We start from the raw sequence: 72,089 nt of genomic DNA on the forward strand, positions 1-72,089 counted from the left end.
CGGAGATGGAAAAACTGAGAAGAGTGCGTTGGTGATGACTCGAATTCAATTTTCACATAGAAAACTTGTCCCAACACAATGTCCGTCGGGTGGGAAAATGAACTATCGAACACTTTGGCAGAGGAAAGTGAATTTCATTGGAAGATAAAATTAATGCCAACTCCTGGTCTACCTTCAATGTTCCTAAATTCGTAATTGGATCAAGATAATCGCGGATTGGTGTATTAAACGGTAAAGTGACTTCTGCAGCATGAAATTAAGAACAGAATCAATAAAGAGTGGTCAGTTCGTAGGGAATTTTCCTTTCTATGAGCATTGCTCCTTTCCTCATAGATTTCCGACCGATCTTCTGACTGCCCCCTCTCACCCTGACGGACGAGAGGGCACCAAATCAGTCCCGCTCGCTCCTCCATCCCGCAAATGCACTCCACCCTCAGGCATTCACTCTCGGAGCTATTCCTCGGAAGAGAAGCGAAGCAGGGTGCGACCGGTTGACGGATCTGGGATGGTCATATATTTAGATATTCAGATTCCAAGAGGTGGCGGTGGTTGGAACAGGAAAGATGGCGTGAAGTGATGTGTCTGGGGATGAGATGCGTGAAGGGAAGGGCAGGGATGAGCTTGGATCGGCGCGGCGAATGGAGAGGGGATACATATGGGAGAAGGGTTGGGCGGGAGGGAGGGGATGGGAGGTCGGGACGAAAGGGCAGGGGTGATTGGAAGAGTGCGAAGGGTGGGGGAAGGGGAGTGGATTGGGGTGGTGGTGGCAAAAGGCGGGCAATTTGGAACTCGAGCGGGTTGGGATTCTAAGCGAGAAAACGAGGCGCGCAGCAAGGACAGCCGGAGACCTTGCCGTCCCTGCGGTTAAGAGCGGATTTTTGCCTCTCTTGTTGTTGTGTAATCGTGTCCACTCTTTTAACCAGCTGCCGTGCTCTCCTTTCTTCTTTTTCTTATTTTAAGCTCTAGCCATCATCACTCTCCTCCCCATCCGCTACTCTTCCCCGCTCTCCCACTACCCCACCCCCCACCATCTCGAACCACTCCCAGCCGTCGGTTACAGATTTTGTACGTGGAGGCCACTCCCCCGGTCGACTCATACCTTCCCCCCCCCCACACACACCCTCCACTCTCATCGATCCGGTCGGGTTCGCTCGTCTTTTGTTTTGCGTGTTCCGCCCTCTCAGCGCAAGGCGCACCCCCCCCCCCCACCTCCCTCCTCTTCTAAGCCTTCTTGGACTCCCCCGCTCAAGAATTCTTCCCATCTCCCTCCCCATTGTCCGGAGCATTCCCAACCACCCGAATAAGGTTACCGGATTCAGTTTAAAAATCCACACTACCACTCCTAGTCCATCCTCCCCTAACATCCCCCCCCTTATCACTCCCTCCTCAAAAGTATAGAGACGCGGAGCAGACGTTACTTCAACAAAAAAAGAAAGAATGTTTACACTCGCATCACGCACGCAAGTAAGTGCGCATTCAGTGCATCTCTCGAAGGAATTGAATTTATTAAATGTCTAGAAGACGGCTCATTAGTACGCTCAAGTGGTTGCCGTGTTACCGGTAAAGTGAAACAAATTTGTCCCAACACTTAATAAAAGTTTAAAAAAGGATTGAAAGTAAAGTACATGCTCAGATTTGTAAGCAGTTTGCTAACCAGGGCGACATTGGAGGAATTGAATCCTTCCTTGGCTAAGGATGTTGCTCCTGTGAAAATGGCCGTGTTTTAGCGGTTCACGGCGAAAGATAATTAGTCATAGGGCGTAATGGTTTAATCGATAAAAATAATTGAGTACAAACCAAAGCATGCTAAGTAATCATTCGCTTCAGCCTCATTATGGTAGAAACGTTCCGTTTGTAGCAGCTCGGAAGATGTTGACGATTTTACGTGCTCCAGGTAAAAAATGAGTCAACGGATGTGCACATAGCTCCAGAATAAAAGTTAAGTTTGTTTCCAACTAGGAATTATCAAATATTACCTGAATAAATAAATTTCAGGAAGAGTCAACAATCATTTCACTTTTTAAGACCAGGGGAAACTAAGCGGGCGTGGCCTTAGCAAGCAGTAACCGAGTAGAAATAAAAATAGGTATAAAAACGAGTTTTCAGAGGAGAGAAATAAACAAAACAAGCGGAGAGGAATAGCATGAAGAAAAAGACGACCAAAAATAGTAATTCAGCATTTATTTGTGGCCAACTTGTATTCATTTCATTTCAAAGGCACCATTTTATGAAAATCTTGCCTGCCGTCTGCTGTTTTGGAATCAATGATTGTAAGTTGACCAATGCAATAATTGAGAACAATCTTCTAACAACGTTTTCGTTTTTCAGCAAAAAAGATTTATTTCGCGTGATTGCGATGAAGGCTATTCCCACGATTCCCGTCCTTCGACTTCCTTTTGTTTGTTCAAAGATTTGCATTCTCTTTCGTGCGCAAATAAGATTATTAAATCTCAAGATCTGAAAATCTTTCAATGCTGTCACAATTACCCAGGTCTGTTGGGTTTTATACTTGATTTCTCGTATGGAATTCTCATATTGCGTGCTTTCTTTCTGTACCGAGAATGAAGCATCAAATTAGGTGCGATTACGAGAATTAACTTCAGGAGAAGACGCAAGTTTGAGGTGACTGCACACGAAAACAATAGTATAAAGGGGTACAACGGATTTTTTGTAGGTGAAAGCCAGTGAAAATAAATGTAAATTGCAGTTGTCATAAAGGAAATTAGTAAGTTGCTGGCGAACCACTCAGATAAATTACTTTTTAGGTTCGTTAAGAAAGTCAGTAGCAGGAACCGTGTGTAGAATGTATTTGGATATATTGTTTTCACATCGAATACGGTGGTTGTGCTTCAGCTCCAAAATGATAGTTGGCATTGACAAACTTTTGCCAGTTTTGAAATCAGTGGCCCAAATATACTTAAGTATAGATCTAACGTTGTAGGCGCCAAATTGCTTATATCCCAGTTTAATAGTAATTAATAATAAAATTAATTTCACAATGATAAAACGAACTCAAAACATTCATTGAATTCCGTTAGAGATATTTCGAACATCTATTAGTGCTTTCGTTTCTTTCCGTTTTCGAAAAATGACATTGAAAATTATGCACTCCCGCATGAAGCGCTTATTCGTGGTCGTTGAGATGTGATGGATTATGAATGCGTCGTATGTTTTGTCCTGGACGCCTCTACTTTTCTAACGTGCTTTAATTATTATTTTTATAGGTAATCTATCGGTTAAGGTAGGTTTTGGATGGGCACAAATACCAAAAAAATCTTTTGTTTCTCCTAACAAAACACAACCCTACATCCTACTCTACAACCAGCCCCTATTCATCTCTGTGACTTTTCCTCCTGTTATCACGTCCAACATCCCTATCCTATTCCTGCTCCTTCCTCGTTTGCCCAACATTCTCCCCTCTATCACAGTCTTCAACATCCCCACTGCCGGTCAGTACAGTGGAATGCCTTCATCCACTTTTCGTGCCTCCATAGGATTTCTTCCAACAAACCCCTCTCTTCGCCCACCATACCAAGTACTTCCTCATTTGTTTTCTTCTCTTTCCATTTCACCTTCTCCATCCTTCTCCACGCTCACATTTCAAAAGCCTCCAATCTACGCCTATCATTTTGCTTCAATGGTCATGTTTCCGCGTAAATGAAATGATGCGTACATAACTACGCATCATTTCAAAGTTTTTACGAGCCAAGAAGACTGAAAAAATGTATCGCTATATTACACTTATCCCACAGTCTTTAGCTTCTCTCACGTCATAATAATTCTTTCCTGACTCTGAAATCAAACCCCCGTTTCCTGTGAGCGGTAAAAATCCTGATATTTGCAAAACTTTTCGTTTCATAGGTATCATGTGTCTGAATTTGTGTCTGTCTATATGTATTTATGTGTGTATATGCATGTAATTATAAAGTTTATTCCTAATATAATATGTATACGACGATGGGTTAAATGGAAGAAAGAACCATTAAGTCTCAATTTCGCCCAAATAAAGACCTCTATCTATTTATCTATATGTATCGGAGTAAATGGTGACCATTATCGGTTCATTTCTCCGAAAGCAACCGTCTGCTCCTCAAGGTGCGAAAGTTGATCATGGATGCCTTTGGACCAGAAATATATAAATGGACATGTTCCTGAATAGACACCCCGATAGCCCACTTCCTTCACAGCCGTACGAATCACGCGAGAGGAGAGGAAGGTCCTCGTTTCTTCCGCAAGTTCCCGTCTTGTACGTTTAAGTTGCATATCTTTAAGGATATTTTCATTCTAAAATCCGTCTGCGTAATTTCGTGGTAGTTATTCAGCAGATTACTTGCTGGTCGTCTTCGATTAATAATAAAAACCTTCGGCTTAATTTTATACGACTGGCAATCAGATATATGCTAAAAGGGAGACAGTTCCGATGACTAATGATTTTGCGTGATGACGCGAGACAATCTCTATGAAAAATCGGTGTCCAAACTGAAGGCTGTTCCGACAGGTGAGGGTGGAGCTCACCTTTTATTACACCCTGTAAAATTCAGGCATGTAGGTCAGAAGAGACCGCATGTTTGAATGATTCTTTGTGCCGCCTTTTATTCCCATAAAGATCTACTGTTAAGAAAATTACGCCACTTGGATTTAGGCGGAAACGTCCAAAGACGTAATCCCGATTTTAATCGAGAAATCATCAGCGGAAAGTACTACCCTTAAAGTCCTTATTCCACCAAAACTGATCTTTATAAAGAGGGGAAGTGATGATTGCAAATCGAGATTTGACTTTAATTAGGTACCATTATTATTATTATTATCTCTTGCACATAACAGTCTGCTGATATGCGAATGTTCATTCTTGTAACATAATTTCATCTCATTATTAACACTTGGAAGAGCCACCAGCAATGACTTTTATGCATATGCGTGGGCTTTTTGGTATTATTTTCCCTTCTATTGTCCAGACTCAGTTTCAACGGTGAATTTTTGGCATTTTATCAAATTGGCTAAGTCATATTACACCTTAGTGCAACTGAAAGTATATCTTGTGCATATTTTCGTTCGCTTTGACGAATATGGCACCTGTAATAGTTTTATTTTATTTTTAACTAGAAATCACAAATATTGTGGATGGGAAAACCTAATGACCTTTTGTTTTTTTCTCTCCCCTCTTCCTCAGGAAAGAATGGCGGTCTCATGGTATCTCACCCTGCTGCTCACGGCCTTGGTATCCGCGGACGCCGACGCATATTACTTCGCCCCTAGCGCCGTCCGCTTCACCTCCCACAACCCATACACACTTCCGCAACCGCTGACCATCCTTCCGGAGCGACCTTTTGCCGCGGCGCCGTCCCTGAGCCCCACGCCACTCTACGTGGTTCCCGGAGGACTGATCAAAATCCTGGACCCGCACGCGCACCCCGATCCCTCGAAAGTCACCCCCGGAGTCAGGGTCGTCCTCAGGCAGCCCCTCATCATCTCCTCCCCCCAGGCCACCATCTCCTTCCCGTCCGCCTTCACCGTCGACCATGAGCCGGGTGTCCGCATGCCCATGAACGTCGGAGCCCTCGTGGCACCCGTTCCCACCACGGCATCTTCCTACGCCATCCAGTACCCTATCACCGTCCGTGTTGTCTACGCCGTGGCCACACTCGAGCCCGCTACGGCCTACTACCAGCCGTACGCCCCATACGTCTTCCCTGACTACTTCTACCCCCACTACTCCTACCAGACCGCCCTGGCGCTGCCCAAGGAACCGTCCTACGCGACCGCGAAGCCCGAAACTGCCGTCTCGACCCCACACCCCGACCTCACCGACGCTGTCCCCATCCAGCAGCCGGTGACGGACGCGGAACAGGATAAGCCAGGTGCACCCCCCGCCGGGAGCCCCCAGCTCATCACCGTCCTCGACTTTCCCAGTGCCGTCGCTAGCCCGGGGTCCCTCTTCTTCCAGCCGCCCCTGACCGGGGAAGAGCTCGGAAACCGAGAACCTCCTCAGGCAGTGGTGCCAGCGGGAATCGTCCAATCGGCGGCGCCCATCCCTAACCTGTCTGTCTTCGTCAACTCGAAGGAGTCCCAGTACCTCCAAGCCCTCAGGGAGGAGGCTCTGAAGGCCAAGACCCCCTTTAGGTCGCCGACATACGTCTTACGGGGCGACACCATCCAGGTCGAGGCTCTGTAGGCGTCGGAAGGGCAGGACGTGCCGCCGCCACCTCGTGAAAGTGTTTGGATCGCACGGATACCGCGTGTCAAGAATGAAACCTTAGTGGTTTTGATTTTTTTCAAGAGATGAGTTCCTGGTGCCACTGTTTTTTCGTAAAAAAGGGCTTGGCCTACGGACATCACAGAGAGATGAAAGAGAGAGAGGGATAGGCATGGGACAATTTTTTTTGGACAGAGCTAAAGATTACAAAAGCCCGCGTGGAGAATATCTGGTTGAAGGGAGACCTTCAGGGGGGTCTCCGAAAGAAAATTATGGTCGCAGAGGGATGATGTTTTTGGGATGGCAAAAGCAAAATTTTGACGACAAATTGAGGGCACAGTGAATGGCCTGATTTGCTAAAAAAATTGTCAGAATCCCCGGTGTAAATAATCAATCAAAGATCTTAAGTGGCCATTTCTCTCATTAATTTAAATACTCGCCCAGTCACATTACGCTCGGGATTGCGCACCGAATCGATGACAGCTGCATGAAGTAATTCTAAAAAAATTGAATGCACTAATTATATACTTGGGATAAATCGATAAGAATGATCTGGAACGACGCAACCAAACGTTGCTGTCAATACGTTTGTTTCATTTATTTAAGTGCATGCAGTGTTGCATAAATTCATTTACTTTTTCCTAATTAAACTTGTAAACACAAATAACAATGGGTTACCTGCTGTAAAATGCCATTCGGACGAAATTTTATTCCACCAGATTTTTCCATGGACTCTTTTTGATTTCGTACATTTAGGTTAGGCGATTAAATGATTGGGCTATGTTGATGCTTCAATTTAGTCTAAATGTTTTGGAGCAAACAGAGGAGAATGATGCTAAACGAAATCTTTAAGTTACACGGGAATGTGTTTTTGGTGCCAGTGATGTCAAAGTTACCATAAACATGCTATTATGTTCTTACTCTGTTTTTGTATTTCCTTTATCTATAACATGTCTACTAATTTCTTTTAAAGATAATGTACCAACTTTCCGTATTTTGTACCTCCTTGCTGCATTGACAGTTTGTTGGTGAAATGGATATACATAACTATATGATTGATTTCGATTTGTATCGAAAATTCATTCTTCTTCTACAGTAATAAAATCGCTTACCTATTACTCACTTATTTTGATTTCATATTTATACCCTTACAAAACATCATAATCCTTTTCTCTCAACATTTTGCCTCTAAATGAAACTGATAAACTCATTCAAGCGATCTGCATCTCTAAGATAAAAAGGATGAAGGAAAATAATGAAGTCATTCATGCTAAATTAAATGAAATTCTCTCCAAACCAATTTTTATCATCCCATTGAGTTTGGGATTGAACTGTCTCAAAAAGCCTTATATTTTTCTAAATTTATTACAGATTTGGTCAAAAATATAAACATTCCATGAAACAGAGAGAGAAAAGGGGCTACCCTCAAGGTATGGTTTCAACAAACAGCAATAGGAGAGCATGGGAATATGACTTGGGGGGAAATACAGGCCAATTGAAATTGTAGGCTAGGAAAAAGAGCATACTGAAGTTATAAGCATCTCAGGAATGATTGCTACATTAGTCTCACCACAGGCTTAGGGGGTTCTTTAATAATCAAAGGAATTTCAAAGCAATTCAATGAGATGGAGAACAAGAAGCAACAAAATATAACAGCCCAAAAATTCTCAATGGTATCACTGCAACCACCATCTGGTGTAGGCTGCTGGAGTGACGACAAACTGTAGTCAACTAATCTGTGACTCACTTTGATGCAACAATTAGTAAGGATGAACAGAACAGAGGAAAATTTATGCCCGCTAATGTATGAAAAGTTAGAAGCAGCTCGCAGGGATTATGTTACGGACCAAGTGGATAGGATAAAAACATGGAGTTCTCAGTCCCTCAAATGCACACACCATGTTTCCTTTACCTCTATTTGAAGAGCTCCTCAATGTCATCTTCCCCACAGTCCTTCCCAATTCTGTCAAAACATGTAATTTGTACGTAGCTAACACTACCAGATATAATTTTTAGACCAGGAGGAAATCTAACAGTTCACAATTGATTCATTCAACTTTTTGCTGATAATTAATAGCTTACATAAGCAGATAATTTGACTTATCAAAGTTAAACCCAAGTATGTACGTACATACATATATACACGATAAAGTATGCTCTTCAGCAATGACTCAAAGATATGAATAAACACTGGTTCAATATAAAACAAAACATTGAAACACAAAGAAACGGGGGCTCACAAATAAGTTTCACATTTTGACAGGCAGATCATCATCCTCAGAATCTGTTCTGTTAAGCTCTGAGAATGATATCCTGGCCGCTGAAACGGCATTAGTTGTATTTTACACACCTAGATACACACATATACATATATATACATATAAAGTACAATATCCATAACTAAATAATAACTCATAGTTTCCACACTTCATTGGAGGTAAATGGCACAATGCATATATGCTGTACTATAGTCTAAATATACCGTTATGCTGCACTGTAGCATAACCATAACCATTCCAACAATAAAAATGTTTGGAAAGTACTAAGTTCCTGATTTCATAAGGTCCTGACTGATTCCATAAAGCTAATATATTATCAAATGTATGCTATTAAACATCGGAAGCCATTGGGAAACATTCAATTATAAGGAATTCTAAATTAGCTATTTTCTGCAGATTCAATCACAGTAAATATTTCAAAATATGACACTATTTGAGGGCAATTGCTAGTGAGTTGGTCAAATATCTAGGATTGGCATTAGCCTAATACAGTTTAATATGCTATTTGTTAGCTATTTCACTATTTCAATTTTCAGCAATTTCATACAAAAAACAATTCAAAAGACTCACTTCAATATCAAAATAAAAATTTGTCTTCTGCGCTAATAAATATTGAAAAATACATTTAATGGATTTATACTGTATTAAAAAAGAATTTTTAAACCCAATACCTGTTATGTTGAGATACAATTGCCTACAAGTTTCTTGATCATTTAAGTACTATCTAACTGCCTTTAAAGCCTAATAACAGAGCTACCATAATATGCTGGATATATGATTTTAAAATTAGCCACTACATCTGCCAAATTACCTAGGAAGGGAAGAGGAAAGGCAGCTATCGAATAAGGATGCAGGGTTTTGCTATGACTTCCTTTGGCATAACAGATGGCATTATGGAATATTTGTTGAGATAGCAATTTTGCAGCAATGGAAAAATATCATAATCTTTCTTACCTTCTACAAAACACTGCTAACAAATCTTTCACAATGGTGAGAAGTCCACTATTCCTCTCCAAGTTCCAGCCAAGAAGAAGCTCCGTTCCATGAGCTCCTCAAAAAATTCTACTTGAGGATCACACATGCTGAAGAAGAGGTAGGCAGCATATTTTCTTTCTGAAATGAATTAAACAGGATATGCTAGACAAACTTCAAAACAAGTTGTAAATCGTTGTGCATAGTACCTAGATGACATTAAATATGTAGTAAATTGGTACAATAAATTATCATGAAGTCTTCATTTAAATTTAGATGGTGACATATCACAACATATCTTTTCAATACATAGTATTGTTATTTTCATACTTTTGAAAAGACATGCATGTACATATTCATAAACATAAACACACTAATCAACCCAAAGAACCCAAAGAAAGTTTGTGGTTGCACTGGTAGTGCTCACCCAATATTAAGCCTGACAGCATGTGAAATTCAGATATTAGGGTATGGCGGCCAGTTCCTGTGTCTGCATCGGTTATTGATTTTCAGGAAGATCTGGTACCCAAAAAATCACACAGCTTGGAGTGTGTAGTACTGAGGGAGCCCAGAGAGGCTTACACGGGATTAAAACCCAGGCCCTACCGCCAGTAGTCCAACACTCTACCCCTGTACTGCTGCAACCCACATACATATTTATTATATTCATTTTCCATCTTGAACAACTCATTGATTGACTAAAAATCATGTGATAGCCACAATATTGGTGCCCTATGCAGTAGTTTATTGAATAATGTGACTTCCATGCATTTTATAGTCTTGGTTCTTAGTCAAATGAGAATATGATATACTCCATTTACTTGTTTCATAAATATGTACATTGGATCTTGTCAAATTATTTAATTCTATTTCACATCATAAAAGATAGCATAACTATAAAGGTCGTACACAGTCAAAAAAGAATAAATAATGCGCAGCAGTTTTCAGTGATCTTTAGATGCTGCATTACAGATTATTCAGACTTGCTTTGGCAGTAGTAGGTAAGATTTGATAGCAAATAAATTCCCACAACTTTTCAGTTCATCGATGGCAATGGAATAATGCATAGAATTTATCCGCAATGAGTATAATTTTTTCAATTTCCTTCACAATAATATAACTCATGATATGTTAGCAAATATGATGTGTACTTGATCATCCTTAATTAAAGAGTTTAAAAAAGTTTAACAGACTGACTATTGACAACTACCTTTTAAACAAGATAAACAATGAATGCTAGCATTAGCATCTGTTTTCAACTTATTAATGCCGTCCTTACTGATTATCTACAGGGTGAAAAAATGTTCTGGAAAGGTGTGATTTTGAGATCCAGGAAGTGAATGGTCATTTGGGGGACAAAACAATGTTTAAATTTATATCACACTCAGCCTTAAAAAAGCAATTTATAAATTACTGAAAAATGATGGCTTTGATTTATAGATATGCACATCAGCACCCCTAACATTTTCAAAGGAGTGGAATCGCATGCCATTAAAAGATTCAAAGTATGTAAATCTTATTGTCAGTAAAGGTACCATTCCAATCTTTCACAGAACATATTCACTTCTTTTCGCCTTGAAAGCGAAAGTTCAACAGCAGTTGGACAAAATGGTAAGCAGTGGGGTATTGGGAACTGCATGTTACACAGAATGGTTCTCTTAAATATAGCCTATTCTAAAATAGGATGGGTGAATATGACTATGTGTAGATTTCAAAGTAACCTATAATAAATAGCTGGTCATTGTACACTTTTTCAAAGTTAGATGTCTTTGCTTCTATAGCAGAGGGCACAGTTTGCATTGGCTTAGATCTCAGTAATGCATATTTGCAACTTAGTGTGCACTCCCAGTCCCTTAAGTAGGTATTTCAATTATGCATCCCACCAAAAAATTGAAATTTCAAGTGCCTCAAGAATTAGTCAGTCAATTATGCAAAAGACTATTAGGCATTATTGCCCATGGTGGTATGCTATTTAATGATCTTTTGATTTTTAAGAAAGATTTCAAAAGATTACGAGGTGGTAATGGTATGAAGCAGGCTAAATGAATAGCCTCATGATAAACAATACAAAATGTCATTTTTTTTACACTGGTTAAGAGCTGAACGACTCCATAACCTCACAAGTGATGAATACAAAATGAAAGCCAGAATTGAGTTCAAGGCTCCCCAAGACACTTTCTAATTAAGGCCTTATTTAGGAATACTGTACTTATATCATCATTTCTTACCAAGTCTCTGAAAGCATACCATTCTTGATCACCCAACCTTGCTATTGGCTCAGTGGCTGCCACAGAGACAATCCATATAAAGTCATTAAATACTGTCTGTACAAAGCTTCACAAGTCATCTGGACCATCCAAGGCCCCTTAGAACCATGATTTGATGTTCAGGTATGACACTGATGAGTATGAGTCCAGCAGGGGGGGAGATGTGGTGTTATGCCACTGTACATTGTGTGTGCATTTTACATCAATTTTCTTGCACAAAGTCGAGCTACTTCATTGAATGCTATTTGGCCAATATAGCAGATGTTTATATTAGCCTTGTAATGCAGTTATAAATGTTTCTGGAAATGCATAGTTGTTCCTCCGTTCAAGGTACAAGCCCAAAAGAGTGAACCAAAAGTGACAGTTCTTAATAAAAGCCAGTAGAAAAAAGTCAAAAGGAGTGTCACGTATATTCAATAGTATGAAACTGTAAAAAGAGGTAGCTATCACTAGCGCATATCAAACAAAATGATGATGACTCATGTATGTTGAAAATACAATCTAAAGTAAAAAAAAACTTCTTCAGTACAAGAATTACAGTTCTAAAATCTGAAAATTAAACTTTGTAAAAGTTTTTTAACTAATGAATCATGAGAGTTACCATGCATGAAAAGAATGAATTTATATATTGAATAAGTATAATCAGTTCCACAAAACAACGTTTTTGGAGAATACTTTTCACTCAATATTGGTGAGATTAGAAAAAGAGGAATGGATGGAAAAAAACAAATGATGAGGTGCTTGACATGGTAGGGAGTGAATGCTGTTCGGAGATATTTAAAAGAGGGCAGAAGTGGGTGCAGGATATCTTGAGGGAGAATGGGATGTCAGTCAAAAGGAGAATGTTAGGTGAGTTAGGAATAAAATATTGGACATGCTGAATGGAATGAAGGGAGGGAGAAAAAATATGGAGATGGAAAATGGCTCATTGACGAGTAGGAAGGGTGTTACGGCATTATCATCATGTTGGCCGAGGCTTCAAATTTTAGCATAAGATACGTACGCTCTGTGTCTATGAAAAATCTGCCTCAATCAGTGGTGATTATGTACAAATATAACTATTCATGTTAAGGGCATTACTTAAAATTGAGAGGGAAGAAAGAAATAGGTAGATGCATAGGTAATTTAATCGTAGAAAGAAGCCAAAGGAATACAGACTCTAATAAGAAGATAAGGGAAATCAATCGTGGCATATCTTGAGGTACAATTGCTTACTGAATATTATTACTGAAGGAAACACGGTAAGGGAAGAATGACAGAGGAACACCAAGGGTGAACTATGAGGAGCAGAAATGGAAGATGTCAGATCAAAAATATGAGGAGCTAGGACGAAATGAAGAAATTCATAAGAAAGAGAAGAGTGAACACCTGTTACGAATCAATCCTCGGGCTTATAACCTAATATAATGATTATTTAAAGCTGAGATGCATTTCATAAACAACAGTGCATAAAATAATGCTACAATGAAACATGGTCAAAATGTCTTCATGAGCTTAATGTTTTTCAACAAGGCACTCAATAGAGTACCGTGTACCAAGTTAATGTAAGTATCAGGAAAGTGCATTAAGTATCAGGAAAGGTATGATAAAAAGACAAGATTGTTCAATTTCACCAGTCAACTGTTCACTTAGGGCATTGTATGGAGGTCTAGAAAGAAGAAAAGGTAGAAATGAAAACAGAAGGAAAGTGAGCTAAAGCAGAGTAAATTATATCCAAGCTTCAATTTTCCCATCAGTCAGGGGATCATGGAAATAATTGAATGTCAGTCAGCATAAAAGAGTGATGCACACGATGTTGATAACTCATGAAAAATGAAAGTAATAATATTCCCAGAACTTAAGAAGGCTAAGTAAAACATAACAGTATGAGGCAATAAAAAACCACGGAAAAACTACAACTCTTGTTATTACATTAAGTACATATTTTTAAGGTAAATGGTTTGGGCAGTAAATTTATTAAGAGATTGATTGGATTTGGAAGAGATGCATTCACAAAGGGGAGAGAAATGATTATGGGAACTCTTAAATAATGAAACAAGATGTAAAATATTATTACAGATGTGGTTTGAACTTCATAAAACTCTTAAACAAGGTCACAATTCCAAAAGAGTAAGGGTTAAGCAGAAAGTTTTCACTGAGGGCAGTGAGAAAATAAGCTGACTGGAGATAGACAAAAAGTGCTAAATATTGTACAGGAGGAGGATTTATTGTAGTAACATGAAGACGGTCAAATAAATGGGTCAAGGAGATATTAAAATGCAGTGAAATACTGAAGGCTTACATGAAGAAAGGAGTATGTTGGGTGTGTGGAGCAAGAGACTAGGCATTTTGAATTAGACAAAGGGAGTTATATACCTGTATTACTAAGAGCAGGAGAAGAATATAATGTAAAACAAGCAGTTTCAGTAACGAGTAAACTCACAGAAATCCAAGGTGATTAATAATGTTTTTCTTGGACTCTTACAAACTTACCTGTTAAGATAACTATCTCCATTGAATATTCCTCTCATTCCTTTAGCAATGCTTATTACATCGCCTAAAGCATGCTAACCTTTACCTTCTGTAATGTTAAAAATAAGAGTATGGCATCTGGTTATCCAAGTCATGGCATTGAAATTAACCAGCCCAGAAAATGCTCTAAATCAACTGCTTCTCTTAATGCTTTAATGTGCAATCATTTAGCAAAACACAAAGGTAACTATGTATCATTTCAACAATCTGGCCATGATATGGTTTCAAAAATTCCCCTCTGCATCCTACAGCTGGTCACATGATGGAACAATGTACACCATTAATGGAGAAATTGGGTGCATAACTGCACTTTTTAAATTCCAAAAGATGTTATGATGCACATAGAATTCAAATTTGTGAGCTAAAATCAGCTTGTTACCAGTTGCAACAATCAGGTACATGCCATAGTAACATGTAAATACATATGCAGTAACAATATTACAATCAAGTCAGGGATGGCCAATTATATAGATGTGATACTTTCTGAAAATGAATCATATTTGAGATTTTACAACTTTGTTCAATTTAAATAAAATAATTCTAGTGAGTTTTAACAGGAAAACATTTGATATCGGAAAAATACTAATATATGTGAGCTCCTACGATTTGGTACCAAAATTATATGCAAATGCTTTTACATTCAACCTTCTACATGTACACATGCATATTATTACAATTATTATATTATTAATACAACTGGTATTCTACCAGTTAAGGAAGGTTTTCAATGCACACAGCCTATACAATGGTAAGACTTGCCTCACCCATCATAACACAACTTGACATCCAGCACTGCAATAAGCCCCTCTTCAATTATGCATATTCCTTCCTCCATTCATTCTGTCCAGCATGTCTATCATATTCTTACCCCTTCCTTTCTGCCTAACGTTCTCCCCTCCATCACAGATTTCAACATTCCATTTTCCAATCAAGATGCTCTGCAACCATATTTCCTACCTCCATATAAGTAATTTATAAGTTCAGGCAATCAGCTACTGAATAGTGACACTAAGGATTATAAACTATGATAAACTCCAAGTAATCAATCTGAAGACTGGTTTTAGATAGGTGAGGGTAGAGCTCGCCTAAACAACATATGAAATTCACACATCAGAATAGAGTGCTTGGTCATTTCCCTGTGTCGCCTTTGCTTTTCCAGGAAGATTTGGTATTGAAAAAATCACTCTCTTGGTAAAGCTGAGGGCGTTCAAAGTCACTGGGATTCAAACTTGGACCCTTCAGTCAGGAACCAAGTAAAATTCCAACCAGGCAATCATGCTCCCAATCATAATATTAATTAAAACTCTAACACACTAATTTCCAGTTACCCAAAGAACTTGAAATCAAGATACAATATATAAGGCATAAAAATATGTGTGGCATCACTTTTATCAGATTATAAATAATATCTCACAGTGAACCCAATTCAAAGTCTTTTTCTGTTCAGAGAATTTTATAAATATATGTAAAACATTCTGTGTATAGATCATTATTTCTTCTATGTGTATTACATTAATTATATCAGCCACATAAGCACAGTAATGCAATGGAGTAAAATTAATTTTCTGATAAATATAGCTATTTTTGTCAGTTTACAAGTGATCAGTTGAAAAATCATAGTGGTAGGGTCGTAAAATCTGGAGATTATTTGGTTTTGAAAGCATATTAAATAAGTCTTTTGAAAGTATATTAAATAAGTCTGCAATTTTTTCTGGCCAAATATAGCATCCCTTGATGGATGTGGATAAGTTTCCTCCCACCATGTACATAATGCATATTTGATTTGGTTACCTGGGGTAAGGGTGTTTTAACCATACACAGCAAATAATGTGAGATTGTATTCTTCATCTTAACATTTCTCCCCACACTTCTAAAAAGAACTTAAAAAATTATGAAATATTTCATCAGAATAGATTTTTGAACATGGCTCTCCATAAAAAGAGACAGCTCATTTTCATTTCATTTGTAAAGCATGTAAAGGGTGAGTGAATATCAAAGCATTTAAAAAACAAAACCAGTCTTCAAACAGGACACAACCTACAATCAGTCCATCGCCAAAGTCTAAATGTATGAGTGCATGTGGTGACTCACCCAAGACCTTGAAAATGCCACTTGGTATCGAAACCACGAAGAAATTACATTGCATATTGTACATACGAAAAGTTTTTTACACATAAAAGAAACAATTTTAAAACATGTAGTAACAGCCCAAGGCGTGTCCTGTTTAGGAAAACATTGAAAGCTATACACAATTCAATCATAATGCTCCATTTAAAAAATAAGAAAACCATTAACCTTTCCTACCACTCAGTTCTCAAGTAAACGGGAGATGAAACTTTATATTCTTCATATATTTCATTCAGAACATTATCTCACCCCCAAAAAACCAGTTTAAATGACTAGGCATCACAAGTTATTATGTGTGCATGGATTACCTAATGAATCTATGAAACACTAGTACTGCACCTTGATAAAATGCTTTTCATTGCATTTTGTGATTTACCCAGATTCCTCATGCCCTGCCAATAGATTCCAAGAAGCTGCAGGAGATGCTGCAACAGTAACGTTTAATGTGGTCATCCGCCAAAATGTATTTCAATGCAACAATTTCAGTGTGTAAAAATCATTCGCCTTGACCGAGATTCAAACTTGGTTCAGAGTTTAAGAGGACACCTCGATAGCTTAACTGGCTTAAGTACTCGGCCAGATATCGAAGGATCTGGGTTTGAAACCCAGGCAAGGAGAATGATTTTTGCACTGAAATTGTTGCCCTGTCCATAGGTTTGGCATTTTAATTTGTTTTTATTTACCAGACAATGCATTCTGCTTATGGACTAAAAACAAGTCAACATCTAAAAAAGTATTTTATAATGTTTACCACAAAGTTGACTGAGAATGATTTAAACAAACCTATATTGATATTGAACACCTGAGTTTTGGCATAGTGGAAACCAGGTTAATATGAAATGTATAGGAATGAGAAATATGTGGTGAGCCAACTGTTGAAAGGCAATGCAACAAACCCATGGCCTCCCATCAGTTGGTGTAAAAAACTGATACAATGAACATGACAGGACAAAAATTAACATTTTGAGTAAACCTAATTTTTTGATACATGAATTTCATTCTAGAATTTCTTTCCCAATTTGCATTTATTTTGTAGGAACATAAACACCATCTTGGACCTTGACCTATGTATGTTTGCAATACAAAAACCAAGTAGATTGTTAAACCAGGGAACTTTCCAACTTTATTCCCTGAAAGATTTCAACAATTTAAAAAACTTTGGGAAAAAATTGGAGGCCGCTCCCTCATTTGAAATCTCTTCCTTCAAAAGTTTAACATACTCTAGATATGATCCCACTAGAAAACCACCCATATCACCGCCACTGCTCAAGTCTTTTTAAGGATGCAATGAGAAAAATGTTGAGATAAAAACAACATTGTATTATGCAGTTGAATAATTTATTTCAAAGCATAGGTTTAAACTTACAAATTCATCATCCTCAGTTTCCAAAATTGGCTCTTAAAACCTCAGCCATGGAATAAATAAATTAACACAAAAAACAATATTTTCTAAATATAAAATTTTCATTAAGTTATATCTGAAACTACCTGGTTTAATACAAATTTCTTCAGCTGAGAGGTCTATAAGCAATAAATTAAGAACTTAGTCTGCTCTGATTACCTAGGACTAGAAGCATTCCCTGACATTCTTCTTAAAGCAATTTAGTCATCTCCTATGATAAGAAACATTCCCAAGCTCTTCAAAAGCACAAACACTATTCCATTTCTAACCTTGAACTTCTCCATCCATCCAGGATTATACTTGGAAATTATTCCCATTCTAAGTCTTTAAGTTTCAGCTTTCCCATTGGCAAAGGACCAAAAACTGAAGCATTCTGAACTCCACATTCAAAACCTCATGCTTGCTTTATGTAGCTAAATAATTACATTCCATTACATTACCAAAATATTTTGTGCCCAGCTCTAGATATTCTCACCTGTTAGCAATTATGAACCCCTGAATATCTTTTAGTTAATGATAATAATGTCTTCATCTCTTAGTCAATAATATCAGGCATGATGCAGTGAAATTGAAGCAAATGAACAAATAATAAATGTAACATTACCCTGGACATTTTTTATCTTTTAATAATCACCTAGGTTCCCATCTACTGAGTCATTCAAGTCTGATGATTATGAAATACTAACAATGTATTTGGTCAATCTATTTGAGCATTCACCTCTAACTGCAATATTGGAAACTTGTCAGAAAATTATCATCAGGTACATTCTTTTATTAAAGACATGTTTTGAAACCCAAAAATGCTCTTACAGTCATGATTACACGTTGTCAGAACCACCTAAGACCACATGTTCTACAAAATAATCGTCAGCAAGAGAAAAGCAACAAAAATATATAGTTAGGACTCAAAGTCCCAAAATTTTAGTTTGATATTATTCTAAGTAATTCTAAAATATTGTCAACCAAAAATGGAGCTGCCATATGAAGGAAATGCTCATGATTATCCCACGTGAGATGTAGATGGTCTAAATGTAAATTAGCTAAACATCGCACGCTCATGTGGAGGCAGTCATATGAGGGTAGCAAACTAATAGTTTCAAATACTGATGTAAACATATTACCAATTAACTTACTACTTAATTCCAAAGAAACTGCAGGAGATGCCGCAACAGCAGCAACTTTTAACGGAGTCATCCGCTAATATGCATTTTAATGCAACAATTTCAGAGTGAAAAAATCATTCACCTTGACCAGGACTTTTACACTCTGAAATTGTTGCATCACTACTTGATGCCTTTATACATGATATATTATAACTTCTATGGACAGAGTTACAGATTTAAGCCAATTATTGAACAATTTTCAACATACGGTCAAACTTTGGTGGTTATGTTGTCTTTTTCTGATTTTGATTAAATTAGGCAGTTGACATCTTCTATTGTAGGAACTCAAGCACCTAAAGTTCTTAAAAAACAACCAATTTTCCCCATTTCATTTTGTAAAAAAGGAAAGATGATCTCTCAGAGCACAATCCTGCAAGTACTTAAAATTTACTTCGTATCTGGGACTAATTTTTTAGACCCTTTTTATATTTTACACTTAGGACCTTTGCACAATGATAGAAAAAAGGCTAAAAAGGAAAAATTAATAAGAGAAAAAATCTAGGTAAATGGCAAAAGGAGTCCAATCACTTTTGGATTGAGTTTCTTTAATCATTTAACGATAAGTATATAAAATAGTGTAAATAACAAAATTTCAATTAGTTAACAAGGCAGCATTTCTTGGTAGAACAATGGGAAATAAAAAGATGTCTGATTTTCTGACTCCATAGAAACATATAGACGCAAGAAATGTGTGAAAATTTTAATATTAATCAAATTTTTCACAACTGAAGCCAAATGAATTTAATAACCAGTCACATGGTTTCATTTGCACAAATTAAAAATATTTCATCCATACTTTTGTAGAATTTTTATACTCATACCTTTTTATCTTGAGAAGGGAGTTACATCAATCATCATCTTTATAATATATTTTTTTATGGTGATCATTAAATGACTTAATTACTTAGCTATACACTATAAATTTTATTAAGTATTACTTTCAATTTAACATTAATAATGACACCTCATTCTCTCTGCTATCATGTATTAATCTCACCAAGAACTTAAGGTAGAAAATACATTTTTTTCTACATCTCTATGTGAAACCACTAAAAACAGTCACACAGACTTTATAAAAGGAATAACACGTGAAAAGAATGAGCCAATTAAAAATTCAGAAATTTGGCAAGCCATTATTATTATTTGCATGTTAAATGAATGTATCTCATTTGAGATTCTACACTGGATAATTACCTATTCTTCTCCACAGATTGATGTGGGTCATCAGGCAATGGTCTTTAATTCCACAGCCAGTGAAACTATGAGAACGTGAATGGCAGAGAGCCATGGTTTTCAAGCTTCCTCAGTCATAAAATGATCAATGGATATCTCAAGGGATGGTTGGAAGGAGAATGGAGGCAGTACGTGTCTCATACCCAAATTAACCTTTAATGGATGAGTGTAACATTAATCAGCATTTTATCTTCAAAAGCTTTCACGTCAAGATATTTATTGGATGCATACACAGATTGAAATAGGAGCATTCTTTGTTAAGACAAACAAAATAATTGTATTTAAAACACTTTGTAAGTGAACTCCAAAAGTCTACCGACGTATAATGTGCATTTATTTCTTACACTTACATCCACAATTCAATTTAATCAAACCGTGACATCAATTTATGTTTTAATTATGACGACTGGAATTACTAGCATAGCATGCAGTCAGAATTCCAATCATGAAAATGCCAACAGAAATAAGAGTGGCAATTACACTTGAAGAAATAGGCATAACACTTCACAAGTCAATTTTGGTGGAATACAGCTTGTGATTTTACACCAAACCCTTTACGGGTGAAGAGGCTGAACATGTTTTCTACGAAATGGTGCAATGCTATGACCGTTTCTCGTTCTTCTACCACCCACATGACCACTGTAGACAACTAGTTTCCTGAATAGCTAACGCAAAATTTTCCGAATTATCATCAGTCAAAATATAAAACTCAATCAGGCGAGTATTTTATAAAAATTTGAGGCCAAAATTGAAGTACTGAAAACTTTCCCACAACTGAAATAAGGCAACTTGTCTTTAACGGCAAACTAATGTCAAATTTATTTTAGAAACCACAGTCATATATCTTCATCAGAGAATATTACATTATTTTCCAAGAACAAAACAGCAATGTAAGGTTGTGAAAGGGCAGGAAAAATTCACAGGTTAGTAAAAGAGGAAGATTGCGATGGATATATCGAATAACCCAAAATAAGATATCAACTGTACGTTAAATTCTTAAGCACATATTCTTCATACATATGCATGTATCAATAAATGTTTCTCAAAATCTGAAACAAATTATTTAACATAATGAATACATCACAATATTTTCTGGTGAACCATGGATGGGAAACAAGTATGGACAACCTGGGTTCACTGCATTTCAATTGACGAACGAACCTTATGGTAATGAAATCTAATAACTGTGTACTCACAAGAACTCACAGAGTGTTTGGCCACGTTTTAATCAACCACTTTACATTATGAGGAGAACTATTCCCTTGCAGATTGAGGCCAAGAACATATTCAGACATTTTATTACCACTTATATTATCAAGATGTTAGGTTAGTTCGGTTATTTAGTTCTTCCATAAGTTTCTTTTCAACAGCTGGCAGTATCATTCTATCTTCAGAAACAAGGTTATAGCTCACAAATACTGGAATGGATAGTTTTTTCGACAATCTGAAACGAAAATAATTAAAAATATAATGATGAATACATAAACAGTTAAAATATATATTTTGTTCCAAAGCGATATACCTCCTTGCCATGTTAATTGATTCTGAAGAACCTAATAAAGGCGCTCCCGCCGGCAAGCTGTCGTACGACGTAGGAAACGCCACCGAAAGATCATTAAACATTGGGGACGAAGACGGCCCAATCCAAATGTATAAACTACGGTCCATTTTCAAAAATTGAAAAGTGACCGAAGTTTCTATTATTTCACATGTCGTGTCTTCACAATGAAACGAAGATTCCACAAAGTTAGGGTTTTCAGAGGATTCCAGAGTACTTAGTCCCTCCATTGCATCGAGGCTTATGATGTTCACTCAAATTCAAAAGGAATTCACTCGTTTGAACACAATTCAATCCATTTCAAAGGCTAGTAGTAGCAATAAAACTTCGCTTAATCCTTTCAGGATTTGCATAGAAATAGTATATGAGAAAACTGCTACAGAACACCAGAGATAAGTAAACAGTTAAGCTATCACGAAAACTTATAGACGCATGCTTGTTCATATCACGTCCGCTAGGAGGATCAAATTATCCCAAATATCTCACAAAGGATTTTTGAAGTTGACTGTTGGAGCAGTGAGCATAGAGGTGATAAATGAGAGATTACAATTTAGAGACGAACCAAATTCTCTAAAAATATTATTTAAAAACTCAAAAATATATTTTATTCTATTGATGGGAATCGTTTTATCACTGAAACCAGTAAGCTATTTCTTAAAGCGCCTGTGTCTTATGCCATATCTAACTTTTTAATATAATTTAATGGACCAACTTGACGATCTCGGCTTTCTTTTACTAGTGTCATTATTGCCACCTCTTGGAGGAAAGAGTGAACCATTTCTAAGTCATTTTCAAGTCGCGGGATTTTTGAATGGTTTTAAAGTTGATCTTTGGTTTTCGTCCATTAAAAATCATTTTTGACATGGAACAGGCATCCTAATGGATCATTATATGTGCATCCAGTTTCTCGAAGTGTAGATTTGATTTATGAAATCTGCTATATTTTAAGTTTATTGTTAAGCCTTCTGAATGTATAGGAAAAGGACAGAAGAGATTTAAGGTACCTAATACACTGAACATGACAACTTTACTCATTTTAAGCATAGTTCATAAAAATATTACTGAAAAACCATACTCAGTATTTTTGTTTATTATTAAATGTGTGTTTTTGATGGATAAAGACTATGCAATGATACATTTAGTTGTATCTCTTATAAAAACAACTGGATGATGGCACTATAATGGATCCCACTTCAATTATGCACATTTCCTCCTGTAGTAGTAGTTTTAGGGGTGGCGGCCAACAGCTGAGGTCATTTGTACCATCAGGGATGGACACGGAAAGACGAAGGGTGGAGAGAGACCCGGTGTTAGCATTGGCCTACTCTTAACGAAAGGCGCCAAGGGCTCCGCAGCTGAGAGTCCTATCCAGCGGATGGCGTACTCACTCAAAGAGCTCTCCACAAAGAACCTCAAGTAGGGATTGCGATACCACTGGAAAATATCTGCCACCACTGGGATTCAAAAACGGGCCCTATAGGTTGGAAGCCAGTACGTAAGCCACCACACCATCGAAATCCCCACATTTCCTCCCTCCAATTGTTCTAACCAACATGCCCATTCTTTTCCTATCCCTTCCTTGCTTTCTCCTCTCTATTACATTTCTCAATATTCCATCAACAATGCTCGACACTCATCTTTCCTGCCTCCATTGAATATTTGCCAAAAATCTCCTTTCCCCCACCATGTCTAGCACTTCCACATTTGTTTTCCCTTCATCCATGCCACCTTTTCCATTCTTCTTCATATCCGCATTCAATAGCCGACCATCTCCACCAATCAATGACCATTTTTCAGTGCTATACAAAACTATGCCCTATATCAAAATTTTCACAACTAATTTGTTAACCTTCTCACTCTAAGTGTCCCTGTCATTAACTCCCTCCTCCTTGTGAAAGCTTCTTTGCCTAGTGCAATTCTTCTTCATCTGAAGTCCCTACTGCTTTGATCATATTGGTCCAAAACACTTCTAAGAAAGGTAAACTTCATGTATTATTAAACATGTGAAAAACCTGAGTATCAGCAAAACATGACAAACACATGAAATACAAATGCATATTCACAAAATATTTACAGGTCCAAAAAACTTTTCTCTCTCCAAATATTCTACTAAAAAATAACAGCCTCCATATTTACAAGGTTATCCAAGTCAGCTGATGCATAAATTATTATCAATAATCAATCAGGTAAGGTAGGTTTTGAAGGGACAGAAACTACAAAATGGCACAGCAACAATTGTATTGCTTCTTCTAATAAATTATGATCTGACATGTACACCACAATAAGCCCCTCTTCAATTCCGCTTACTTCCTTCCCGTCCAACATTCCTATCCTATTCCTACCACGTTTGCCCAACATTCTCCCCTCTACCACAGTCTTAAACATCCCATTGGTGATCAATATACAGGTACTGTACCTGTACTTTGTGTCCATTTTTTCTGTCTCCTAAGGATTTCTCCCAGCAATCCCTTCGCCTCTACCACCATATCATAGCACCTCCTCATCTATTTTCCTTTCTCTCATCTTCACCTTCTCCAAACCCACATTTTAAAAGCCTCCAGTTTATGCCTTTCATCATGCTTCATTGACCATGTTTCCATGCCATATATAACTGCACTCCATATTAAATTTTTCAAAAGCCTTTTCTTAACATCCTTACTAAAATTTCCTGTCATCAGGTTCCTGCTCCATGTGAAGGCTTCTTTGCCATATGTCCCTATTATGTCAACAGTTTTGGTCCAAAACACAGCTGAGATAAGTAAACTGTTCCACCTGCTCTATTTTAATGTTTCACTTAGTTTTTCTCCTTCTATAAAACCACACAACTTTTGTTTTATTTAAATTTATTCTCATCTAATACCTTTCACACTGGCTTTCCAATGTACTAATCAGAGTTCGCAACCCCTTGCCTGACTGACAAACTGAAGATTGATCAACTGCAAACCTAACTGATTTTATGAATTGTCCGCTGACCTTCATCCCTATTTCCAGTTCTTCCAATACCTCTTTGACCATTTTCTCCATTTATACATTGAAAAGCACAGATCATTAAGGCTCACGTCTCACTCCTCTTCCTAACTCTTCCCATCCGGACTCTTCAAAAACCACTCACAGTTGGGCAGTCTGAGACATGTTCAGGTTGCAGATAAGTCTGCTATTCCTCCAATATACTCCTATTATCTACATATAGATATTTTATGGTTGTGTGAGGTGAGATAGGTTAACAGAGATACCAGGAGTGATTGTTATAGAGTAATGTAAAGTGGAAGGGAGCTAGTGAGGGGTGGCAATAATATTGAACAAAAAGGTAAAGAGTTGAGCACAGAGCTAGAAACTGATAGAATATTATTAGTAGACGTAAAAGATAATGAATCTGGTCATTGTAGACAACCTTCCCATGTAACTACATAAAATTTTAGAAACACATGGGAGGAAGAGTTATTATGGACTAATTCATAGCATACACTATGCGTGGAAGACTTAGTCAGATCAGTGTTAGTTCTTATTCCAAAAAAGGTAAAGACTATATTATCTGAGGACTACAAAACAACAAGTTTGATTTCCCAAGCAGCTAAAGTGGTTCCTAGGATCATCAACAAAAGGATAGAGAGTAGGAAAATGATTACTTAGGGGATGATCAGTTTGGGGTTAGGAAGGGGAAAGGCACGCATGATGCCATTGCAGTAGTGAGATCACTATTAGAGAGGAACAAAATACAATCAGGGTGCATTTGCCTATTATGTAAAATTCAAAAATGCATTAATTAAGTGGATTGGGAAAAACTAATTAATATTTTGCAGAAAATTGGAGGAAAAGGAGACTTAACCACAATCTGAATGTCTCAGATTGCTCAGGTGCGAGTGGGGTATATATAGTCCTGATGCCTGCACTGTTAAGAAAAGGAGTAAGACAGAGTTGTCCATTATTAACTCTGCTGTTCAACGCATGTGCGGAGGAAATGGTTTAAGGGTCATGGGAGACTGGAGGTATGAATGATGCTGGGGGACATTTTTTAAAATCAGCTAGGCTTGCAGATCTTTAGTTCATCAGTCAGGCAAGGGGTTGCGAATTCCGCTGAGTGCATTGAAAAGTCCGTGTGATAGTCAGTGTATGGGATGAGAATAAATGCAAATAAGATAAGTTTATGCTGTTTTCTAGGGAGAGAAATGTTAAAGAGGCATATGGGCCAGTCAGCCTAGGGGTTGCAAGTAGAGCTGAACTCAATAGAAAGTCGGTGCAATGGGAATGTGATGAAAACTTTTATTAACAATTGACCTATGAGTATCTTGGAGGTGTTTTGGATCAAAGTGTCCAATGTAGTCGGGAAATCAGAAGAAAAATTGTCTCAGGCAAAGGAACTTTCACGAGGAGGGTAATTGAAGAGGAGGAGACGTGGCACAGTTTGTTCGTCTGGTTTGCTATCCTTCAACCTATCTGGCTTATTCTTAACTAACTTAGGAGAAATTATTACTTATCTCGCTAGTAAAGCCTTAAGGGTCAACGGAACGCATAAGCCCTTCCACTGCGATTACGACGAAATCCATGGGAAGGGGTTCAATATTAATTACACAAAAAATCAGAGATATAAAATTTAATTATACAATCAGTCTGGCTCACTCTGTAAAATCATTATCAGTCGTATTTTCCCGGAAATTTAATTTCGTATCGTTGTTTAAATTTGCAGCCAGAATGCATTTTATGCACTCATGAGGACACAAAAAACTTTTGAATACGTATCACGAAAATCTAAAGCATCGTCCATCATTTAAACAGTTTAGTCTGTGTCTTTATATGCAACAAGAGCAAGTTTCTCAGCTTTTCCATGCTGGTTTAACTGTATCAATACTTAATACATACAATTAATACTAGCCACACAGATAAATAAAACTTTCCGCTGACTTTACTACGTTGGTAGTACTGATCCCCAAATACAGACTGTTGCGTGCGTTCGTAGACGTTAGGGTCAAATTGGCGGGACTGGGAAGTTTTAATTGACGTCGCGCCGGTGGAACATTTACTCATTGTCCCATTGTATCCTCGTTCTCTGCTACATTGTCGTGACCAGCGTACTAACGCCATTGCAATTCTTTCTGCTGCACGATGAAGGCGAAGATATACAAGAAGGTCTGTGAATTTGATGGAGAGCCGAAGGATAGTGACTTTTCGCTGATCGAGGAAGAATTGCCATCTCTGAAGGAAGGAGGTAATAATTCAATTAGCGATACCCACAAATTTTTCTTGGAATCCGTGGACTCAAGTTTTTACATCTAATTTTTCAGAATTTTTATGTGCTGGAGAATGGTTCAGCGTCGATCCATATATGAGGTGAGTGATTTTTCAACGTGTGACAGTTAAGTGATCACGATAGGTATTTCAATTTCCTTTTAAAAATTATATTGTGTTTAGAGACTTTTCATTGTTCGAGTTATTTAAATAGATTTAATATTTATATGGCTTCGAATTTCATCAGTGTATTTGAACTTTCCTTTATGAGATTGAATCATCTCTTGTAGGGTTTACTCGCAATGGTCTCCAGTCGGAGAAACTGTTATTGGATCGCAGTTGGCCAAGTAAGTGTGAAAAATCAATTATTTCATTTTATGTATTTATTTAGTAAAAAGTACTGAAATTGCAATTTCAGTTTGTTTGACTCGTGAAGCTTATCATTGTTTAACGTTCTCGAGACCCTGACCATATGTAAAATTCCCATATCTTGTGCATGAGCGGTCGTGGGGGAAAAATTAATAATTGAATTTCAGGTCTCCCGCTAACTTTTCTACAACAGTTTTTTACTGTGTTTATGAGTTGAGAGAGAATGTGTATCTTACAATCGAATATATTCAGAGAATATTCATTTTATTCAAAAGTTCAGGGAACCAATGGTTCTGTTATTAATTCAGTTAAAATGATAACCGAATACACCACTGAAACTGCTGAAATGCTAAGTACACAATAGTTTATTTAATCTTCATATTGCTTGACTTTGGTCTGTAATTCCTGCAATCACTTTAATTGACAGTTGGTTGCAATTGGATTGGAGTTATCTTTTCCACCATTTGCATTCGTCTCAGTTTTCCATCCCACCTGTCTTTACTGTTCTATTTTCTTATCCACGCAATCATCTCAAAGGCCTTGTCTTTGGACTATGGAAAGTCTTGGAACTATAAAGTGCCACTTTCCCAAGTTTTGCAACTGTTCTCATAATATTAGTCTCACCAGGTCTTCAATCTTCCTCCAAATCAGTTCTGAAGAATGCATATCGCTCCCCTTGGTCTAATTTATTCAAACTAAACAACAGTTTAAACTCAAAGGTCGGTTTGATAGTCAAGGGAAAAACTCACTTCGTACCAACCCCAATGGCATGTGAAACTTGCACATCAGTGTAGTAAGGGGGACCAGTTCCTTTCCCTGTGCCACCAATGGTTTCCAAGGAAGATCTGGTACCCGAAAAATTACACAGCTTGGGTGGAGTTGAGGGTGCCCATAGGTGTCCCTGGAAATCCAGGGTTAGTAGTAAAATGCTCTACCTGGTGGACTACTACGTTATGCCCTCCCATTTGGAGCTCTTAAGCCTTCTGCTTCTTAAGAATGTCATTTTAATTTTTTAAATATTTAATCTTGATTCAATTCTTCAAACACTTGGCTTGTAATTTTCCAAGTTCAACTGGGGATTTTTAGTTAGATTAGTAAAACTTCACTTATAAGATTGTTTTCAGCCATGGCATGAGCTGTGTTATGTTGTGGAATGTTTGTAGTCCAATGGAGTTGAAATTTTAAATTATGAGCTCTATTTTTCAATATAGCTGATGATAATTTTTATTATAACTATTGTTCATCCTTTTTGGGGCATTAAATGTAGTAGTCTGGGAAGGGCTAAAAAGATTTGATTAAGGCTGTGAAATGTTTGCATGAACATACATACTAAGATGTATATTTTCCACCTTAAGTTTGGGTATTAATTTGAGTAAGTGCCGAATGCACAGAATTTTATTTACTATAGCTATATTTTTGTAATCGATTTAGTAATCCATTCATAAATATACTTATTATTTTTGTCAATTCTTTGAGCAGAGTGATAGAGAGCAAAAATGAAGTGTATAAAGAAGGGATGTATGTAGTTGGATACTTTGGTTGGAGGACTCATACAATATGCGATGGAAAAACTGAACTAACTCCAGGATTTGGACAACCATTGATTGTACAACCTTTGGAAAGCTTGCCAATGTCTTTGTATTTGGGAGCTCTTGGAATGCCAGGGTAATTATGAATTTTATTACTCTAAAATATTTTTTTCCTTACTGTTAAGGCTAGTGGTATTAGTGTCAGAATTGAAACTTGTTTCTTGGCTGCCACTTGGCTATTTTTTGTTAATATTACAATGCAACAATATCAGAGTTTGAGAGGACGCCCCGATAGCTTAACTGGCTAAAGTACTAGACTAGATATTGAGGGATCCGAGTACGAATCCCAGTCAAGGCGAATGATTTTTACACTCTGAAATTGTTGCACTGTAATGCACATGAGCAGATGACTCCGTTGAAAGTTACTGTTACGGTATCTCCCGCAGTTTCTTTGGAATTTGTAAATATATATTGTCTACTCTTTTGTCTACTTTTCCTTTGCACAGTGATTTGAGCAGTGTGGGGGATCGAGATGGTGCGGGGGCTAACGTACTGGCTTCCCACCCTGAGGGCGCGGGTTCAAATCCCGGCGGTGTTGAATATTTTTCAGAGGTATCTCGATCCCTACTTGAGGTGCTTTGTGGAGGGCACTTTGAGGGAGTACGCCGTCCGTCGGATGGGACGTTAAACTGCGGACCCCTTGGCGCCTTTCGTAAAGAGTAGGCTAATGCCGACGCCGGGTTTCTCTCCACCCTTCATCCTTTCCTGTCCATCCCCTATGGCGCAAATGACCTTAGCTGTCGGTCGCCTCCCCTCAAAACTACTACTACTACTACTACTACTTGAGCAGTGTGATTTGCCTATATATTATGTTATACTTAGGCAATTTGAAGCCAAAGACAAAGAAGAACAGTTTAATGTAGTTATGGATGCCAGGTTGTCTTGCTAGATGAAGATATGAAACTTAGTGATGTTTAGCCTATGTCTATCCAAAATGTAGCTTAAATCGTCGACTACCAAATAAAAATAAGACTGAGATCAGTTTTCAAAACCGATTAAGACTGAAAGAATTGCTTCTATCTTATTGATTATTGAATTACTTTATTTGCCTGTATTTTCTGCTTACATTTAGAAACTAAGATGGGATCGAGATGGTGAGGTGGCTACCACAGGCCCTCTGGGTGGCTTCCCACCGAGAGGGCCCGGTTTCAAATCCCGGCGATGTTGAATATTTTTCAGCGGTATCTCGATCCCTACTCAAGGTGCTTTGTGGAGGGCACTTGGAGTGAGTACGCCGTCCATCAGATAGGACGATAAATTGCAGACCCCTTGGTGCCTTTCGTTAAGAGTTGGATAATGCCGACGCCGGGTTTCTCTCCACCCTTCATCCTTTCCTATCCATTCCCTATGGCGCAAATGACCTCAGCAGTCGGTCACCTGCCATAAATATTTCACCTCCCATAAATACTTCACCTCCCATAATGCTTCACCTGTGACCTTTTATTTGTACTCAAACCCATGTTTCTATAAAGGAAAAGAGATTAATGCACTAAAAATTTCCTAAATAATCTAGACAAATTTATACATGAGCATAATCTTTAAAAGCTGTAATTTGGTGTCCATCCTGAAAAAACGTCCTCTATCCAGAGGTAACCTCCTTAAGTGGCCATTATTTTCTGGTTCCAGCAGTTAAAACTATTTTCACTAAACACGAGTGTTCATTGAGTGATGTTGGCTTGAGTGGCTTCAATTAATATTATTAATGACAAAATGTGAAATGTAGACTATGGATGAATTCAAACATATGTTGTAATCATACATTCATCGACGGAAACATGAAAAGCGAGAAATAATAATGTATTCAAACTTGATATTAGAGATTTTCCTCTCCTACTTTGTGAATGGTGTCCCAACAGCACATGCCATTTACCCTTGTAGTAACCTTTTTGAATTTTATAGATGGGATGCGATGCAAAATGATTGTATTATTAGATCTGGTACTTGATGCATTATTAAATTAAATTTTGTCCAGGGCGTTTTGTGAGTTGAGTAAGTGCATATGAAGAATGTAGTTTCATTGGCATGGGGTTTATTTCCATTTCCAGCAATACAGCTTACTTTGGATTTCTTGAGATATGTCAGCCTAAAGCTGGAGAGACAGTAGTTGTAACGGGTGCTGCAGGAGCTGTTGGATCCCTTGTAGGACAGATTGCTCATATCAAAGGTTTGTTTCAATTTAGTATGCATTAGGCAAGCAAACATCATTACATAAGACACAGTTTTAAAAATCTTACTAGATATGACAAACCAGCTAAGTTGTCCGACATACATTGAGATTTATTTTGCGTTAAATTCATCGGGCAGTAATTGTGGTTCATTGTGAGATGTTTCAAGTTTCAAAGATCCTAAAAGATGCAATAAATAAGTATAAGAGCACCAAATGGTAGATTCATTAGAAGGTAGCTCGTACAATGGAAAACTGAAAATTTGTATTTTATAGTCTATGGTATCCTATATTTCTAGAATAAAATATTGTTATTCTTATATTTCCATGTTAACATTTGTCGCATTTGTTATTTTTGCATCAACCAAATGTTTAAATACTTACAGAAGCATCGAATAAATTGCGTTTTTTTATACTCTTGTCATTTATAGTGATGTGATTGCTTTCATCATGTAAAACATATCCCATTTTCATTTCGCTTTATGTATATTATTATAGTACTACAGTTCATTTTACCCTGATTAATAGCTTCCACTTGGCATGTGTGCCTTGTTTATAACATCAGCTGATGGTGCTCATATACCTGAAAATACATGGCTAAGTGAGTAGTTCCATTTGCCAATGAATATGATCCTCAGGGTTGTTGTTATGGATATCGTTAGGAGATAGTATGACAAGTTTGACCTTCCCACATTTCCTGCACATCTACGCAGTGTCTTTTTGCTAATGTTTTCTGATATTTTAAATATGTATGTACTTTGTTTTTTCAAGGTTGCAAAGTGATTGGTTTTGCAGGCACCGATGAAAAAGTTGATTGGTTGAAGAAGGATTTGCATTTTGATCATGCTTACAATTACAAGGATGTTGGCGTTGACCAAGCACTCAAAGAAGCTGCTCCTGATGGCGTTGACTGTTACTTTGATAATGTAAGCATTTGTGGAAATAAAGTGTCAAAATGTTCTTTCCACTGAATTTGCAATGAGGGGGACTCAGTAAGGTATACCAACTAATTAACTTCAAATTAGTATGTCAATGAAATTGGACATATAAGGTGTAGAACAAATAATTTTAAGATGTCATTTTTCCCATGAATGATAAGGAATCAGATTAACATTATCCAACTGTGTTAAGGGGGAAGAAAATTTTTCTTTTTTCATTCTAAGTAGCCTAGTATATTTTATCACATCTAGCTTTAATTGCCCTACTTCTTACCTACAGCTCATATCGTATGCATAGTGAAGTATGTATGAATTAGATGTGTATATTTTGTAGCCAGCAATTAAGAAAAACTTAAATTTTGATGTAGCATGCTTGGTGTGCACCTAGTCCCTGCCAAACACCCTTGCTTGCTGGGTGCCATTTAGATAGATAGGTAGATGGTGCCTAACTCCAGGAGCAGGTCAGTGTTTATGTCCAAAATGTAACAATGATGAATGCTATTTTACTTAATATCTATTGCATTCAAAGGTCTTTGATATATACCCTGGAGGCCTTCAGATGAAGTGTGTTTTAAGAAAGAATGGAAAGAGGGTTGGAGGGTGGAAGTTTATCTCTGGATCCACATGTTGAATGTTCCTCATACTTTGTTTGGGTTGTAATTCCGGAATCCTATTATACACTACAGATTTATTGGTAATTTTAATTTGGGAGTGTAAATTAAATTTGGCACGCTGGCTCTGGCAGAATGAGCAACAGGACTGCAGAAGGAACTTAGTTATTGTCACTTTTGACTAACAACTTCATGTATTTTAATGGATTCACCTCAGGATTACCTATTGAACTTAAATTAAATTTTTTGCAAAATACATGTCACTATCAATAATTCTGTTGATACTGGATTTCCCTTCACACTTCCCCAAAAATTTTACCTGTAACTACGAGGGTCATCCGGAAAGTAGTACCCGTTCGTGAAATAAAGACACAAAAGTAAATATTAACAAACATAAAAAATTTTATTTGAAAGAGGATACTTTAAACTACTTCTCAACATAATCTCCAAGCAAATTAAGGCATTTGTCATAACGTGTGACAAGTTTCTGTATTCCTGCTGCATAGTCCTTCGCCGCCAGCTCATTGAGATACGCGAGGGACCCATCTTGCACAAATTTTTGCATAATGCAGATGGTGTTTAACAATTTCATGAACAATTGTTCGAGAAACATTGGGAAAATGCTCACAGATGTCATCAATTGTGACGCGCCGATCGTTCCTCACGAATTCGTCAACTGAGCTCACCAGTTGGTCTGTAATGACAGACGGTCTCCCCGAACGCTCATCGTCGTGTGTGTTCCCCCTCCCCATGTTGAAGTTGCGACACCACCGCCGAACAGACGACTCGTCCATTACATTGTCTCCATACACCTCCTTTAATTGGCGATGAATATCACATGGGCGAACGTTTCTTGCATTGAGGAATTTAATCACTGCCCTCACTTCACAACTGGCGGCGTTCTCAGTTTTTTTAAACATTGTAAACAATCACAGAAACAACACAGGCAATGCTAGCGTCACGCAACTTGGCTCAGAGAAGGCAGACAAGCCACTGAAGCTATCTGACCTCGTCCAGCGGCTACTCGCGTCGTCAGCACTTCATGCGGCACGAACGGGTACTACTTTCCGGATGACCCTCGTAACTATCCACCCATCCCTTACTGTCCTAATGAACTCTGAGTCATGCGGAAATTACTTCTACTCCTGTTATATTTTTTGCTTGAATGAAATGTTTATGATGCTCTAATGAAAAATTTTGAATTTTACCTAACTCGATTTAACTATCAAGAACTTTTAATACTTTGTATTGTCAGTTGTTCACATTGATGTGAATACAAGTATGTAATGTATCACAACACTTTTCAGTAAGTGTTCTTAATCACTAGTTAGTGCATTTGTTAAAAAAAAATGTGTGTAGATAAAAAAATTTCTGTATAATTTGATATTCTCTTTTAACTCTAAATTCAGTCCCTTTGAATGTAATGGTTCATATTTGCTGTCTTTGTATTACCGGCTTATGCACCTCGGTATTTGTGAAGCCTAGGAAAATGTAGCTTTCATCATCTGCTTGCCACTAAGCCTCTCCGAACAAACCATATATTTTTTGTATTTCTACTGCATTCTTTGATTCTACCATCCTCATTTCGTTTTTCTAAGATAAATTCCTCAGTGTTCTTTGTTTGTTCCCATTTAATCTAAAATATTCTTTTCATATCATTATTTTTTTTCTCTCTCTCAGGAAACTGTTCTTGAGTATAAAGCTTTTAATGACTATCCCAATTCAGCTCACTCAAGATGCAATAAAGACTCCATATGCATGAAAGTTAAAATTTCTGAATGGAATGTATAAAATTTTCACTCTTTATCTCACTGATTTTCAGATTCTGCAATTATGGATGAATTTGACCTTAAAAGTCAAAATGAATGTGCAAGATACATAAGTCAACTACTTGTCGTATTTTAAATAACTACCTTCCATTCCAAAAGTGTGTTGCAATGAAGGGAGAACTAGTTATGAATACAATTGAAAATTTTAAAGAAGTGGAATAATTGAAAATATTTTCCTTTTAGACATAATGAAATGGTTATATTGTATTTGTAACATCATTTGAACATTTTGATTTTCTTAATTTCATTTTGGTAAACATTTATTGGCACTAGAAAGCTTGTGGTAATAACTGATGAAATTAATAGTTAATGTAATAGGATTCATAATGAACATTTTTTTCCTTCCAGTTAAGTGATGGCCAAGATAACAAAACATGGGTCTCCTTTTTTGTAATATATACTATTCTCAATTTCTTCATAGTTATCATTGAATATAACCAAGCTTCAATAGACAACTAGCTACTTAATGATGCATAATGTATACTAACTTATATCGAACATGTAAAAAATGGGATGTGTCCAGGGATGGCATTGAGGGATATAATGAGTAAGGATATAGGGGGGTTTTGTGCAGGGAACATGAATCGAAGGAGAGAATGAGGATTGTCAACAGCATTTGACTGTGATCAGTATGTGACTTGTTAAATAAAAATTTCACCCTTGCTTTCCTTAACCCTGCTGGTCTCACGTTTTCTTATTCCAGGTGGGTGGTGAAATGTCCAGTAAAATCCTGCGCCATATGAATTCCCGTGGTCGCATTTCTGTTTGTGGATCCATATCATCATACAATGCCTCCAAGAATGAAGAACCAAAAGGTTTTGGCTTATAACTTTTATATTTAGACCAATTAGACCTTTTTAGTTAGGATTTGTGTGATTCATGTTTAATTTTTGTCCGTTACAGCTTCTCTGGTTCAACTACCATTAATATCCAAAGAGTTAAAAATGGAAGGATTTATGGTAATGAGATGGCTTGACCGATGGGAAGAGGGTGTGAAACAGCATTTGAATTGGATCAATGAAGTATGAATTGTTAACTTGTGATATTAAAATAGCACATATACTAGTTTCTTTTTTTTTTAACTATGAAAATTTAAGATGTCTTGGTAGCATCATTAATTATTTGTAAGGCGTTGTAAATGCTATTTTGGTTTTAATCATTAGCTGCAATTAATTTTTGTGCTTTTTCAAAACAGGGGAAGTTGAAGTATAAGGAAACCATTACAGAAGGTTTTGAAAACATGCCTAAAGCATTTAAAGAAATGCTTAAGGGAAAAAATGTTGGCAAGGCCGTTGTCAAAGCATGAAATCTCCGTTGGAACTACCGTGAAATTTTCCACCTGTCAGCTCTACCACATGCCATTTTATAATTTTTAACCAATGTCACCTATATAATACTCAAAATATATTTTTGTCTCAAATAAATAAAATAAGCAAAATATGATTGTTCTTTTCTTAAAATTATTCAAAAGTCGGCGGTTCCTTATTTCTTGAACAAGTCGTAGGACGGGTGTGAAAATTAGTTCAATTATGAAGTAAGGCAAATGTATTGTCCTGCAGTAAATCGTAAGCTGATAGAACTGGTGAAGCTAATTGATTAAACAATAAGCTTATTTCAAGCGTCCGTTACAACTGTTGAAATAAATGCAATGTTTCATGGACATATCCTAATGCTATAAAACCCGGAGTGGTGTGGCTATTGATTTAGTTTTAGAAAACTGGATGAAATAATTCCAGCTGTACAGAGGTTCTTCCATTACTGCATATGCATTTTTAAGAGTACACTCTTTAAATTTACGTCATGAAACGACAATATAAATGACTACTCCGGTGTACAAATTAGTTTTCGTCTGCATCACGAATTCTGATAGTCGTTTGTTATTGTGCAAATGAGAGTTTGGTTAGGGGATTTGGAGGGAATAGGAAATTGATTTATTTTATACTTATGCGCTTTATATTGTGCATTGCTTTGCAAAAATATGTTATTTTAATGTTCCAAGATACCTGCAAAGGATCGATAGGGGATGAATGCTTTTAATCATTTTCTATAGTCGGTTCCATCGGCCAATCTTTCTTATGGGACTCACTTTCGTGGAATACTATTTATCGACTAATAAACGGACCAATTAAGTTGTTGTAAATGCATCTCCAAATAGCACGCGGTAGTGTTAGAGGATAATTTCTCTTCGAAATGGATGATAGGGTTTTGACAGAAGTCCCCAGCAGTTTGAAACAACTAGCAAGGCTTGTTGTGAGAGGGTTTTACAACACTGAAGATGCTCTCATAGTAGATATGCTCGTGAGAAATCCTTGTAAGTAAATGCTATGTTCTCATGCGGTAAGTGGTAATTTTACGTAGAATGGAACTAATAAGCTAAAATTGCCATTAGGTATGAAAGAAGATGATCTCTGTGACCTTCTTAAGTTTGAAAGAAAGATGCTTCGTGCGAGAATTTCAACCTTAAAAAGTGATAAATTTATTCAAGTGCGATTAAAAATGGAAACAGGTGTTGATGGAAAGGCGCAGAAAGTAAATTACTATTTCATCAATTATAAGGTTTGTTTTCTAATATTTTTCATATTAAATAAATTAAGTTTCCTTCTTGGCTTTTCATTTGTATTTGCTGTTTTCCAGACATTCGTGAATGTAGTGAAGTATAAATTAGATTTAATGCGGAAAAGAATGGAAACTGAAGAGAGAGATGCAACCAGCCGCGCTAGCTTTAAGTGTCCATCGTGCTGTAAAACGTTTACGGATTTAGAGGTAAGTGCATATATAATTTCATGAAATGTGTTTCCCCCTGTCCTAAAGTTAAAACACTTAAACTAAAATCAAGTTAAAATAGAAAAGCTCTGATTGGAAAACTTACGTGTGAACAAACCATAGACTAAATACGTAACTCCTCCAATTTACCTTATAGTAAACACTAATTCATTTAAAATATAAATCTTTTGTGGTGTTACAATGGGAGCACGCGGTCTATAAACTTTTGTTGCTTTACTTTTTGTTTGGAACATTGCATATTATTTACTCAATGAGATTTGCCATACAAATCTGAAATTTACTGTTTTAAAATGCTATGCAGGGTTTTCATGCAACTATGTCATTTTAGCGGAAAGATAAGTGCAGCCAATGGGATTTTGATTCGCTGCAAAAGTAAAGCATAGTAATTTGAACTTTCACTCGGTAATGAATAGGAGGTTAATATTAGTGTGTCAATGTTCTATTAAAGTTTCATGAGTTGAATCCATCTTTTAATCATAAAACCCTAAAAAGCTAACTTCAATATTTGTGACAAATTAAAATTACATAGGTATTGTTAATTGGTTGACATTTTTGTAAATCATAACAGCACCGTGCTTGAGGTTGAGATTAAATTATAAGGAACACTTGGAAATTTAATGACAGTATATGTGGATCTATCCCAGTTTCTGCTACAACTTTATTACAAACACTGCAATGCCCTTACCTCATTTCGCTACCCACCACACATCCCAAGTGAGATATTTGAAACCATTTGCAGTTGTGCTCGATTTGTTACTGATCCCAGGGGCACCAACTCTTGGTTCAAAACTTGAGTATAGTGATGCAGTCCCAAAAATAACAGTAACCTATGAGCAATAGTGGAACTTGCCAGTATTTTGCAACTCTTAAAATTCAGTTTGTTAACATGACAAATTTTTCTAGTTATTCTTGTCTAATTTTCAAAAATTGATTGCTGATTCATAATTTTCAATAATGTTACATTTGTCATTTGTCTTATTTAGGCTGATCAGCTGTTTGATTTTGCGACTGAGGAATTTAGGTGCACATATTGTAAAGAGGTAGTGGAAGAGGACCAGTCTGCACTTCCCAAAAAAGATTCTCGCCTTCTCTTGGCAAAATTCAATGAACAACTTGAGCCATTATTTGTACTACTACGTGAAGTGGAGGGTATTCGCCTTGCTCCAGAAGTTCTCGAACCAGAACCTACAGATCTCAGTTCCATACGAAGGTAATGTCTCTTTTTATGCTACCAGATTATTTAGTGAAGTCTTTACATTTTCTCTGGGCTATCTGACACTATGCAGTTGCATTTTCTAAACAGAAATATGGAAGTAGTCTGGGACAATTACAATTTTGGTTGATTTTTATGCTCTCTTTCAAAGAAGTTTAATTAACCAGGTTTACCAAAATCAGTGTTGTAATTTTCTCTTGAACTCCTGTATTGTCTTAACAATTGACATTAATTATGCAGCCATTGAGAGGGAGCTTTTTCTCAAAAGAATGAATGACATTAACAGGTGAATGTCTGGAATATACTCCTGGTCAAACTTATGAGAGTCATGGGGATTTAGATGGTGGGGTGGCTAATGTACCGTCTCCCCGCCCTGGGTTCAAATCCTGACAGTGGTAGGATTTTTCAGTGGTATCCTAATTCCAACTTGGGGTGCTATGTGGAGATCTCTATAAGTGAGAATGATGTCCATCGGATGGGATTAAATTGTGAACCCCTTGGAGCCTGTTTTTAAGAGTAGGCTAAAGCCAATGCTGGGTTTCTCTCCACCATACCTCCACTCCCTGAACATCCTATCCCTACTAGATTACCCACCTATTCCTTCTGGCACAAGTGATGTCTGCTGTCAGTGGCCTCCCCTCATAACTACTACTCTGAAAATCATGACTTTTTTGTTTGAGGGATCTAGTCTTTTAATGCTTGCATACCCCTTCATATTTATAAATAGACCTCGTACATATGTTCTTGTGATAGGTAAGTGCAATTAATTTCATAGAAAATGATTGCTATTGGCATTTTTCAAGATTTAGATGAAAAATTCCACTGTTTAAATGAACTAATTGAACAGGTTCCCCTGTCAATAATTAGCCTTGGAATATGGACCAATCTTGGTGTTACGTTAATTCTATTTTCTGCTGTAGGGTAACATGGACCAATAGCTCATTCACTATTTCTTTCTTTTTTAGAAAATACAACTATAATTTCAGATAGCAAAGAAAAATCAGCAATATATAATTTATTAATCTTTACAACCGTAGACAATCAGATAACTGATGTGGTGATAACCGTAGACAACTCTCCCAAGTGGAGGGTGCAAATTAAAATGTCATCAGAGGTACTAGAGTGTAATTTAGTGCAGTAAAATCTGTACAGGCATTCTTCTCTTAGCATCAGTTTGTTTTGGTGACTGTTGAATGTTGCCTCACCCACTTATTGAATGGCATGCCTTGTTTTACTGCATAAAACCCCACCTACTCTATGGACTCCCAAGTGTTTTTCTAGAACAGAATGTACTTTCTTTCATATTTGGATGCAACTCCTCCATTGATAAATTCCTTTCTCCTGAGCACCGGTGATGTGTATTTACATTGTATGCCAGAGAAGTTGCAATGAAACTTTTTGCTGCAATTCTTTATTGATGTGATAGACCCATTAATCAATAGTGGACAGAGGATGGCAATCATAATCTTTTACTGTTAATCATTCCTTACAATAACATTTTATCCATTGCACTAGTGTAGTCTTCTCTATGCAACATATCATGGACTTATGTTGGTGGACCAGTTGTAGTGGGTAGTCTATGACAAATAAATTCATGAACAAGATGGTATTTTTAAACGTTACCTTGTTCACAGTTTTGTCCACTTCCTGCCTATATGCCTTAGGTTATGTTATATATGTCCGCAACTTAAATCATTTTATAAACCACTGCATAAAACTCTGTTAGGGTACGTGTGAACAAGTTTTTAATTTAAAAGAGACTTGAGTGCATTTATTATGCACAAAATTGGTTTTACAACCACTAAGAAACTGTTACCAGTGCTCTGAGATAATGTAAAATACAGATTTAGAAATCCATTTTGGTATAATCCTCTTTTCAAGGACAACAAAATTATTTTGTCTTAAAAGTAAATAGACAGTGATCATTTGTGTGATGACATTTTCTTTTTAGGCAGATCGGGGAAGTCAGTTGTTATGAACTGTCATAAAGTGAAATGTAGTAGTAGTAGTTTTTAGGGGAGGCGACCGACAGCTAAGGTCATTTGCGCCATAGGGGATGGACAGGAAAGGATGAAGGGTGGAGAGAAACCCGGCGTCGGCATTAGCCTACTCTTTACGAAAGGCGCCAAGGGGTCCGCAGCTTAACGTCCCATCCGACGGACGCCGTACTCACTCAAAGTGCCCTCCACAAAGCACCTCAAGTAGGGATCGAGATACCTCTGAAAAATATTCAACACCGCCGGGATTTGAACCCGCGCCCTCAGGGTGGGAAGCCAGTACGTTAGCCCCCGCACCATCTCGATCCCTAAAGTGAAATGTGCCTGTATAAACTTCATGAGGGTGTCATCGATCCTTGGGAATTGGTTATTATGTTAGAATATCTGAAAACTTTTAAAATATCTACAAGTAATAGAGATTTCCCAAATTTTGAAGGGTCATCTCACAAATGGGCCATGTGGCCCCGTGATCATGCCCCAGATGTCCTAGGTACCATTTTTGGTATAACTTCAACCTTATAATTGTAGTGTATTTCTTCCTTTGGATAATTTTTCACTGTGCGCTTGGAATAGAAAGTTAATGCAATCACTAATATCAGTGAAATCTTGGTTGGACTTGGTGTTGTTATTTGTCGATTCCCAGGTTTACATGTTTTTTTTTTCATTTTTTCTTAATTTGAAAAAATATCCCTCAATGCACATGAATAGGCAATTGGGAGGCCTAGCGATAGGATAATATCAAAAATGTAACTTAAAGTATCACTTCATATCTCCCTTCTCTAAGAGTCATTTTCAAATGAAACCCATTTGATGCATGTGGTGTGGTGAGTTGAATGTTGAGTTTTGAAAAGTTAAGCCATTAGAAAATCTCCTTAGTTACTTGAGGTGCATGCATGGCTTCATGTTGACGATGGCTGGTGCGGTGCAAAACTCATCAAAGCTGAATCAGGTGTTGATTGAGCTTTGTCAGCTGACGAATGTAGATGTTTTTATCAGCTGAGGGATGAAAGCCAGTGGATAGTCATTGAAGAATGGTCACTGTAAATGGAGAGAAGTATCTGTCAAAGATGAATGATGTGTGGAGTGCTGCCAATGAGTAACCTTACTTGCTGACTGAACACCACAAGGAACAGCATATGATTCAGTTTACATCATTTGGTGTTCTACTTGATCTGAGGGTGAACAATGCCTGCAGTGTGTAGTAGTAGGAGATGAAATGTGATGTTTTTACTTTGAACCAAAAGGGAAAAGCTATCGGCATGCCAAAGATGTTCAAAATGCTTTATTCAGCTGGAAAGGTTTTGCTGAATGTAGTCTTTGACTTGTGGGAGTCCATCTTACTGTACTTAAACAACCACAGTGATATAATCATTCCCAGCAGTACAACTGGACAATCAATCATTTTTATAAGGTTATCAAGAGTGAGTCACCCAGCAGCTTGCTGGTTTGAGTAATTAATTCTCTGCAGGACAATGCAGGGCCATATATGTTGCCAGCATTATTGTTGGGGCACTAGTCAAGAAGAAGAGGAAGATATTTGAACATTGTTCATAAAGCCCAGATTTTTCACCATGTAACTTTCATTGAGTAATACCTTTAAAGAAATGCTTCAAGGGATGAATATACAACACTGACAAGAACCTCAAGGAGATAGTTGAGGCTTGCTTCAAGCTGCAACCAAAATCTTTCTTCCTGGATGGAATTCACCCCCTATCCATACAGAAGGATGCCTGCCTAAGTCCATAGGATGATATTTTCTGAGAAACATTACATGGCCTTTATTAAGTGCTACTACTTCTATTTGCTTGTGTACCATTTTATCCTTTCTTCCTCGTCCAGTGACTACATTACTCAAATGGGATTTAATTGAAACATGCCTTTTGCATCCATAGTGCTTCTTTGTATTATGGAAGTGACCTGCAATTGTTGTTTCATCCATTTTGCACTGGCATTGCATCAGTTGAATTGAGGAGTGCTGTGAAACTGGTTTATGTGCACAGGTGTGAGATCGGCAAATGTAAAATACATGTTGTGTGGTAAATGTGATGAAGTAATTTGGTTCTGCAGCCCCCCTTCAACGAGAAAATAGGCAATTATCCACTTTAATAGTACTATTTCAGATTCCCTTTGGCATCTATCTGTCCCTTTTAGAAATGATATTCATTCTCTTTCCCATCCATGTTTATTCAATGTACTAGTTAAAGAAAATAGGAAAGGAAAACTATCAAACATCATTATTATTTTTTTTAATTTTAGCCTTGACAAGGGACGACCCTCTTCAACTCTGCGACCACCTGGAGACCCCTCTGGACCTTGGTCAGGGGATGCCACTCGTGGTGGTGGATTTCAGGTAGTCCATCTTTTTACTTGTTTATATTTTTAATTCATTGGGATGGGAAAGTAATAATGGTACAACGAATGGTATAACGAATAAAACACCTATTGCATCTACTTCCAAATCTCATAGCACAGGTATGATTTCCTAGGGGTATCAAACATCTGTCAGTGGTATTCTGGAATCCCTTCCAATGTCACACTGATTGATCTTAATAACTTGATTGTTAATTATATCCTGAATTATTTATTTTAGTTATTTATGAAAAGCTGCAATAATTATTAAATGATATATTGGGCATGATCCTTGCCCTAAGCATGATACTTGAGTGTTTTTTTTCATGTAAACAGTGGAGCCTCATTAAACAAGCATAATCGATCCAGAATTTGTTTCATAATTTGAGACACTTATTTTAAAGAAACAATTTTTCCCATATAAATAGATGTAAAATCTAATAATGCATTCCATGTCAAAAAAATTGATTACGAGTAAGATTTATTCAAAGGAAATTAAATATACATTGCTTAGGATTGTGAATCATATTTATATTTTCTCTCGTTGTGGAATGAACCAACCTGGAATGCAAATACAATTTTCAAAGGAAAAATCACTGGTAGCATGTTCTTCTGGACTGCACACTATTCTAAAGGAGTTTCTGGATGGTCAATGAGCAAGGGTTAAATTTTCAAATTATTATTTGAATTGGCACAAAATGGTCGGCACAAATGGTGTGAGATCGTCTTTCATTGGCTTGTGGTTTTGCAATTCATCCTCCTCTGCTGTTATATTGGTTCACTTTGGCATCTTTTTCATAAAAGATTCATTTTGTCACAATGGCAATCGTATTGTGGCAGGTGACCCCCAGAATTTATGAGCTTCTTGAAGTCGCAAATTAAGTTCACTGTTGCCTTGGTGAAGGAGCTTGCTGATTAACATTGCACCCTAGATATTCTTGTCGCCCCCTTTGAAGCGTCTATCTCCTTAATCTTTCCCTTGTTCTTGAGGATAGTGCAAATTGTTGATGTGGACTGATCAGCCACACTCACACCTCATTCTTACTTTTCAATGATTTTAATTTCATTCTTATGGTAATTTTTTTTCTCTTACGGCTGTCAGCTCATTCTTTGGGGACATTTTTGCAAGGGTTATTGAACTTAGCGCAAAAAAATCACAAATAGTATGTCTGGATACAAATTTAGAAAAATATGTGATCACTGGTAACACTAAGATGTAAATGGAATGAGTGCTAAACATGGACTGCAGCAGCAGACATGTCATCAATCCACGGCCTCCACTCCCTTCATCACTTGTTAAGCGAGTCATTTTAAAAAAATATGTTTTGCTCATTATGCGAGGTGCTCATTAAGTAAGGTTCCGTGGTGTTTTCTATCAGTTTGATATTACTTGGTACTGTGGCATCTTTCATCAAAAATAGACTAAAACACCAACTTAATCTTCATTGGATTCCTTCTGTCCCTCATTTTTTCCTGCTACTATTTGCCAATCTATACTCCATGGTATTGCATGTAATTACATCATTTGACTAAATAACTGTAGGTTTTGTTCCCCCGCATGGTTTTTCATAAATCAAACCCAGTGTTTTGCCATAAGAAGTAAAGATCAAATAAATTAATGTTTTCAAGCTGTGGTCATTTGGTGAATTGATTCTGTTCTTTAATGTTTAATTCTGGTGAAGACTCTTGAGGTTGCATTGTGGTGCATTTCCAAGATCATTCCTGACCAGAGTATATATTTGACTTGTTTCATATATCTCCTTGAAGAGTCACATTCATCAAGCTGGACAATTTTTTTCTCATCAAGAAAAGGTTGATTTACTCATGGATATTTGTATTTAGGGATTTTTACCACTCCTTGCCAGCCTGTCACCACAACCTCTGTTACTATTACTTCCATTGTCTCCCTCCCCGTTTCTTGCATGGTTATGATTATGTACTCTAGTTCTAAGATATGGTAATCATAAAGTATTGACGCCGTCATTTCTTTAAGCTATTCAGTTCTAGATTGTTTTAGAGCACTTAAATTTCTTAAACTTAACTTTCTCGGTTATATTCGTGACCCAAGTTCCCTACAAATCATAACTATTGTAATTTATGCCTTTTTCAGATTGTGATGTATGTCTTATATTGTTTTCATTAAAGCAATATTAAGACTTTGATTATATTGTGTTTGGTTTTTGATGATTGCTTTGTTCAAGTAAGAAAATCTTATCCCATTATTTAGGTTGAGGAGACAAGAGTGGATGTCACAATTGGAGATGATAACACTGCAGATACAGCAGCTGCAGCTCGCAAAGAGAGACCAATTTGGATGGTTGAGAGCACAATTATTTCTGACAACAATGATGTGAGTGTTTCATTCTGAATTTAACTTGTTGCAACGAAAGAAGATGGTTTTGTAATGGTTCTTTGTATCATTGTACTGGGAAATCTTAAGTAATTAATACCAAGGACCTTAGATTTTTACCTATTTATCAATTATACCCTCTTATGTTTGAAGGTGAATTAATTTTCGTGTAGATTTAAAGCCTCTACAAGGTTTTTTGTAATGAAGGACAAATATACTTAGTGCAAATCTGTGACTCAATACGGTGAAAAACTAGAAAAATACCAACTAAGTAAAAGTTATGTATCATAGAAAAAGAAAATTTGCCATTTGAATATTATATTTGTCTACCTGATTAATATCCAGTTTTTATCATTAAGAAATGCTTTCAGAGTACATATTTAAAGATGCTTTAAAGACTTTCGAGGTAATTGGTAAAAAAAAGTTCATTTCTGTGAGTAAATTGAAGTTTTGAAAATAGTTACAGAAGCTGTATGAAAATCATTACTTTTTGGCCTGTGTGAAATTCAGACCACGATATTACAAAATTGAAGATGCATTTGGGATATTGCTGCATGTGTGTGTATATATTGGTGTATATGTGCAATATCATGTCTGTTAAAAACAATGTTGCATGTATATGGAAAAATCTTGGGAAATTCATGAAGAGAATTAACATTTCTCCTATATCTATATCACATTGTGTCTTTAACAAAAGCTTGTATTTCTTTGCTTCCCTTCAGATGAATGGTCCAGCAAGTGGAAGTCTGCTCATGCAAAATACTGACACTCAGCCGTCCACGGACCAGAAACCAGGCAACAAGAATGCCGAGGACATCATGTCTGTGCTATTAGCTCATGAGAAAAGGGCTGGTGCCACCAGCGGTTCAGTTGCTACTGCAGCAGCCACAGCATCTCTCACATCGAGGGGGTCCATTGCTGGCCTTGGTCGACCAGGCGACAGTGGCAGCGAATCAAGTGACGATGAAGCTCCTGGAAATGCGCGAGGTGGTGCAAACAATGTTCCAGAAATAGATAATGGTAATTTTTGTGAAACGGTCAACTTTACTGTGTTAAGTGATAATTGGGATGCATACTTATTTTCATGCTTCATTGTGTGATGAATGATGTGTTTCAATTTCACCTGCATTAAGTTCATGATTAACTGCTTTCCAAAAAGGTTCACCTTGATTAGTAGGGAAACCACAATTCTTTGACTTGCATTGGTCTAAATGGAAGTCAGGCAAGCAAGTGGTTTGACACTGAATAATTGCACTTTGTAAAATTTGTTGTTTCAGGTGTAACTTAATGGAATTTGCTTAACATATTGAAATTAAATGAAATAATTGAATTTGTAATTTCACACACTTTATTTTAAAAAACACGGCCCAGGTTTTGACATTGAACGTCATCATCAGGTGAGCCTGATGATGACATTCAACGTCAATACTTGGGTCATGTTTTTTAAAATAAAGTGTGTGGAATTACAAATTGAATTATTTCATTTGGATTGCACTTCGTATTTTTCAACAAAAAATTTATTGTGCTACTATTGTTTTTGATGTATAGGCACCATCATTTGGTCGAAAACTGGAGTAGTGTAATTAAGTTTTTTAGGAAAATAGATAGTGTATTTATTCAGTGATCATGAATTTTCACAAAGGAGAGTCTGAAACCATAATTAAAATGGTTTTCTATTTATCTTCTGTCCTAGTGAATTTTGGAATTGAAATTTTCATCACTATCACTTGGGTTTTTCAATAAGTCCTTGGGAAAAAATATAAAGAAAACATTATTTTTGGCATAATTTCTGTGCATAATTCCTTTTAGTTATATTTAACATGATTCCTTTATAATACACTCATCATATCAATTCTCCAGCTTTATCAAGCTGTCCAAAAATTAGGATATAAGAAGGTCCTCATGGTAGGCATGTGTGTTGGTGATGACCTCGTTTGACGTGAATTGTTTTCCATTGATCAATTTTTTCTAGTTTAAAAATAAATAAGTCACTGGGGGCCAAATCTGGTAAAGATTGTGGATGTCGCAATAATTTGAAATTTAATTCCATAATTTTTGCTATCGAAACTGCACATGTGTGCCCCCATACACTGTCTTCATGAAAGAGAATTTTTTTGCCTTGATTTCTTCACTAAACCTGTGTATTAACAAAGTATGATATTTGCCATTTATCATTTATCCTTTTTGCTAGTGATAAATATATGTTGATAATTCTGCGTGCATCCCAGAAAACCCTAGACCTTCCCTTGTTGGCCGCTGTCACAGTCTTCACCTTATGAGTCAGATCAGCTTTAGAATCCAACTGTTCTGACTTTTCCCTTGTCTCTGGAGTGTAGTAGTGTATTCATGTTTCATCCACAGTTATGTATTGATGCAGATATACTCATCAGGATTGCAACTGAAAACTGCCCAACTAGCCTCTGAATTGACTGCACAATTGCATTTATTCTCTACTAGGACCAGGCTTGGCACCCATTTAGCCGAGATTTTTTCACACCGATTTTTTATGCAAAATTGAAAACACTGTATGTTGTGATATGCATGTTGCTTCAACTACGAGGGTCATCCGGAAAGTAGTACCCGTTCGTGAAATAAAGACACAAAAGTAAATATTAACAAACATAAAAAATTTTATTTGAAAGAGGATACTTTAAACTACTTCTCAACATAATCTCCAAGCAAATTAAGGCATTTGTCATAACGTGTGACAAGTTTCTGTATTCCTGCTGCATAGTCCTTCGCCACCAGCTCATTGAGATACGCGAGGGACCCATCTTGCACAAATTTTTGCATAATGCAGATGGTGTTTAACAATTTCATGAAAAATTGTTCGAGAAACATTGGGAAAATGCTCACAGATGTCATCAATTGTGACGCGCCGATCGTTCCTCACGAATTCGTCAACTGAGCTCACCAGTTGGTCTGTAATGACAGACGGTCTCCCCGAACGCTCATCGTCGTGTGTGTTCCCCCTCCCCATGTTGAAGTTGCGACACCACCGCCGAACAGACGACTCGTCCATTACATTGTCTCCATACACCTCCTTTAATTGGCGATGAATATCACATGGGCGAACGTTTCTTGCATTGAGGAATTTAATCACTGCCCTCACTTCACAACTGGCGGCGTTCTCAATTTTTTTAAACATTGTAAACAATCACAGAAACAACACAGGCAATGCTAGCGTCACGCAACTTGGCTCAGAGAAGGCAGACAAGCCACTGAAGCTATCTGACCTCGTCCAGCGGCTACTCGCGTCGTCAGCACTTCATGCGGCACGAACGGGTACTACTTTCCGGATTACCCTCGTATTTTGCAAACTTTGATTCCTCAGTCACTCCATGCCACGAAATGGATTTTGCTGATAATTTTAGAGAATGTCTCTTGTACTGGACCTCTGGAATAATGCTCATCATTTGTGGATCTATGGCCATGCTTAAACTCATTTACCCAATTGTAAACAGTCACAGATGCTGCTGTAGATGTGTGATGAACTTGACCCACCTTCGCTTTGATCCCATTTGCAGTTTCTTTGAATTTGTTTAAGATAAACACTGCAATCTTTAAACGCCTTATCCCCGTGGACTGTGGTACAATGTGTACAACTACGGATACATGTGACATTGTATGTATGTCGTCATAACATCTTGGTCCTTTAAAACCACTAACATTTCCGAGTATAAGAGGATGCCTTGGTAGCTTCACTGTCTAAAGCACTTGGCTGGACATTGCTGGATCCGAGTTTGAGTCCTGAACTAGACGTGATAATTACACTTTGACTTTGTTGTGTTGTAAACATTTGTTGCTTCAATTGGCTATGAAAATGAAACCATATGATGGATATAATTGAAACTTGAACAGAGGTGTTGTGAGATGTGAGGCTTACTAAAAGCAAACCTTTCCTGATACTAGGAGTGCCGTGTATTGGATTTTCTAAGGAGTCATTGAATGACTCATGTAGCTATTATCTCATGAGGTAATGTGTTAATCCATGCCCCATGTCTAATCTGTTATTTCACTTGGATGGTGTTAAGAATGGTCAACACTTCAGTGACTGGTAAAAGTCATTAAATGCCTCTTTGATCATTATTAAATTGAATTTACTGTGTTTTAGCTTTTGCCATCCCAGAATGTGAAATTCTATTATGTCATTCTGTAAGCCCTAATGTTTAAAAATAACTGACCAGTTATTATTATTGGTATTCTACTGGTGAATGTAGGTATAAGATGGTACTCAGGGTACTCAGCAGTACAATGATAATTCACTTGCCTCTCCTACAAACACAACCTGACACCTCACACTACAATAAGTCCCTCTTCAATGCGGCGTACTTCCTTCCTCACCTCATTCCATCCATTATGCCTGTTATATTCCTATCCCTTTCTCGTTTGCCTAATGTCCTCACCTCCATATCACTGTGTTCAATGTTCTATTTCCAATTTAGAATGCTCTCAATCCTTCTTTCCTGCATCCATAGGATTTCTCCTCTCTATGAATTTTTTTTTTAATTTTGCAGTTGTCGAGGCAATGGACAGTGATGAAGCTGGTGAAGATGGTGATGATGATGATGATTTAGTTCCAATGGTGGAAATTGGGAATAGGAGTGTGCCTATCACTGACATTGATGATGCACTGATAGCACAGATGACACCTGCTGAAAAAGAGGCATACATTCAAGTTTATCAGGAACACTATTCTCACATGTATGACTGAAGGATTGATGAAGAGGCCTGTGATAGAAAGTGCAAATTTGGATGATGGTGGAGACTTGACAAGTGAACCTTCCCAAGTTGAGTGGTGCTTCATTCACTTGCTATTGAAATAATACTTTATTTGAAATTGAGTCTGGTGTGTGTGTGTGAGTGGCTGTTCTTAAAAATTTTTAAATGGGCATTAGTATTTGTGTTGCAATAGTGGCAACGAGCAGTTGTTGAGAAATAAGATGCACTGGTAACCGGCTGAATAAGATTTGTTGATATGTGTTTGTGTGCCATCCAACAGCAAATTTCTGTATGATATATGTCAGACTTTGAGTGACTGAGTAACGTTCATCAGGTTTTGAGTGGCTTGCTTGAAAATCAGGTCGCTGATCTGTCATAAGTGTTCTAATCTCTATGAAGAGATTATATCTATTTTTCACCATGTTTACTGTGTACATTTCCATAATCTACAGATAAAAATTTATAAATTTTATGTAAAGTAATAATTTTATTTCAGTTCAAATTTTTCTGGCATAAATAGTAGCTTTTAGTGACAGCTGAATCGAATCAAAAGTAATTTAATTTTTAATTGTCTTGATTTGAAATTTATAGTCATGGTTATTATTATTATTAGGTAATCTACCGGTTAAGGTAGGTTTTTGGATGGACATAATTACTGATTAAATAATTTGTGACCCCTAGCAAAACACAACATCCTACTTTACATCAGGTCCCTCTTCAGCTCTGAGTACTTTCTTCCTCCCTTCATCCCGTCCAACATCCCTATCCTGCTCCTTCCCTTTCCTCGTTTGCCTAGCATTCTCCCCTCAATTACAGTCTTCAACATCCCACTGCCGGTCAATACCCCCTTCATCCACTTTTCCTGCCTCCATAGGATTTCTCCCAACAAACCCCTCTCTTCGCCCACCATACCAAGCACTTCCTCATTAGTTTTCTTCTCTGTCCATTTCACCTTCTCCATTCTTCTCCACGCCCACATTTCAAAATCCTCCTTCAATGACCACGTTTCCGCGCTATACATAGCTACGCTCCATATCAGAGTTTTCACGAGTCTTTTCTTAATATCCTTACTCAACGTCCCCGTCATCAACTCCCTCCTCCTTGTGAAAGCCTCTTTGCCTAGCGCAATTCTTCTCCTTACGTCCTGACTACTTTGACCGTGTTGTTCCAAAACACTACCGAGATACATAAACTGTTCTACCTGCTCTAGTTTTTGCCCTCCTATTTTAATGTTTAGCTTAGCCTTTTTCTTTCTAGAAAATCGCATAACATAGTCATGGTTATCAAACGATTATTTTTTTCACCCAGAAAGCATCAATATTTTTTTGGTTAACCCTCCCATGCTGATTTGTTTTAGTGGTTGGTATCTCACTGTGTGGACATCATTCGTTCCTGTCCTTTATTCATCTCTAAAAAAAAACAACTTAACATTTTACCCTATGGATAGTCAATTTCCAGTTCTCAGCTTTGTGGCGTTTGGAAAAAATAATGACTTGACATAGTTTACCAATATGTTTTATTTCCAATTAAATGTTTGCCAAAAAAAACACTAAGGGACAATTTGTAAAACAGCACCATAACTTTTTTAAAAGGCATCCAGTTAGCGATTATAGAAATATGCTGTGAACGATTTGTTTAGAAATTTGGCAAATCTTCTTAAGAATATTGTTTGTTTAAAAAAATTAAAAAAACAAAACTTCATATGCATCACATACTTATTGTACAGTCAATACACACAAAGCAACTACTGTCATTAAACTAGAGAAGGTGAACTGCTGAACATGCTTATATGCTACAGGACGGGAGTTGAGCAGTTACACTTGCAAAGTGTACTGTGGGAAGTACATCTGGAAACTGCATCCTGAGTGCATGTCTATGAATAAAATTGACTAGATAATTACTTGCATTAAGTAGTCTGTGATATATGCAGCGTTAGAAAAGCATCGCAATTTTTATCTCAAGAATTGAGTTCAACTGGCCAAAATACAGGGTCCGTACAATAAGTATCAGGACTGGTTCCAAAAATCAAAATTTATTGCAGTTATCTTTACAATTACTTAATAATCTTCAAAATACATTGCTCCTGCATCGATACACTTAGTTGGGTGCGTCTGCCACTCGTCAAAAGCCCGCTGGAACTCGGTTTCCGGAATACTGTTGAGAGCGTATGTCGTTGCCGCTTGAACCGCCTCGATGGAGTAGAACTGATATCCTTTGAGCTACCCTTGGAGATAATAGCGTTTTCGATAAAATCTTCATCTTCCTGGACGCAGTCCAAAATTTCTTGCAAAATTTCCACCCGCGACAGTTTTTGTTCCTCGCTCAAGACTTTCAGCACCAGCTTAGCGCACACTTTCCTCATCGCAAGATCCTCTGTTACAATGGTGTGGACGGTTCTGACTGAATGGCTGGTCTCCTCACTGATAAGGGTGATGGTTAAATGCCTGTCAGAGTAAAACTTTTTTTCACTTTGGCCACCTGAGCATCGGTTTGCGCGGTCGTGGGGCGTCCGAAGCGGTGCTCGTCTTCGACGAACCCCTTCCTAAAACATTTTGTACCACTCAAAAACTCTTTTGCGGCTTAAGGCATTATCCCCATAAGCCTGTTAAATGATTTCAAGGGACTCCGATACGTATTTCCTGAGTTTAACGCAAAACTTCACAGCGTAGCGTTGCTCGACGGTGCGCTCCTTGCTGGCGCGACGACATCACAAGCAACCACACGTCACAAAAATCCACCTCCTGTCTCAACGCATGCCCGGAGGCGACTGAACTAAAGTGCGCCTGAGTGGTAAGGGACCCCTCTACCGAGTCGACCGGTCAGACCCCCATGTATTGGGGGCTACAGCAAACCAGTCACGATACTTATTGTACAAACCCTGTAGAATATAAATAATATTCGTATCTCTAAGAGTTTATATGTTAAGCAGTGCACAGATATCTGTGTACTTGCCTAACTAATATCTCACAGCTTCACAGAAGTTCGATGATTGTAAAAAGGTGTGATAACAGGTGGTGTAAAGTGATGCAAGGTGTAGGCATTAAGTTTTGTCTGAACTCTTAATAGAATTTAAAAGTCGAGGGCAACATGTGTGAATACATTTATGTGTTAAAATATCTCTTTTAGCTCTTATAATATAATAATAATTCGGGTGAGATTGTGACTGTGGCAGTCCCTTCTTCCATCTAACTCATCATGAAATACATTCAATGAAAATATAATTACATTTGAGTGCTAAATAATATAAAAAAGAACTAGATAATGCCAATCGATTTGCTTTAAATATGCATGAGTACAAAGTGTGTACACAATTTTGGGGAAAACATCAGGAATAAGGCTTTTATCCTTGATGAAAAAACCCACTGCACATACCACGTTAATGGAGATCATCCGCATTAATATTATTGTATCACCCTTTCTCACGTAAATATTACTCTTTTAAACAATATTTCCATGCAATATTAATATTTTCTGAAGTTTCATGGCACCTAGAGAGGAGTAGTAGTTATTTGCACCATAAGGGATAGGAGGGTAACGCAGTAGGAATAGGGTGTTCAGGGAGAGGAGAATGGGTAGCCGAGCATTGGCATTAGCCTATACTGAACGAAAGGCTCTAAGGGACCCACGATTCAACATCCAATCCAACGGATGGCGTTCTCACTTCAAGTGCTCTCCACATAGCACCCCAAGTAGGGATTAGAACACCACTGAAATCTGTCTCCCTCTGGCAATCCCTATCAGTGAAAATTACCGAAAAAACTAGAGATGCTGCAGCCTCAATTGTGAATTTAAATTTTTCATGTGGTCACTCGGGGATAGAAATAAAATAAATTTCTTTATTTAGAGCTTGTTACTTTGTTTCATACTTAAAGAATGTAAAATTGCCTGAGGTCACTCTGTTTTACAGTGGTATATAAATAATGATGATGGTTCATGAAAAACAAACAAACTCCCTGTGAGTTCAGTGAACATTTCTGGACAGAATTGCAGTTATAAATATAACTATAGTTCAATGGTAATTTAGATTTTCTAAAAATAAGATGACAGCTGTCACTCAAATTTGTAAGTTTGCTTACAAAATAGCTTTCAAAGAGCCTGTACTTTTATTTGGCCAAATTTTTCCCTGGTCTACTTTTGGTCCTCAACTGATATGATATTTTTTGATAGAATATGATATTTTTAAAAGGTTTTATTTACACATAAAAACAAAAAATACATGTGAATTTTCCAATGCAATCGCTCTAAAAAAATGGGGCGAAGAGTCAATGATTTTACTTTCTCATTATAAAAAATAATGCAGTTTCATCGTTAAGAAATTAAAAAAATTATAATAACTTCATAATAATCCATATTAAAAATTGAGGCTTCTTGAACGTATTTAAGCAAAAAAATTGAAACATGTTTTATTGTGTTAATGACTGGGTCACTAATTATGCTATCAGTTTCTTTATCCTGCATATTATTTTTATATACTCACAGTGCTGGTACATAACCATGCTTTTGAAGCACATATAATAATTCAAAAGTCATCTTGAGTGAAAGAGTAGAATTTGTTTACTTCATTTTCTTCCCTTCTTATTGTTCCAATCTGTTCAATCAGATGTTTGGATAATTTATTTTCTCACTGGGAAAACCTGGCTGTAATAATAGATTAGCAATATTTATTTGGTATCCAAAAATTTTAGAATGTACCTCAAAACAAAGCACTTTCTTAAGGTGATTGTCCCACTTGTCACTTTAAACCCATGTGCCTTGCAGATGAACTAATGTATGAAAGAATTTACTGTTTACCCATAAAAGAAATGTCTTTACTCATTTCTTGATAATAATTAATGGATGAAATAAAAACATTAGTTATCAACTTAAAGGTTGGTTTGACAAGTGAAGTAAGGGTAGAGCTAATGTAACACTTAAGCCCTATTCAGGGCATGAAATTTGAACAAGTTAGTAATTAAATAACCGGTTCCTTTCCCTATGCTGCCTGTTGTCTTCCCGGAAGAATTGATACCCAAAAAATCACTTTGCGTGAATGAAGTTGAGGGAGTTTAGAAGTATCACCTGCAATCAAATCTGGACCCTCCCATCAGTAGCCCATTACTCTATCCAATGTACTACAACTCCTAGGTGACAAAATACATGTATTTTTTTAGCATCTGATTGAAACAAATAATCGATGAGAAGACAGTGCATGGGTCTATTCCTCAAAATTATCTTCATACTCAATCAGTCCTTGCTTCCAGATGTACGTGTATAATATGTGTACCCTAATAATCAGAGGAAGAAGAGAGCATATCTGGGTTCCCTCTCCTCAGAATTTATTGTTTCTTTCGTCTTCATTGGTTTTCTCTACTTTCATTAGTATCTATGTCCCCGGAATCAATGGAACTACCCCCTTTCTTCACAAATCTTCAACATTTTTTAGAAATCTTGTACAAACTTTTCAAGATTACTCCTCATGGAATAATGGCGAATCTTGAAAAACTACAATTATTATGTTAAACGTTTTGACTGTAGGTTGCTTAGAAGAGTGCATTCCTTTCAATATATGCCATCACTGCAAATAAGTCCTAAAAGGTAGTACTGGCCGGATAAAAATGTAATTAATTGCTTATAGTTGGAGCATATTTTTCTTGGCTGAGTGAAATGAATGTAATGTCCTCTTAACTCTTTGCTCTCATTCTTTGTCACAGACATGGTAATGTACACTTGAAACTCTGCTTTATTTTACCATCCCTCAAAGATTGGTTGGGAAAACAGCCTCGTCTTCCCACAGTCGAAATCCAGTTAGAAAAGTCCTTGATCGTGGAGACGTAGGGATACGTAGGCTCTCGAAGGTCAATCAGGTGACGAGGAACTGGTCTCGGAAGGAATAAGAAATGCGTCGATGGCATATGTTCATGAGAAAGTGCGTAAGAGCGGAGCATTCGGTTTGCGAGAGAGAGCTTGCGAAATCCACGCTTGTCAGGTGAAGACCACGAGGAGGAAGCGTGATGATGGGTGTGGGTTTCGTCCGCGCTGGCCGACGGAGAGTGTGGGAGGGGAGTCTTTTCCAGACTTTTGCACGCGCCTCGGGAGTTCGCGTGAGTGCTGTTGTTGTTGTGCGTTTCAAGTGCATCTGCGGTGGACCGTGAGAGAGCCAGCCACTCGCTCTCCCTCTACTTAGTCGCTCAATTCAATCTCGTATTTCTTCTTATCGTCGTGGTATTTTTAGACTTCCCGTTTGATTTAATAGTATCAAAACCACTCCGCGAGTGAATTCTGCTTGCGATTTCTTTTCCGAGATATGTTTTCCGAACGTTTGGGATTCAGAACTGCTGCTGTAGTTGATTTCGCTGAGGGCATTGCGATAGTTCGAATCAATCGATAGTCGGAGACCTCGAGACCGTCTTCTATTTCATTCGTCTGATGTTTAGGCAATCGGGAACATTTTTTGGGGATTTCAAACCTTGTTTCATTGGCGCTGGTAGTCCTGGAGCTCCCACGTTTCATTGTATATTTGGCCAACTACCAGCATGATGGTCAACTAAAAAGATGGCACAGTTCTGAAAACCACAAACTCTAGCCGGTATATAATAATGCCATGAACAAGAAGTATTAAAGCTTGAGTAAAGAAATCAATTGTCTTCTTTCAACGGGCATGATGCTTTTGAAAAATTTTTCTTTTAAATGTTGGTCGAGAGACGTGTATATATATAACGATTGACGGAAAAACTCACACGAGCGGCACAATAATGGGCTGATACAATATAACACAAATAGAATAGCAACATTTCAGGGCAGAGCAGGGAGTCTCACTTGAAGAAGGCCTCTGAGAGGGTCGAAAGCTTGAACAATTTACCGTGTGAGTGTCCTTTTAAATGTTGCTATTCTATTCTATTTGTGTTATATTATGTCAGCCCATTATTATTATATATATATAATTATACGTCATTAATCTCTTATTACCACATTAATGATATCTTATATTACTTATGTCAGACTATTGGCTGTTTTGATAGCGATTCCCGGCCACCATACGGAAGTGAAATCCACGTGTAGAAACTGATAGACTGAAATGCCCACATGCAGTAGTATTTTAAGACAAAGTAAATATAAATTCTAAGGATGACTATAATAACTCATTAACGTCGCAGTATTACGCAGAGCACGAAGGCTTTAAATCCAAGGCGATTTTGGAACCGGAAATGGTGACGACGAACTTTTCATCCTAACCTTCAAGGTCGGGAATGTGTTCGTCTTCAATCCTAAACTCCCCCGACCTCTCCCACATTCCTCTCCACAATCTCCAAGCCCTCCAACACACCCTGCCTTCCTCTAACTCGTCTTCTTATCCCCTCCACAATTCCTCCTTCTAGCACTAATCACTTGATATTTTCCTCCCATCATGAACGTCCCGTCGCTTTTCTAAAATGTCTAAATTTACTGTAGGATCGACGAAGAATTCTTCACTAAACATGATTTTGTGACACCTACTTAACCCTTTAACTTTCATACCAAAATGGTGCCTTCACCGTGGCGTCTGCCGCGCGTGTACATCGATTACAAAAAATCATATGAAATGCCAAACTTCATACTTAGGTATTACGTACTAATAATATTGGCCTATTAAAAATAATAGATTTTAGCCCGGTTTTATAATTTCTCGCTTAATTTCAATCGTTAGTTAATGCGAACGTTAACTTAATGTGGAGGAGATTACCGGCAAATCCTATTTCATGAACAAATAAGATTAATTGTTTTTTTATGTCTGCATTGCGACCGTAGAAACATCGTCTGTCAGTTATTGAGCATTTTAACGGTCGAGTTTGGACTTAATTAGCGGTCATATAACTGAGTTTTGCAATTAACCGGAGGTTAAAGTTAACCTTAAGTCCAAGGAGATGTTATAAAACTTGACTTTAGTTTAATAATAATAAAAATAAAATAATGAATAATAAAACATGGACTCTTAAATATGTTTTTTATGTAGTCTTCATCCCGTACCTGTAGAGGAAGAATCATGAAATCTTAATCAAGAAATATTATTAAGCTGAAATATTTTTCAGTTCAGACAGTGTAATTGTTCAGCATTTTTATGTTTCGTGGCCTGCATTATATTAGTTTGATCCCCCCCCCCAACTCCATCATCCTGTATACGCCACTATCTTCAGTTTACTTTTGATGAAAGCAATAGCAATGAAATAATTGATGGGAGGAGTTGAGAACGTACGTTGAGACCTTTCCGTCCGATGCATCAAATCGTCTCTGGCCGGCCGTCTCCATTTTATTCGTTAGCCTTACATCTCTCCGAAGGTTTTTCATTTTCCTCGGGAATTTATTTTCGATGCTTTCGCCTCGCTACCGAAGTTTCTTTGCGCACTGAAATTAGACGAAGCGTCGAGAGATACGATCCCATTAATGAGATACGCGGTGCCAATGAACGTTCTTCATCTACGAGATCGATCAAGGACGTTGGAATGGCTCGGTTTTGATTCCTCCGAAGAATGCACTCCCCTTCATGGATTTGCACGCTGAGTCGGCGATAGCGAGCCAAGTGCGATCCGAACCTTGAAATGTGAACGGGTCATTGGATGAGGGAAAGAGTTTCTTCCGCACTATGAATGGGGAATGAAGAGGCGCTCCCGCCTACGTGGGCGCTTTGAAAAGACCTCGTCGTAGCTACGTAGGTTTGCGCGTGGTAAACATTGACCAGCAATTCTCTCTCGTAAAGAGAAGAACTATGGAATACACGGAAAATTATTTGAGTGATTTAGTGTTATGCTGGTTCGACGTAATGCATCTACCACGGCACTTATGAAACTTTTTTACGTCAAGTATACCCCTTCGATATTGTAAAGGCAGTTTTGGCTCTGGGGAAATGTGATAATTTTCAAATTTTCACTCAAAAACTTCGATTTCGTTAGTACAAGTGATCAACAGGCGAGCGGAGCGACATCAGAGGTCATTCGAGCCTCGAACCCAGGCCTCCAGGGTGAGAAGTCAATCATTAAATAATTTAATCCGGACAAAATAGCCTGCCCAGGTTGATTAGCTATTCATGGCTCCAAATTTCTCGTAATCATTTAAAAAATTAGATAATTAAATACCTGAAACTATCTGTTTAAAGTACTGATCATCAAATGTACGTGAAAGAAAGAACTCCAACACTCGACTTCGATGTTTTTTCTAATGTTATTGTGTTCTTATATGAATGAGGCAGTGTGAATGCCTTGATGCGTAGTGTGACAGAGTACGCATCAGAAGACGCGGCAACTGGAGAAAAAGGTATGGTCCTTGAAGGTGAGGAACGCTCAAGAGCTGACCTTGAATCTTGCTTGTTTGCCTGCTTAATTTTTCTTTTTTTTTGCCTGCCTATCCAGGCAACGCATTTCGAAATCTTCTATCTAACATTTCGATTGTAGATATCGTGGCGCGTAGTTGTGAATTGAAAGTTTCAGACGTGGAAAATAATGATTATATCGTTTAAATTTAGTTTAAACATCTATTATTCTCTTGTAAACGAACTTCACACAGTCAAGTTAACAATCGTTTTCCTTAATGCATGGAAAACCAACAGTGGATGCATTAAGTCATTAGTAACTGCGTCATTAGTAAAGACGTATTCCGCATTTGAAAAAGAATTTGTGTACGGCCAAAATTATTAGGAACTTCTCGCCCTGTAGGCATCGAGTAAAACGGCATCCATCCATTGTTGTCGCACTTCTGAAGTAAACCAGCCGACCAGATTGTGATCTGTACTCTACCCGTGATATGGTGCCCCGCTGATTGTGATTTCCATATTAAACGATACTTGAAATTTCACATTTTAATATCGTCATTTCCCGATCAATTTTATGCATTTTTTATTAAATTTTATTGAATATGTTTGTTTCTTGTCACCTCATGTACCTACAAAGTAAAAAATATTCAAACGCTCGAAGAAATATATATATATATATATATATATATATATATATATATATATATATATATATATTAATATATATATGTATATATATATAAACACAGATGTAGATTTTTAGAATATAGGGACACAAAGAAAGGACACTCACAACTTGTTATTTGACATGCAACAATTTCAGAGTGTAAAAATCATTCAAAAGTTACTGTTGCGGCATCTCCCGCAGTTTCTTTGGAATTTGTTATTTGACGTTTCGACAGCACGGCTTTCGTCTTCAGAATATATATATATATATATATACAACTACCAAATAAATATATTGTTTCTCCTAACAAAACACAACATGCCGCTCTACGACGGACCCTTCTTCATCTCTTTATACTTCCTTTCTCCCATCATTCCGTCCAACACCCCTATGCTATTTCTCTCCTTTCCTCGTTGGCCTAACATTCTCCCCTTTTCTTGAACCACCCACTGCCGATCAATATGCATTTCATCCATTTTTCCTGCCGCGTAGGCATTTCTCCCAACAATCCACTCTCCTCACCCATCATGCCTAGCACTTCCTCGTTTGTTTTCTTTCGGTCCATTTTGCCTTCTCCATCCTTCTCCACAACCACATTTCAAAAGCCTCCAGTCTACGTCTATCCTCCTGCTTCAGTTACCATGTTTCCACGCTGTACATAACTACGCTCCATATCAAAGTTTTCACGAGCCTTTTCTTAACATCCTTACTCAAAGTCCCTCTCGTCAACTCCCTCCTCCTTGTGAAAGCCTCTTTTCTTAGCGCAATTCTTCTCCTTCCGTCCATACTTTGACCGTGTTGATCCAAAACACATTCGGAGATGCGTAAATTGTTCCACCTGCTCTAGTTTTTGCTCTCCTATTTTAATGTTAAGCTTAGCATTTATCTTTCTGGAAAATTGTACATAACCTTTGTTTTATTAATATTGATTCTCATCCCATACCTGTCGCATTGAATTTCCAATTCACTCAGCAATGTTTGCAACCACTTAGCTGACTGACAAACTAGAGCGTGGTCATCAGCGAACCTAACTGATTTTACGAATTCCCCGCCCACTTTCATTCTTACCTCCGGTTCTTCCCATGCCTCTTTGATTATTTCCTCTGCATACAGGTTGAACAGTAATGGTGATAATGGGCAACCCTGCCTTACACCTCCTCCTAACACTGCCCATCCGGACTCCCCGTTTCCCACTCGCACCTTAGCAGTCTGTGACATGTGCAGGTTGCGGATTAGCTTTCTGTCCCTCCAATCTATAGTATTCCTATTTTCTGCGATACTATATATCCATTAGTTTTTTCTAAATTCACTCTTTCAAAAGCCTTTTCGAAATCTACAAAACAGACAAATGCGTCATGATTGTATTTTATATACCTCTTGATTAGTTATATATCTCGTGCTCAATTAACCATGTACTTAAATGTATTCGAGGGTTTCTGGCTTTGCTTTGTGGAAGTTCATGTTCATAAAGGAAGAACGCAATGCATTTTCCACTTTATTTTGGTACTACTTGTTTCAACGCTTAGTCGTCATCATCAGGTACTAAATAGTAGTGCCAAAATAAAGAACAGTGGAAAAATACATTGCGTTCTTCATATAATTGACTTAAATATTTGATATCCATGTAAAAGACTTTGTGCCTCGCCACAGATTTTTATTAAAAGGTACAACGCGTTTCACCGTTTTGCGTGATCATCAGGTACCGCAAGTCGGTGAAACGCGTTGTACCTTTCAATAAAAATCTGTGGCGAAGTACGAAGTCTTTTTAGTATGGATAATAAATACTTCCACGAAGTGAACCCTAAAACAGTAGAATATTTTAAATATTTAATTTTACACCTGTTCTGAGGTCAAAGTAGTATTGGCATCAGAAGAATTGATGGGGAAAGATAGGGTGTATCACTAGCGGAAGCATTGGCCCTGAGGTGTGACCTCAGACAAAAACTTCCGTTGATGGAAACTTTTGCATCGGAAAGTTCTGAAATATACGCACAGGTGTTCAATATTTTCGCATTTTATCCCGCGCACAGTTCTCTGTTTCACTGCGCTCTCTGCGTGATGGTCAAATAAAGCAAAATGTCTTAAAGTTCCTGTTCCGCGGATCTCCAAGCGATGCTCCAACAATTTCTCCATTCCGCCTCATTCCCACGGAAAGCATAGCACGCACACATTGCCCACGGCGGTGGTATTTATTATTTCTCGACTTCCGTGATAGCGCGAAAATTGGATTTCGCCAGCGGCCAAACATGTACTTTCTTAACTCCATCGGAAGGTTTCCAAAAATGTTGAGTGGCTTGGTCCCTCAGGTCACTAAATATAAGCCCATGTATCCATTCCATCCATCGATCAATTGAATTAGGGAACAAAGCCACCAAGAAAATATATTTATCTGTCTGGAATCAAATCTGAATATCAGCGTGGTGTGTTAACTTGCTTTGTACTGAACCAGTCCCATATTCACGACGTAATTCTTTAATTTTTCATCAATTGTGGTCGAAGTTGTGGGGAATACAAGAAGAAGCGTTGCATTTAGCAAAGAGGATTTTGCAAGGAGAAGGGAGTTGATTACAGGAACGTTGGAGTTCAAATAAATATAGTATAATGAAAACTTTGATATGGGGTGGGGTGTCGTGTGGAACGGAAATTTGGGTCCTTGAAGCAAGATGATAGGCGTAGATTGGAGGCTCTCGAGAAGTGGGTGCGGAAAGGGTAAAATGGACGTAAAGGAAATCAAACGAAGAATTACACTGGGTGTGGTAAAAGGGGTGGAGGGGGGATAGTTGGGAGAAATCTAAAGGAGGCAAGAAAGATGGATGCTGGGAATTTTTGATTGGCGATGGAATATTTAAGACTGATACAGGGCGGAGACCCTAGGCCAACGAGAATGGGGAGGAACTGTATAAGTGCATTGGACGGGAGGCAGAGGGTGTTGAGGTTGAGGGAATTGAAGAAAAGTTCATTTTAGTATGGGGCATCATGTTATGTGAACTTAGAAGTGTAGCGGTAGTTGGACTTTGTATCCATAGAAAACCTATCTCAATCGGTAGACTATCATAATAATAATATACTCTGAGTTGGAAATTTCGTCAGGAATTCGTAGCAAATCGCTCTACCCCCAATTTTAGTTTCGGAAGTCGACATAAAAATAATATATGACGTGGAAACAATAATTTAGTGCCAATTATTCTTGTCTCTTAAAATCGAGTCAAGGGAAAAAATAAAATCTTGGGCCTCGGGGAAATGAGTACATAAATCAAGCGGATTCGTGAGCCAAATATCTTGATAAACTACGTCAGAGATACATTTTATTAATTTTTACTTGATATACGAGTTGAGTATTCACATGGATACGGATCGATGCAGTCTTCATTTCTCATCTTCGATAGGGCCATCTTGAGCACATGCGCCAGGTTCAGTTCCTTCTCCTTTGTTGCTCTTTTATATCCTTCCGATATTCTTTCTACTTTTCTAAGTCTACTTTTTCCTTCTCTCGGACCGCCTTCGGCTTCTTTTCTTCTTTCCCTCTCTCTCATGGGTTAAATGGAAGAGGGGACTATTTGGTCTCAATTTCGCCCAAATAAAGACCTCTATCTATCTGTCTATCTCTCTCTTCTACCCTGGGATCCCTCCTATTTTAACACTTGATCTGTAAATGTATTTCTTAATGCTGTTTCTTCTTCTTTTACATCGTTTCTTTCCAAGCCTTTCTTTACTTTTAGAATCCAACTTGCTGTTTCCTTCATTCCCCAAAGATATTTAAATATCCGTTAATGCCATTTTGTTGACCCATTGCCATTCATTATAGATAAATGCCCAAAAATTGAAAATTTTTTTTTCATTGCTTCCGTCATATTTTCTATATTTCGATGCATCTCATCATTAATTTTAATTTCCCCCACTTCTTTAGTGATTTTGATGCGTTTCCAGTTTTTTTAAATTTATCTAATTTATAGCTTAATGCTATGCACTCGCTGTCATGTAGGTATTCATGCCTCACTATGAAAATATTATGATGTCATAACTTTGCATTCTTAGATATGCGATTTTTGTTTTAAACATCCATAGTTACACCATATGCTCTTCGCATTTATTCTAATATTAAATATTCTTATAACCTATTCATTTCCTACTAAAGAACCTGTTTATTAATACAAGGATATAAGGGGACGTGGTATTCCAATGAGTAGAGCTCCGGTATTACTGACTGGAAGCCCGGGTTCGTTTCCGGGTGACGCCTATGGGCACTTCCAGCTTCACACAAGCTGTGTGATTTTTCAGCTGCCAGACCTTCTTGGGAAACTACAGGCGGAGGGGTGAAAGGAACTGGCTCACTTTAATACCCTGAGGTGTGAATTTCACACGCCTTATTGGGTATGATACGAGCTCAAACCTCACCGAAGAGGCCAACCTTCGGTTTGATGACTGTGGTTTTTTTAAGGTTTTTAAGTGCGTATTCACGTGTCGTGCTTATATGGAGTAGGCATCCCAATTATTCCTGCTCATAAGTAGGTTTGGTTTGCTCTTACGTCTCGATTAAATGTGGCGAGGAATACTTTATTTTTCTAAGACCGCAAGCTCATTTTTACTTTTTCCATGCCCAAAATAGGGGAAGGCCCCATTTGCATGAAAGAATTCGACCTTGATATTTCTAAGAAATATGTATTTTGATGACCCAAGGACACGTTTTATCCATTTCCCGAATAATATCTGCCTGTGTTCATGTGGTAGGTTTTTTTCGGGCACGATAACTCAAAAACTACAAATCCTTGGAGCACGAAATTTTATAATTAGGTAGATTATCAAGAACTTTGCCGTCGAAAAGGCGCTTCGACTCCTTATTTTGCTACCTTCTTCCCTTTTTCGTTTGTTCATTTTCTATAGACACCTTTCGTCCCTGCTGCTTACCCTTACTTTACGTTATATATATATATATATATATATATATATATATATATATATATATATATATATATGGTTCGGTAGGTCGCGGTAGTCCAGGGGGTAGAGCGTTGGACTTCTGACCGGAGGGTCCCTTGTTCAATTTCCGGGCAAGGTACTCTGGGCTCCTGCAGCTCCACCCAAGCTTTGTGATTTTTCGGGTACCTTCGGGTTGATTACTGTGTTTATGGTATATATATATATATATATATATATATATATATATATATATATATATAAACCGTGACCCAGATGTATATATGTATACATATGAAAAAATGTACATAGACATATTTATATATATGTATCCATACTCGTATGTATACATATCTTTATATGTGCATACAGGTATATATATGTATATATACATATGTATATATATACGTATGTATATATGTATACCTATGTATATATATATATATACTATATATAATATATATATGTACATATACATCTCGTTTGGGCGAGGGAAAGTGTCGCCAATGTCCAGTTGGTCCAGCAAGCGCCTATCGTCGATGGGTTCTCCAGCGAGCGATCGAGCTTCGTTGAATCACCATTTCTCTTTTTTCAGTCCTTAACTTTCCCTCATCCCAGTCCTCGTCCCTCCACATTTCACAATCTTGGTCCATCTACCCAATTTTAATCGGTGAAATGATTATATTTTGGGCAAAACTAATCAGCCGGAAGCGACTGTTTGGACTTCTTTTCCAAAGTATGTCAGTGGCGCCGCCTCAAAAATAAATCTATTTTAGGAGAACGGAAAATCTGAAAACTAGTTTTTGCGGTTACTTCTTGAAAAAAATGACATTTAAATACAACAGAAATAATATTTAAATAGAACAGGAGCGATGAGAAATTTTTTTAGAAAAACTTTAATCAAATTATTTAATTTGATTTTTTTGAATGTGTTAAAAATTAAATTTTAATTGAATTAAATTATTATTGATTTGAATTTTTCCCACACTCTTAGGCGCCATTACATTTTTTACGTTAAATGTGAAAAAATTGCACCAAATGGCATTTTACTTGAACCACTACACAGATAAATGATCACATTTTCTCATCATGATCACCATTCTTGGCATCTCGCAAGAAAAATTCTTAAAACCATGCTCTTGAGTGAAGTCCTAGCGCTTTTGATCATATGGAATGTAGTCACCAATGGAAGCTCATCGTCGTCACCGACTCATTCACCTCAATAGGGCGATTGCCAGTTTCATTCCTCCCCCGGAAGGAAAGAGATGGCCAAAATAGTATATATTTAACAACATATTGTAAGAGGAAATGGGATCGATACTCTTCCTTTCAGGGTCACGAAGAGCAGCTTTTAATGGACCTGAATAATCCGAGAAGTTTCTGTAAATTCGTAATGCTGTCCTTATCTTTGGTAATATATGAGAAAATCGAATGAAGAACGTAATATAATATTTTCGAGCAATTTCCCTCCAGGGTAACTAAATTTGAATACCCGGAAAGCGAACAGCATTGATCCTTGCCGGGTGAAACGAAAGAAAGGAGACCTGATTATATGGTGCTAGAGTATCTCGGTCGAAACAGAAAAGTAATTGCAATCTTAATGAGTTCACTATAGAATTAAACCGAAATTTCTCTTTAAAGTTATTCAATAATCAATATCGATCAAAATTCCCACAATGTACAGTGTCAAGCACTTTCATTTCGTGAAACTCAACGAGTCGGAATACTGTTATCATATTACTTTTGATCTGCCAAATCTAAATGATAATTTCGGTTACATTTGCCTGTTTTGAGATTATGGATTGGGTGATAAGGCCCCCTTCCGAAGAAGGATGGATGTGAGAGATTTGAGTCGTTTTCTCTTCAAGGATTTTATACTTCCTAGAATGTGCCTTCGTCACACCGTACTCACCGCGGTCGTACTTAACCCAAGGACCTTGGGGCATTATGCAATAATGGCTTCTTCGATTGTCCTTCGCATCTGCCGTCTCCATTGACATGCGGAGTACAGGCGTTCTGGAAGGTTGAAAAAGAGGGAGGGAGGAGAGAGACGCAAGGCACGCTGCGTGCCCAGCGTAGTGGACATCATATGATGCCCATGTCTCGGAGAGGCGATTGCTCCGCTAACCAGCCTTCGTCATATCTACGCGGAAGTCGGAAGCCCTCAGGCCTTTATGAGGATGAAGTATTTCCAACTCTGCACCGTTAGGTTAACTGTGTATGTAGTCGATACTTATGTATGAAGTATTTACTGGTGATATTTTATGAAATATAAAGCGATTAATGTCATTCTAACTAAATATTGACATAATAATTCGTTGAAAGTACAAATATGTGTTTCAATATTTATTAATCTAATTAGCAAAATGTAAATTAAACTAACTTCAAATTAAAATACGAGATATAAAGGTCCTTATCGATTATCCGGAAGATTTTTTCTGGAAATGGTTGTTAGTGATTTAAAAATTTGTATTGATGGATCAGGCGTAATTCTTGCTAGTGCTCTTGATGCAGAGCACTAGAAAACCTATGACATCAACGTTGAAAGTACATTGCGAAATATATGTCGATAGTTTTTTCATCGGAAATCGAAACATTTCACCGGCTGACGTGGAGAAGTGGGATCATCATCTCCAATTAATAGGTTATGAATTCGGAACGCTTCTCCGTGCTTTTTCCTCCCTACAGAATGGAGGTGTTTGTGCCTTACAACGTTTTTACTTGGCGTTACAATTTGTAGTGATGTGTGTAGTTGTCCATTACATTTTGTACGTTTGAAAGAAATTGTTCTCGTTATTGGACGCATGAAGATGAATGCTTAGTCTCAACTTTCATCTCTTTTAAGAGCCAAACTTTTGCTAAAATAAATACCTAATATAGGCAATTTCTACACAACCGTGCGACTTTCTCGATGACGGAGGTTTGACCTTAAAATTGAGATACACAAAGCATATACCGGCTCGAAATTCGTTGATTATTTTTTCCTTTCACATGACGTCAATGTTACTGACAGCTTACATGTTGACAAATTAATGTTTTATGAGGTGGATAATCTTTCATTTGTCGAAGTTCACTAGTGATCCCTGGGGTTCGGCTATTAGCTATCCAACGATTGCCAATCCTCGTCATCCTCTTGTTTTCCACGATTGTTTTACCAATCTTCAGCCGTGGGAAGGCTGTATGAAGTTGGCTCCCGAGTGCCAAAAATAAAGGCCAACCCGAAGTATTCAGACAAAATTCGTCTCTTAGGGACGTTAAACTTGGATGAAATTTGGCGCAGACCTGGTAGTATGTGGGTCAAGCGCTCGCAGGTTAACTTTAGTAGGAGTCCGCGGGGATCTCGCCTGAGGCGTGAACGTTGTTTCGACAAAATTTTCAAATATGAGATTTGAATCTTGGCCGTTATTATTCTGTATTTATCGCGGAAAAACGTCAATTCTGATTTTCTGTTGCGTCTCTCTAATCCACCCCTCTCATTTTTTTGCATTCGTGTCTGGTATTCCATTGTGCGTATGTGTACGTATGATCGATTCCACGCCAGGTGTAAATATTCCCATTCTGTAATTCAACAATTTCAAAGTGTAGATCAATCAAATGAAAATCATTCACCTTGATCGAGAATAACATTGAAATTGAAATTCACTTTGGAATTGTAGTATTGTGACGCGCATCAGCAGACGACTTCGTTAAATGTTAATCTCGCGACATCTCCCGCAGTTTCTCTAGGATCCCAATCTAAATTACTCAGTAATTTCGCTGTCGCATACAAAATTAATTCCCTTAGCATTTACTAACTGAGATACGAAAGCCTCATAATTTTCCGAGATAATTTTCCATCTCGTCATTATGCCTAAGTAAGCGAATTCTAATTTAGTCTTTCCTACAGTGAATGCGCGAATGAAACTTTTCTCACTCCACTATCTGTCACTTGCCCTCATAACTACTACTACTAGATCTCATATACTGAGTGCGAACACCAGAGATTAGTTCAAGAAGAGCATATGCGTAATTAGTTAACCTGTTGGTGAACGTTAAAGAGAACATATATTTTAGTCCTCAAAGCATCTTCTTCCGGTAGTGCGTCCACTTTGTGAACGAGTTGGATTCTTTCTGACCAAATTTGCAGAGTGATTTAACCTCAGCCTTCGAGAAACAATCAGACCAAATCATTTCCACCACCAGTGCTACCTAAAATGCTAGTCTTATCACGAAGAAAAATAGGAAAACTGGGAGAAAAAGTCTTAAATTTCTTAAAATCTTAGACTTAAGGTAAAGTGAATAGAAAATTCGATCAAATATGTTCTGTCCAAGCGTTACGAACTGTGAACTTCGTCTGCTGTTCAATCAGAAAAATAAAAGGCTGATGGAGGATTTTGTACCTCTCCAGCGGGGGTGATCTGAGTGAAGTTTTCACGGAGACTCCCAGAGAGAAAAATCTTCAAAAATAAAGAACCAATATTCTTACATTTGAATAACTATAAAAATAAATATGATTCTCTAAGAGCATTCTAAGGGATTCAATGTTAATTCCTCAATCATGCATCATTAAATATTTAGAAACGTGTTGATTATGAACTTCTTATTCATTTAAAATCTTCGGAAAATCTAAAACATCAACGTTAAGCTATATCTTGTTTAATGTAGTTATTATGAGTGTTACTTATTTTATTCCCTGTGAAAGCAGAAATAAATCTCTCCATTGAAAACTTGAAGATAAGAAAGTTATTGAATGGTGTAACACATTCGCAATATTTCTCATAAACTAACGTAAATGTTTTCCATTGGACTTATTTGTAGACCTGCTTCTTACACTTGTTTGTGACGGAAGAATATTCGTTTCGTAAGCGGTCGAGTCTTTTTCTAATCGAAGACGTATTATCTGCTGGTGAATCGCTTCCAGCAGAATAGGTATCTTCCCGAAAACATTTTTAGTGAAAAACAAACGTTCAGAGAGGCAAGGTTATTGACTACTGCTATCTTGTCTTAGATAATACAAGTCAAGGCGTCGGCTCTCGTCTTCACAGCCATTGTTTCAAGGCATAGACTCCTCCGGGTATCACGAGCATGTCTGGCTAATATTTCTCGATTGACCGAGGATCATCATGGACCACTTTTGAGTAAAGGAAAATGATGGGGCTAAGCAACACTAAATTTCGAGATAAACTCTTCCCAGAGGGTTCAAAGAAAGCGGGACGTGCATCCAAGCTGTATCGGTAATAGTCGCCGTAGTTATGCAAGCACTTCTCCATCGATATCCCGCCACCCTCGCCCCCATATTTAATGAGTTTCTAAATCAGACATCTTAGGTCATCATACGTGACCTCTCGATTTCGAGGAATAATAATTGTACGCCATATTTTCGCGTAATACATGCGGCGCTATCACGTGATAATCACATGGCGATACGTTCGCCTTTTTATCCGGAGAAAACGATGAGTTTTTTTTCTGTAGGTGGATCTCGCCGTGGGACTCCAAATAATTTCCATTGTTCGACGAGTCCATACTTCATCTATGTTGCGAAAAATTAGTTTTTATTTCAGTACAATGTTGTTTATTTTCCGCTGGTATTCGTCGACGTTTGCAAATATTAATTAAATGAAGGGCACACCTAAACTTTGGCTGTCTTGTCTCACGCCGTAAGTGTCAGTCATTTTTTTTCAGGCGATAAGAATTCATTTCCATCTCACTCGTGGTCTGCAGAAGTTGCGTTATCGTTCGATGACATTCGCTCCGTATAATTTAAAATTGTAGAGGTATGGTTTCATATCGACCCTTGTCAATTTAGTGATCAAACATGCATGGTTTTCATAAAAGGTATTGGGAAAAGTTGCGGAAAAATAGATTCAGACGCTTTTTTGCCAGCGGATTTTTCATGACTCGGAAGGTTCCCTGGGAGGCGGATTCCAGAAGGTGCTTAAGGGTACACGAGCAAGTTTTGACGGCCTTTAGAATCCAATGGTGGTGTCCTTTGAGAAAGGATTTCACTTTTGGGAATAGGAAATTGTCTGCAGTTACCAAGTCGGGACTGTAAGGGGGTCGGGGAATCGTCGCGATGTCGTTGCATAAGGTCTTCGCAAGCAGACACTCGACTCTGCTCTTGGCGGTCCGTCAAGACCTTCGGGATGAGTTTAGCGCAGATCTTCCGCATTGCTAAATTGCCAGTGATAATCGTGTGCACTGCCATCTTATCAATGCCAATACGATCTGCGATCATGAGCACACTTTAGCGAAGGTCTGAATTCAGCACTTCACGTACACGTCAAGAAAAAAATGTTACCGATACTTTTGTTACAATCCTTGTATTTTTCCACTCTAATTTCATGAAAATATGACGAGAAAGCCATCAAATGCAGTCAAGCTTCTGTATTGGATATTGATTGGGTCCACCTTCATGTATCCATCCTCAACAGTTCTGCAGAAACGTCTTCAGAATTTGGAATTTGTATTTTGAGACAGAGAAGAAAACAAAAATGCTAATATATCTCAGGGACATTTTGAAAGAAGTTCGCTTGGAGGATAAATGTATTGCCTCTATTTTTTTAATTTGACTTACTTATGAGTTCGTATTTCCCAAAATATTCTAATAAATATTTCATAGGATTAGGTCTTAATAAAGAGACTTTACAGAGACAATCTTTGAGACAAATGGATTCGTGAGAAATATAATTGAGGAGAAATTCAAAGGGCCCTCGCGAGTGGGCAAAAGGACAGATAATTCCTCTGGATCGAAGATATCAGATTTCGGATCGAAAAACTGATCAGGAAGTGTAAGTAATGAGTTAAGTTCAAAGTTTGTTTCTGAGATTAGAGCGATGCTTTATATGAAAAACAATTAATTTCACATATTTCCTGAATCCAGAGAATAGCTGGGTTTGACAGCCAACTGCTTCTCTGGTTTACATTTACTCTTCGAGATAGTGAATTTTTTTCGCGCATTACTCATATTGGTATACTGGTGCGAAATCTTTCGACGCGGCACTTCTGAAACGGGATGTCTGCGTGGATAATGAATCTATTGATCATACCACTTGTCTGATTCCTATATTTGTTTGAAGAGAATTACGTCGAATGAAATGGGAGAAGTTCTTTTATAAGCCTATTTGCAAGTTGATAACTAAACTATATACGTGTCCGGAAACATTAAACTTTGCGGTTGTGAAGGTCTAATTTAGTTATATTCTAAAAGCCGGTGTATATGTATATGTGTATATATATATATATATATATATATATATATATATATATATATATATATATATATATATATATACTTCCATAAGCAGCAAATCTTAGCGGAAAAGATGAGAGAAGGCGATTAAATTTGTCTGAAAGCTTCCAGCTGATCCTCCGTAAATATTGTTTTAGAATCATGACCGTATGCTGGTAAGTCTGCGTGGGTGCGAGTG

The 72,089-nt window shown here is 37.5% G+C and overlaps 3 protein-coding genes across 3 annotated transcripts; all 3 read left to right on the top strand.

Annotated features, from left to right (window-relative positions):
* Nucleotides 1-5,176: 5,176 nt before the first annotated feature.
* On the top strand, nucleotides 5,177-7,108 carry LOC139701090 (uncharacterized). Its single transcript, XM_071599665.1, has one exon. The coding sequence runs from the start codon at nucleotides 5,177-5,179 to the stop codon at nucleotides 6,170-6,172; it is 996 nt and encodes a 331-aa protein (XP_071455766.1). The 3' UTR covers nucleotides 6,173-7,108.
* A 19,552-nt stretch (nucleotides 7,109-26,660) lies between these two features.
* Nucleotides 26,661-35,856, top strand: LOC139700807 (prostaglandin reductase 1-like). Its single transcript, XM_071599231.1, has 9 exons — nucleotides 26,661-26,908; nucleotides 26,985-27,030; nucleotides 27,219-27,275; nucleotides 28,777-28,962; nucleotides 30,932-31,050; nucleotides 31,822-31,976; nucleotides 35,132-35,243; nucleotides 35,332-35,450; nucleotides 35,624-35,856. The coding sequence occupies exons 1-9, from the start codon at nucleotides 26,806-26,808 to the stop codon at nucleotides 35,732-35,734; spliced, it is 1,008 nt and encodes a 335-aa protein (XP_071455332.1). The 5' UTR covers nucleotides 26,661-26,805; the 3' UTR covers nucleotides 35,735-35,856.
* A 468-nt stretch (nucleotides 35,857-36,324) lies between these two features.
* TfIIEalpha (transcription factor IIEalpha) lies at nucleotides 36,325-50,315 on the top strand. Its single transcript, XM_071599232.1, has 8 exons — nucleotides 36,325-36,739; nucleotides 36,818-36,984; nucleotides 37,063-37,191; nucleotides 38,196-38,422; nucleotides 42,679-42,772; nucleotides 44,999-45,121; nucleotides 45,844-46,141; nucleotides 49,639-50,315. The coding sequence occupies exons 1-8, from the start codon at nucleotides 36,619-36,621 to the stop codon at nucleotides 49,833-49,835; spliced, it is 1,356 nt and encodes a 451-aa protein (XP_071455333.1). The 5' UTR covers nucleotides 36,325-36,618; the 3' UTR covers nucleotides 49,836-50,315.
* The last annotated feature ends 21,774 nt before the right edge of the window (nucleotides 50,316-72,089 follow it).

The sequence above is a fragment of the Hetaerina americana genome, unplaced genomic scaffold, assembly GCF_022747635.1.
Source record: "Hetaerina americana unplaced genomic scaffold, ioHetAmer1.1.p SCAF_11, whole genome shotgun sequence".
Taxonomy (NCBI): Eukaryota; Metazoa; Arthropoda; class Insecta; order Odonata; family Calopterygidae; genus Hetaerina; species Hetaerina americana.

What these genes read in the sequence shown, in the direction of transcription:
- TfIIEalpha (XM_071599232.1), top strand. Translation starts at nt 36,619, where the DNA reads ATGGATGATAGGGTTTTGACAGAAGTCCCCAGCAGTTTGAAACAACTA. An exon ending in ACTATTTCATCAATTATAAG is followed by an intron (nt 36,985 to 37,062) that starts GTTTGTTTTCTA and finishes GCTGTTTTCCAG; the next exon opens with ACATTCGTGAATGTAGTGAA. An exon ending in AAACGTTTACGGATTTAGAG is followed by an intron (nt 37,192 to 38,195) that starts GTAAGTGCATAT and finishes TGTCTTATTTAG; the next exon opens with GCTGATCAGCTGTTTGATTT.
- LOC139701090 (XM_071599665.1), top strand. Translation starts at nt 5,177, where the DNA reads ATGGCGGTCTCATGGTATCTCACCCTGCTGCTCACGGCCTTGGTATCC.
- LOC139700807 (XM_071599231.1), top strand. Translation starts at nt 26,806, where the DNA reads ATGAAGGCGAAGATATACAAGAAGGTCTGTGAATTTGATGGAGAGCCG. An exon ending in AGCGTCGATCCATATATGAG is followed by an intron (nt 27,031 to 27,218) that starts GTGAGTGATTTT and finishes CATCTCTTGTAG; the next exon opens with GGTTTACTCGCAATGGTCTC. An exon ending in ATTTGAATTGGATCAATGAA is followed by an intron (nt 35,451 to 35,623) that starts GTATGAATTGTT and finishes TTTTCAAAACAG; the next exon opens with GGGAAGTTGAAGTATAAGGA.